Source organism: Zalophus californianus, chromosome 2, assembly GCF_009762305.2.
Source record: "Zalophus californianus isolate mZalCal1 chromosome 2, mZalCal1.pri.v2, whole genome shotgun sequence".
NCBI classification, from domain to species: Eukaryota; Metazoa; Chordata; class Mammalia; order Carnivora; family Otariidae; genus Zalophus; species Zalophus californianus.
The window spans coordinates 132928744-133000832 of NC_045596.1; the positions used below are offsets into that span (position 1 = coordinate 132928744).

A 72089-nucleotide genomic window follows, 5' to 3' on the forward strand; every position below is an offset into this window, starting at 1 on the left:
ACAGATATAAGGACATTTGCATCATTGCAGAAAGTTATTTTGAACACCACTGGTCTAGAGTATAAATAATATATAAATTATAGGTTACCTAGGCTTTTATGGAAGTCCTGGAAACAGAACACCATGAATAATATTATTTCAATGGGAAAATGTACTCCAGCTCCCACACATCTTTTCCATGACTTGAGGATTACCTGGATAATCCATATTTAATAATTTGTATTGGTAGGATTGCTGAATAGAACAGTAATATATATTCAGTCTAGAAAACCTGATTATAAAAATAACGGCATATCTTTTTGCACCATGTTTCATTTAACAGTACAATATCATTTTCTCCTGACATTAAACATTAGCAATAATTTTTGAAACACTATCTCATCAGTTAATTTGGATTTGGATTATCTAAAATAAACCATTAAAATAACTTAAGACTGGTTTTTCTTCAGATCGTATAAATCTTTCACCTTTTAAAATAACTTAATTTTACAATATTTTCACCCTGAGAAAACCTGGACAGATTTCGATCATTTCTTTCCTTCCAAACCAGCTGTTTCTTTTCTTTTTTTTAAGATTTATTTACTTATTTCAAAGAGAGAAAGAGACAAAGAGAGCATGAGTTGGAGGGGCAGAGAAAGAGGGAGAAAGAATCTCAAGCAGACTCTGAGCTAGGCACCGAGCCCAATGCGGGCTGCGATCTCAGGACCCTGAGATCATGACCTGAGCCCAGATCAAGAGTAGGATGCTCAACCAACTGTGCCACCTAGGTGCTCCCATACCAACTTTTTCTAAAAAACAAACAAAAATTAGTTTTTTATGTTTTACTCAAATTCACACAGATTCTTGGGAAGGTCTGGCTTCAATTTGGTTGTGTGTTGACATTTTTTTAAAATTTTTTTTAAAGATTTTATTTATTTATTAGAGAGAGAGAATGAGAGATAGAGAGCACGAGAGGGAAGAGGGTCAGAGGGAGAAGCAGACTCCCCGCCGAGCAGGGAGCCCGATGCGGGACTCGATCCCGGGACTCCAGGACCATGACCTGAGCCGAAGGCAGTGGCTTAACCAACTGAGCCACCCAGGCGCCCGTGTGTTGACATTTTATAAAACAGATCATCACATTAAGAAGGGTCAGACTTAACAGTTTAGAGTTCTCTCACAAGACAATTTCATTTATTTCCCCTAAATTAGCCTATGCCTTTCAGACCACCAGGCTCCTTGCAGTTGCTTAGCAAGATGCTAGACAAACCATGCATTATTTTTCACCACGATGTCTCTGCAGGCAAGAGGCAGCCTTTACCTACGTGGTTATCCTTTGTCATATCTGAGCAGTTTTGCAAAAGAAAGGGCTTACGGGAAGGGATTAGTTACCACCTCTTGACCTTGGAGAAGGCAGAATGGAGGGGGAATAGAGAGCAGGGTAGGGATGCAAACAGTGGTAACTTCAGCAGCAAAATGAAATGTAGTGATCTTAAGCTTCTGTTCTCAAGGTTCACCAAATGGTTGGTGTTTTTGCTAAGCAGAGGAGAACCCCAATTTAGGAGGCTTTCTTCAGAGCTGCTTCACCTGCTTACAGTACAAGGCATCATGCACCTTAATATTCTTATGTTCCCACTCTGGTCTTTACTCTTTCAAACATTTCCTCAATTACATCTTGAAATCAACATTTACATGCCCAGGTAAACAAACTACCTTCATCTGAATTTTGCCTTCTAGAGTGGCAGATCCAATCTTTTCATTTTTACAGATATTTGTTGTTAGAAGGATAAAACCTTCAGCGCTTTATTATCAATTAGAAAAAATTAATTTTTTCTGTTGTTGACAAAAAAGTCAAATTCCTTAACAGGTATGTAGTTATGTCCCTTAGCTTTGTCTAAGTGGAATGAGAAAAAGTTGTTTTCCAGGTCACCATACTTGTATTTTGACACTGAGCAGTATGTATTTGTCAAAATTAATGATGACCTGAACCTAGAACTATAAAGGAAAAAAGGTGGGAGGGCTAACATCATTTTTTAAAATGTAAGGTGTTCAAAAGTTCTAAAAAGCATTGTGGGCTTGTACATTCTCTTGGAATAAAAGGAAATTCATATCTATTTACATACTCTTGTTTTTCAAAATTATCATAGTTAGAAATAAGTACAGGGCTATTTTTTTAATGGAAAGAAAGTATATTTAAATTTTTGACATCTATTAAAACCATGAGACAGTGAAAGAAGTTTTGAACATATAATTGTTCAGTTGCCTTGTATATACCCTGTATCTAGGTGAGTAAAGGGTACTTGATAGAGGGACCCATTTTGAGTTAGTCAATCTTATTAGCCTAAACTACAGACAGACATGAAATGGGATTAAATAAGAACTCTCAGGGTTCTGCAATTCCTTTTGCTGAATCATGTTGAAATTTGTAATTAAAGCTGTTTCTTACCTATAAAATCTGAAAGACATGATGTATTAGTCTGCTCAGGCTGCCATAACAAGACCCCATAGATCAGGTGGCTTAAGCACAGAAATTTATTTTCTTCACAGTTCTAGAGGTTGGGAAGTCCAAGACCAGAGGACAAGTACAGTCTGTCTCTGGTGAAAGCCCTTTTCCTGGCTTGCAGATGACCACCTACTTGCTGCGTCCTCGCATGGCAGAGAGAGAGAGACAGCAATTTCTCTGGTGTCTCTCTTTATAAAGACATTAATCTTACCATAAGGGGTTTGCCCTCATGACAGCACCTAAAATCTAATTATCTCCTAAAGACCGTATCTCCAAATACCGTAACACTGAGAATTAAACTTTTACACATAAAGGTGAAAGACAAACAATTCAGTCCATAACAGATGACCAAGCTGAACCTGGTATGGTTTCATTCATTCGTTCCATGCACATAAACTCTAATGTGTGTGAGTATGTGTCTAAGTCTAAGGAGGTTTTAATAATAGAGGATAATCTGGATCAACAATTTGTTCACTAAATGAAAGAATACATTGCTACCCACCACTTTCAGCCCTCCACACAAATATTTTATCTGTTTCAGTCATTTGGCACTAGGAACTATGAGATTCTAATTTCTAGAATTATACTAAAATAATCTAAAGTAATGTGCAGCGTAAATTGTGTACAATTTATGACTTTGTGCAGGACTAAATGCCTGAATAGATTTTTCACCAGGTGAAAATCTATAGAAACTGCTGGAGGCCCCAGGTTTGTAATCTTTTCAAGATTACATTCCATCTGAATTATATTCATCTTGTTTTGAGGGCTCTCCTCCTGCACTGAGTTATGTGGCTGAAAAAAGAAGAAATACAGCAGCCCCCCTCATATATGGTTTCCCTTCCTGCAATTTCAGTTACCTGCCGTCCCCAGGGTCTGGAAGCACATGCTTCTCCTCCCGAGTCATCAGAAGATCAGTAGTACCTAAAACTACAGCACAATGCCTATGTCATTCCCCTCACTTCATCTCATCTTGTAGGCATTTTATCAACTCACATCATCACAAGAAGGGTGAGTGCAGTACAATAACATATTTTGAAAAGAGAGAGAGCAAGAGACAACATGCACATAACTTTTATTACAATATATTGTTATCATTATTCTCTTTTATTATTAGTTATTGTCATTAATCTCTTACTGTGCCTCATTTATAAATTAAGCTTTACCATAGGTATGTAGAGGAGAAAACATAGTGTATAGTATAAAGTTTAGTATTATTTATGGTTTCAGGAATCCACTGGGGGTCTTGGAACATATCTCCCATGAATAAGGAAAAATTACCGTAAACTAAGTAAATACTAGTATTTTACCCACAGAAACTTCTATTTGGGATATTAAATTTCCTAATAATATTGGTGAATTATTTTCTGCAGTAGCACTTGAAAATCTTAATTTTTATTTCCAATAGATGGGTTTACTTTTTCTTTTACTTTAGCCATATGTTGAGATACAGATTTCCTCATTAGAAACTCTTGGTCTCACTTCTTATTTAAACATTTGTAAAATGTGGAAAATTAATTTTCAAATAATTTAATTACAATTTATGTTGGTTTCTTTACCAGGGTAAATCAACTTTCTTATTTTCTTAATTTGCTGTGTAATGCTGAACTTTTAATGTCTGTTCCCTGATTTGCATGTCTTACTACTCTCTTCAAAAATAAAACTTCCCGACATGACAGTGGTGCCAAATCAACCAGTGCCTAACCTAATTTAAAAAAAAAAAAATAGTGCCATGAAAAAAGAACACCATTGGAAATATGAATAATCATTTTAAAGTGAGAAATCTGGTAAGATCCTTTGTGAAACTTTCATATTACATGACTTTTGTAGTGTATGATGGCCTATTTTTTAATATGATATGAAATCAATCATGTGGCTTTGAAAAAAATTAAAAGAATAACAAATTTCTATAGTTTATTACTGGGAGAAAGAAATGATAAAAATTAGCATACAGTTTATCAGGAGTCAACAAACTATGGCTCATGGGTCAAATCCACCTACTGTCTGTTTTTGTATGGCTCATGAGCTAAAAATGGACTTTGCATTTTTAAATAGTTGTAAAAAAATCAAAATAATGTTATTTTGTGATATGTGAAAATTATACAAAACTCAAGTTTCAGTATCCAAAAGCAGTTTTATTGGAACATAGCAACACTAATTCATTTAAGTATCGTCTATGGCTGCTTTTAAGCTACAAGGACAGAATTGAATAGTTGTGAGAGATGGCATGGTCCATGAAGTCAAAAATATTTTCTACCTGGTCCTTACCAAAAAGAGTTTGTTGATCCCTGAGTTAAATTAAGACTACAACACATCAGTGTTTCTTTTTTTTTTAAAGATTTTATTTATTTATTTGACAGAGACAGAGTTAGCAAGAGCAGGAACACAAGCAGCAGGAGTGGGAGAGGGAGAAGCAGGTTTCCTGCCGAATGGGGAGCCCGATGCGGGGCTCGATCCCAGGACCCTGGGATCATGACCTGAGCTGAAGGCAGCCGCTTAACAACTGAGCCATCCAGGCACCCCAGTGTTTTTTTAATAAAAATATGATTCAGTAATATATTTTATGACATGAAGTTTAATATACCTATGTTTAGAAACATATTTGCTCCTACATCTAGAAAAAAATAGTTGTTTAAATATGAATAAAAGAACCATAGTTTGCAATATTTCGTGTGCATTTTTCTTTTTAGTGTAGTTAACCAGGATGATTTTTCCTGGCTATCTGCCAAATTTTTAATTAACATTATTGTCAGTGGATCCAACCAAATTAACTATGGCAAAATGTATTTAGAAACTTTTGCCATGGATGATGTTATAGTATATTGAACAAACTATTTACTAACTCACATTGGCCAATTAAATAACCAGCAATCAACCATAACAAAACCAATGTTTCTTTGTTATTTATAAGTAGATTTGTGTCTGAGAAATGCAAAGTAAATGTAATCTTAAATATTGATTGTTAATTTGTTTGATTTTTCCAAAGCATAAAAATAAACACTGGAAAATCCTCCCTTTTACCTTTATATGAATCTAGCTTCTTAGTTTACCATAAATTATACTTTAAGACATCAGGGCATTCAGATTAATAATATTTGCTTGGAAAATGAGAAGATTCTATATTTAAATGGAATTAGACTATTAAAAGGGATTGTTGGTAATATTTTTAAGGAGTAGAAACATAATTTCAACTATATCCTACCATAAAGATGTATAATAAGCTGTGAAAACTATGGTCATATTTGCAAAGATTCAAACTAAATGAGGATGTCACAATTAACATGAAAATAGTGGAGAGATAGGAAAAGTAACCTAGGCTGTCTCAACGCACCCCATTTTTTCCTTCCAAACTCCTTTATCTGAAAAGAAAGTTCATCTAGGATATTTTATAAAAATGCTTCCTACTTTGCTAACATAGAAATAACCACAAAGGGCTTTGATGTAATTCCTTAGATAGATTTTTACGTGGATTTTGATGTGCATTGAGTCCAGATTGAACGTCAGTCATTTGTGTAGTTCAATAGAATCACGCAGTACTTAACACATGGGTCTAAAAAATGAAGTGACTCATTCACTGGACGTATAGATAAAAAGGAAAAAAATGAAAAATGAAAAAAACACTGAATAAGCCAGGGCACAAAATTTTCATGTGTCTAAGCATTCTTCCCATTAAGACAGAGCTATTAAAAAGACAGTGTTTAGGTTCTCCCTGGAAAATCACACTGCTACCCAAGTCATCTCTCCTGTTCTAAGGTGAACAGAGGAGCAGTGTTGGGTCTCCAGGCATCATCCTAACCAGGATGTGTATAACACGTTAAAACCAACCCCAATCTCACTTAAGGCTCAGATCTTTTAATAACATGGAGCGTCTGTCCAGAGTAGAGCCAACTTCTCCCTTCCTGGTCCCTCTTCCTCTAAGGTCATACTTTCTAGGCTGCAAGCTTACCTTTACTTTGATTACAGCCTCCTCAGATCCACATAGAGGAGGTATGTGTGGGGTGTAAGTGTGTGTGTGTGTGTGTGTGTGTGTGTGTGTCAGAGAGTTATATCTAATTATTTTTTGGTTCAACTTTGCTTCCACTTAGTGGAAGCTTAGTGACTTGGCTGTGTCAGGTTGACCAGTGCGAAGTTATCATCCGACTCATGATATGTCGTGACTAAAAGTAAAAACAGACTAATTATTTGAACCTTATATAAACTGTATATATATAAAACCAAATATAAACTTGGTTTTATTTTCAAGAGCAGAAAATCATATTCAAAAGAAAAGTCCCAATTTTTGTTTCCTTCTATTTATCTTTCATAACAAACTACAAGACTAGCTAATCACAAACAATGCAAAATGTCTTCCATAAAAGGAAAGCTGTATATTTGAAAACTATTAGAAAGTACATCCATGTGAAATCAAATAACCAGAACTTTTAGAAATAATATTAAATAACAGAAATAATACTAAATTTAGAAATAATACTAAATTCAGGCATTCATTTAAACACAATTAATTTAACACGAGAATATTTTAAAGATGATTAACTTGAATCTGCAAAGAATTTAAAGTTTCTTTTGTAAGATATTCAGAAAATGTTAATCTAGTTCCATTTGTTTTCAAGACTCATAAACACACATATCAGGCCATTCTCACGTTAAAAGATCTGGGTCCAAGAGCTGCTGAAAATTGTAAAAGTCCTACTTAGGAGCGCATGTGATAGTTTGTCAAAAAACATTTTATCAAAAAGAAAGTAGACAAGGAAACTGACATTTTAACTTGCCTGCTCTAAATATACTCTGAAATTCATGTAAAATGCAACACAGTCATTTTTGGTTGGTTTATTTAGCTGACTTAAGAGTCGTCAAAAATCACAGCAGGTTAACATGACTCCTGTATTATGCTATCTTTTAAAAATTGAATTCATGCCTAACACAATATAGTCAGTGAAGCATGTGCAAGTTTAAATAGTACATCTCATTAACAACATCTTGAATTTGTGGTCAAAAATAAAAATACTCGTGGGACACTGACTGAATTCTCTTTGTCATCATCCACTCAATCTAACATGACCCTCTGGTGGTTTGTTACCATTTGGAAAACAAGTCTGCAAAATGTCAATGTCACCAAATTGTAAAGATGGTCTCTAATTTTGAAAACTAAGATTGGCATAATCAGCTTATTTTTAAATATTAACTACATATTAAGGTATAAATATATCCCAGGTAAAATGGTCCAATGAATAAAACATCATAATTAACCAATATTAGGAACATGATCCCTTATGATATCTTCACCTTTCTTTCCTGTTGACATTTAATTGGAGTTTTTAGGTCACAGCCATAAAAGCTTATTAAAAACGCAAAGCATTCTCATGCATTTTTATAGAGTTTTTAAATGAAGACTATTTTCAAGGAGGTGGGAGCTACATTTGTTTTTTTATTGATTTCTAGAGGGTACTCCAAAGTTAAGGGAAGAGTTGGAGGGAGGAAGCAGGCCACAGCAGACATATCCCGGGAAGGCTGGAGAGGACTGGCTGAAGAATTACAGTCACCTTGGGTGCCTAAGACAGACATGCCTAAAGCTATGGGGGAAAGAACTTAGAAGAATTTTTAGAGAAATGCATTACAGTACACAGTAATTCAGATATCACAGAAAAGCCAATATCTGAGAAGGTCGTCTAAAACAAGGGTACTTGACAATAATGTTACTGCATATAACCCAATTATTGCCTGTAAAACACCTGACTGTGGAAAGAGAAAAATTTAGCAAGTGGTGTAGATAACAATGTGCCAACAAGTCATGGCAGACCAAAGACAAGCTTCCCACTGACATGACTCATCATTCTCATTATCATGTAATGGCCATGTGGGTTAATATTAAATAACCCACTGTCTCAGTCAACTCAGGCTGCCATAACAAAATACCATAAACTGGGTGCTTTAAGCAACAGACATTTATTTTCTCACAGTTTTAGAGGATGGAAGTCTGAGATCAGGGTGCCAACACGCCCCCTGGTTGGCTTCTGGTGAGATCTCTCCACTGGTTTGCAGATGTTCACCCTCTCACTGTGTCCTCACATGGCCTTTCCCCCGTGTGTGTGTGTGTGTGTGTGTGTGTGTGTGTGTGTGTGTGTGTGTGAAAAGAGGGAGCTCTCTCTTCCTCTTCTTATAAGGCCACCAATCTCATCATGAAGACCCTATACTCACACCTACTCTAACTCTAAATATCCCCCAAGGACCCATCTCAAAATACCATCATATTGGGGATTAGAGCTTCAACATATGAATTTTAGGGGGACACAAATATTCAGTTCATATAACCCGTGTTTGCTGAAAATGATGCTTATTGATTAAAATTAAATTAGTGAAACCAACATACTAAAATATATATTTTTCCCAGTTTGTATTTCATGCAAGATATTTACAACTTTTATTTGGCCACTACTGATATAAATGCTGCTATCCATATCAGAGATTTTTAGGATTCTAAATAAAAAACCCTACCTTCAGTAAAAAATGTTTAATCGAATTAAATAGTATTATTTAAATTCTTATTGCTAGAGATTTGGTAGAGTATTATATGATTGTCAGGCACTGTATGATTACATTAAACTACTACACATATAAACAAATCTGCTTTTAAAAATATATGCATTTCAAGAACATTCCTTAAAGTTCCATAATGTCTTTAGAGTAGGATTTAAAACTGTAATTAAAAATTAAATTAAAACTGTAATTTTAAAAAGTCTATGTGTATCTATGACATGCTTGATTTAATCACACCCGACCAGTTGGAGCACACAAATAAAAAACAAAACAGTTTTAAATTTTTAACGATTGTTTAAACAAAACAAAACAAACCATTTTAAAGTAGTAAGATTAGTTTCAGTTGAGAATAACAGGAAGTTCAAAATACAATTACTTTAACAAGTCAGAAACTTAATTTTCCCTCATGTGTAAGTCTGGATTTTCACAATTTCTGGACAGTCAAGGCCATCTACAAAGTCCTTCATAGTCACGCAAAGCCAACAAAGAAGTTCCATAAAGACCTCAGACAGGGGCACCTGGGTGGCTCAGTCAGCTAAGCATCTGCCTTCAGCTCAGGTCATGATCTCAAGGTCCTGGGATCAAGCTGCCCATCAGGATCTCTGCTCAATGGGAAGTCTGCTTCTCCCTCTCCCTTTGTATTTTCTCTCACTTTCTTTCAAATAAATAAATAAAATCTTACAAAAAAAAAAAGACCTCAGACATTCAGACCCCTTAAAACTTTCTCTTTGCTCTTTCCTAGGTGTGGCCTTCATAGTCATAGTCCAAGATAGAAATTCAGCCATCATATCCATGCTCCTGTTAGGCAGAAAAAAATTTCCCTTCTTCCCTTCTAGGTTCTTTGGCTGATCTAATAATTAAATTGACATAATACATATTTACAGGAGAAAAGACAAATTTAATTATATATGTACTAGAGCCCCACAAAGACATGAGACTCCTAGGCACTTACACAATTGAGGCTTATATGTATTCTGAACTAAGGAAAATTGGGGTAGGCGTCTGTGGCTTCAAAGAGGAAGAAGGCAATTCACAGGAAGATGAGTAAGAGCAAATGCCTGCTAAATAAATGTTTGCCATGCCATGCAGGTAAGTCTTTTTGATATAAAAAGTTATCTTTGGGGACGCCTGGGTGCTTCCATTGGTTAAGCATCTGACTTGGTTTCAGCTCAGGTCATGATCTCAGAGTGGTGAAAACAGGCCCCACCTTGGACTCCATGCTTAACGTGGTGTCTACTTGAGATTCTTTCCCCTCCTTCTCCTTTCCCCTCTGCCCCTCCTCCCCTCAAATAAATAAATAAATAAAATCTTTAAAAAAAGTTATTTTGGTAATAGATCTCTTCCTGGTATAGATCCTCCATCTAAATTATTTTAGGCAGTTAAGGGGGGAGATAAAAAGCTCTTCCTGAGTCTACTGGGCCCCAACAGTCTTCAGCTTAAAATAATCCACATGCCAAAGTGGCATATTTTGGGCCAGCCTACCCAAAAACCCACTTTCCAAATCACAGAATAGAAAAAGAGGAGACAAGAAGCAAAAAGTGTCCTCCAAGTATTTCTTTTTATTTTTTTAATATTTTATTTATTTACCTGAGAGAGAGCAAGAGTGAGGGAAAGAGAGAGAGAGAGAAGCAGGGAGCCTGACGCAGGGCTCGATCCCAGGACCCTGAGATCATGACCCGAGCCAACGGCAGATGCTTCACCAACTGAGCTACCCAGAAGCCCCCCTCCAGGTGTTTTGAGGGGATGTTCCTAGAAACTACCTGAGATCACTTCCATTATAACCCCAGTAACTAGAACCCAGTCATCAAGCCTCACCTAAGTAGCAAGACAGGTTAGAAAAATCTACGAAGTCCAGCTCAGCAATCTCACGTTCCCAATTCTGCATAAGACTGCAATTTAGAATGAGGAAATGATGGTCTTATCAAAAGGACAAAACATTCATTTGGAAATATGGAAAAAGTCATTCTAATCTAGCTGTTCTCCAATATCTCTTGTTTACTTCCAAAGAAAATAATATTTTAGCAGAACATTTGGCTTTCAAGAATAAAGACATTTGAATTTAAAAATATTAAATTCCACTTCCTAAGTATATCCAAAGAAAGCCTGATAGGAAAAAGAAGCGTCATAGATCTAGTAAAAACAGTCATCACGGGATCTGATTTAAAAGCTAAATGGGTTCTAACCATGAATAAGCAAATTAAGTATTTTCTTGAATGACTGAAAACTATATCTATGACAATCTCAAAAATTAATTGGCAACATGGAAGAGTTTTGCTTACTCAAAAACAGAACATAAACTGAGACAGAGGGGGAAAATCTCCCCTAAAACAGAAAAGACACAATAGAAAAATTATTCAGAATTCCTAAAAACAAGTATATAGTTTCACCTGTACTAATAAACAATTGGGATCAAGAAGGGTGAGATTTGTTAGAAAGATGGTACAACTTACTGCTTGTGGATATTTTACTTCACCCCACATGAAATATTTATTCTCCTTAAAGTCACACATGCTACCCATAATTTTGTGAATCTGTTGAATTATTTAGTGAGCATTCAAAATATTCCAGCATGAATCCGACATGTCTCAGTCTTCTGTTTCTTCACTTTCTTCCCACTTCCATCACACATATCTTTTTACAATAATTACAAATAATCATCATTTCTCTCTTCATCTACAAGGTAAAGAGACTCACACTGCCTATGAAGTTGAATAAAATATATATTTATATATATTTGCTTTTAATTGTTGCTTTAACCAGGTTTTACATTTTAAATGATTTTGCTATTTTCTCATAGATCAGTCATTTTCATCTCTTTCTGACATCAATAGCAGTGTTCAATTTATTAAAAATTAATGAAACAATCTTAAAATTTTATTTTAATAGTAGTGAATGCATGAAAATATAATACCAGGTTAATAATGCTCTGGGCTTTTTCCTGAGGCAATTTAAAATGAGAACATTTTTTATTATTATTATTCCTATTGGGTCCAGAATGGCAGTGGGTAAACAGCTGGAACATTTTATTCTCTCTTATTCTGACAGGGGGCTGACAGCGGCTGCTTACCTCCAAGCAAACTTTTCACTGGGAAACTAAATGAGGTGATGAAGACTTGCTCATCAACACCTTTCCGTCAAGTAGAAACAGCCTGACATGCCCTGATGAGCCAAAAGTTGAGTGGGAAAGAGAAGTGTACCTTGGGGAACAACTAAGCAAACAATAATTTCTAACCAGCACAACCACCCTGAAATAACAAAAGTAAGCAGATTTCCTTCCAGAAAAGAAGATAAAGCAAAACCTATAAATTTTCTAAAAGAAAAGCATTTGCAATTAACTCATTCAACTTTTGCTTTTATTACTTATTTATTTTATTTTTAAATTGATAAAGATGATCAAAGAAAGCACACCTACTTTGGAGGATTCTTGTGACAATCAAGTAAGATAAAATGTTAAAGTTACTTGTGGTAAAGTACTATGCAAATATTAAATTCATGTTATTAAGTTAAGAATATGAGAATAGAAACCTTTTTGCCAACACGATGAACCCAGTAAGCAGTTGAGATATACATATATATATATATATTAAGATTTTATTTATTTATTTGACAGAGAAAGACACACAGTGAGAGAGGGAACACAAGCAGGGGGGGTGGGGGAGGGAGAAGCAGGCTTCCCGCGGAGCAGGAACCCCGATGTGGGGCTCGATCCCAGGACCCTGGAATCATGACTTGAGCCACCCAGCAACTGCCCCAGCAGTTGATATATTTTTAAATGATTTCATAGCAAAGAGCCTAATTTGGATGCTTTCCTGAAAATTATGGAAACAGGAAAATTATGTTCCTGTTCCTTGCCTTTGAAAAATCAACCATGCCCTTGTGATATTCACTATAACCTGCTAGAAATATTCCCACTTGACTATCCCTGTAAGTGTGTTTATATCTCCTTCTGTTTTGTATTTGGGTTCCCAGGCCATACAAAAACTTCTCAAAATCGAGAAATATTGACCCCTGTATCATTTGACTGAAAAGTAGGCATGAAATCAATTCACATTCTGTCAGTAAAAGCTGTTGCTCCACAGACTTCTTTAAACATATATCTTTATTCCAAAATCCAAACAGTGTAGCAAAAATATAACTAAGCTATAAATGATGGTCCCCTTCTTTAAGCCTGATGCACTATCGGTTCCAATTAGTGCACTCTTGATTCATTGCCAAAGAGAATACCTGTTGTTTCTACAGCAGGATTATGTTTCTCCTTACCAAAAGACACTTTTAGTATTAGAAGTGGCTCTTAGTGATGAGAAGACCACTTTTAAAGCACATCATATTATGCCATTCAGGTAACTAAAGCTCTCACTCCAATGATATTCCATAATTTTTGGCTATAGATAACAGGTATAGGGAAATAGGATTTATGGACTCTGTTTTCTTCCTATCTTCCTATTTTCCGTGTGATTTTAATGGCCTATTTATGGTATGCATTGTGTCTAGATAGCTTTTCAGAGAACCAGTGAGACCCTGGCTGCTTCGGTCCACAGTGACTTTACTCCCATCCATTCTCATCATCATATTTGACAGCATTTATATCATAACTCATTTGACATTTATTACTTACTAATATAATTATGCTTATATATTACATATATAAGAAATATATAAAGTATATTAATAGCCTGTCTAACTAGAATTCTGTTTATTGAACTAATAATTGATTCAGGGACCTGTTGTAGTTATCTTCACATAGGAGACACTCAACAAACATTTGTTGGTAAAATCCATGATGCTGATATGTTCAAAAACAAAAAGAAATATATGAATTCCACCAATCAATTAATAAATAAACTAGTACAGTCCATCTGTACTACTTAAATTTAAAATAAATATAAAAATACTACATGCCCACTTAAGCCTCCTTGAAAATCCAGTTACTAATTTTATTTTCCCCTTAATTAATAATAAAAAAGACATATAATGTCATTCTATCTACAACTCTTTTAGGAGACCACATAATTTTGATCTTTCTGCCTTAAGTAAATATTAACCAAAAGAATATAAATCAAAGACAAAAGTACCTCTCTTTATATTGAAATTTATTTCAGTTTTGAAATGCAGGCTCAAATATTAACTGCTATATAATCTTTCACCTATGCTGTTACTATCAATATTTTTAGTGCCTAAGAAGCAAATATTGCTTTATTTCTTTTTCTATTCCCTCTGTTTCCCCTATAGCCACAAATATAATAAATTAGAAAGTAGGTGATTCTGTCAATTGTCCTCAAGCAAAAAAATTTTGTGAGCAGACAAGCCTTCATGAAAAGGTTTTATGGCTTGAAAAGCACCTGATTACTCATCTCTTCACAAAATAACAGATCCTCATCATGTGTTATCATACCTAAAACATTACCACTATGGATTAATTGATTTAGTGTATCCATTGCTTTTTCCAGGAATCTCCTATCAGGGAAAACAAATTAAGGTATACTTTTATTTCTTCTCTTTTCTCAAAGAAGGTCAACTTTGCCACCTTCATGTGATCCTTAAAACAAATGAATTCACCCTTAACTGTCACACTAGACCTGCACACCAAGCCTAAGTTAAAAGAGCGAAACATCCAACTGTTCACTGCTGAAATATTCTCCAAACCCAGCCAACAAAAATAATATGTGTTGGAGATTTTTAGAAGAATTAGAATCTACATAGACACAATTATTTTCAGGGCTCAAATTGAGCCACGAGAAACTGGCTTCACTGGACCCTATTATATTGGCCTCTCTGGAATTAATCCCCAGTAAGGTGAGTGTTTAAAGTAGGCTCTGGATTTCATCAGGAAAAAAAACAAAAAACAAAAAACAAATATAGCTATCAGAATTGGTGTCTTCATTTGTTGAAAAAATTTAGAGGACTTCTCTAGGTTTACTTCACACAATTCCATTAAAAACCCAACCAAACAAAAACACATTATTTTAGAATAAATACTAGGAAAAACTTTGTTTCCCCTGAAAAATGATACACATTTTATTCAAGGACATGGAGAACTATGTAAACAGTCATTTTTTTCTTACTGCTTTAAAGTTTCCTAGATAATCAAAGCCAAATTCTCAGGGCAACAATAACACCTGTATGAAACCTTATGTATTGAATAAAAATGCACTTCATTTTTCTTTTATGTCACTTTGACAATCTACTCCACTTTATATTTTCTGTAGTGTTGTTCACTGAATGTACCATCAGTAGCCTCATATTTTTCTGTAGAATGAAGCATTGTACATTTTTAAAAAGAGACAAAATAGAATTATTCATTTCTTAATAGAAATTATGTGGCCAGTTTTTTTTTTTTTTTTTTTTTTGGTCTTTTCTTATAAGGATTCGGCATGTAAAGAAATCAGGAACAGAGAAGTGGTGAATGTAGGAAAGTTACATGGTGAACATAGCTTCCAAGATGGCCTCCAATGACATCCTTCACCTCCTGGTTATTTATGTCCTTGTGTGAGATCCTCCGTTCGAGTGTCAGTGGGACCTGTTACTAACTGAATATGGCAAAGATAGCAGGATATCATGTCTGTGATTAAGTTATATAAGATAGTGACTTTTGCCTTACGAGCAGGCTTTCTCTCTCTTAATGATTACTTATACGTTGCTGTGTTGGAGAGGCCCACTTAGCCAAGGAACTGAAGGTGGTCTCCAGCTAACAGGCAGCAGGAATTCAAGCCCTCAGCTTCACTACCCTCCAGAAACTGAATCCTATCAACAACCATAAAAGTAAAGTCTGAAGGAGTTCCTTCCTCAGTCAGTTCTTCATGTGAGGCCTCTCTACTGGACGATTTTTTTTCCTTTCAATCAGATGGGTATTTTAAGCTATCATTTTGTCCATTTTTATGAAATTAATAGTAAGATTGTTCTTTCATTTTTTAATCATTTGTAAGACTGTAATTTAGTGGATTGCCATTTTATTATTTTTTTATTTTATTATGTTATGTTAATCACCATACATTACATCATTACTTTTGTTTGTTTGTTTTTCCTTTTTTTATTTTATTATGTTATGTTAACCACCATACATCATTAGTTTTTGATGTAGTGTTCCATGATTCATTGTTTGTGTATAACACCCAGTGCTCCATGCAGAACGTGCCCTCTTTAATACCCATCACCAGGCTAGCCCAACCCCCCAACCCCCTCCTCTCTAGAACCCTCAGTTTGTTTCTCAATGTCCATAGTCTCTCATGTTTGTCTCCCTCTCCAATTTCCCCCCCTTCATTTTTCCCTTCCTGCTATCCTTTTTTTTTTTAAACATATAGTGTATTATTTGTTTCAGAGGTACAGGTCTGTGATTCAACAGTCTTACACAATTCACAGCACTCACCATAGTACATACCCTCCCCAATATCTATCACCCAGCCACCCCATCCCTCCCACCCCCCACCACTACAGCAACGCTCAGGTTGTTTCCTGAGATTAAGAATTCCTCATATCAGTGAGGTCATATGATACATGTCTTTCTCTGATTGACTTATTTCGCTCAGCATAATACCCTCCAGTTCTATCCACGTCGTTGCAAGTGACAAGATTTCATTCCTTTTGATGGCTGCATAATATTCCATTGTGTATATATTCCACATCTTCTTTATCCATTCATCTGTTGATGGACATCTTGGCTCTTTCCAGTTTGGCTATTGTGGACATTGCTGCTATAAACATCAGGGTGCATGTACCCCTTCGGATCCCTACATTTGTATCTTTGTGGTAAATACCCAGTAGTGAAATTGCTGGCTCGTAGGGTAGTTCTATTTTCAACTGTTTGAGGAGCCTCCATACTGTTTTCCAGAGTGACTGCACCAGCTTGCATTCCCACCAACAGTGTAGGAGGGTTCCCCTTTCTCCACATCCTCACCAATACCTGTAATTTTCTGACTTGTTAATTTTAGCCATTCTGACTGGTGAGGTGGTATCTCATTGAGGTTTTGATTTGGATTTCCCTGATGCTGAGCAATGTTGAGCACTTTTTCATGTGTCTGTTGGCCGTTTGGATGTCTTCTTTGGAAAAATGTCTGTTCATGTCTTCTGCCCATTTCTTGATTGGATCATTTGTTCTTTGGGTGTTGAGTTGGATTGCCATTTTAAAAATCGTGTTTGTAAATAGGTTATTTTTTGATATCTTCAGCAGGACCTTTGAACACACAGGTAAAAAGGAGGTAAAAGCCATTATCTAGTGGTCAGAGAACTGAAGGACAAATGTAAATGAATATGAAATGGATTGATGGCATGATTTCTTTCCCTCTATTTTTATAGAATTTCCATAAAGCAAATCAAAAAGTTTTTTCTTTTGAATGAAGATTCTATCCTATATAAATAATTATATTTTCTTGATGATTAATAAAGTCTTCCATCATTGGAAATTATTTCTTTTTTACATTGCAACATAATTGAGGTATGCATCTTGTTAAATCCCTAGGAGGTTAGTTATTTTATTATCCAGTATCGTTCATCATATATAACACTGCCAAAAAATGTTTGTCTTTTGTTCCCAGAAGCAGCCAAGATTTATTAAACTATATTCATCCCAGTTAGCCACTGTGTATCACAGAAATCCTACTTTCTAACTAGTTCATACTTTTTTACTGCTTCTCTCTGACTTCTTCAGTCTTTTTATAACAGACCTCAGATTGCAATGCAGTTAAAATTAATGACTTAGCCAAACATGGTAGTTTGACTCTGTGTTCTTTGCTCTCCTTTTCAGCATCTGTGGGAGATCTGATAACTTCTGTGCTCTAGAAACTTCTAATTGAGCATAAAGAAGGCTAGTAAGTCACTCTAGTATAGCAACAGTGATCCATTTTTTTTTCTGCCTAATGATCCTAAAGCACATTCAATATATGTTATTCATCTGAAATCTTAGCATTGTTCCAGGCATATTTATTGGTATTTGGAATGAACTTGCACAAATCCCCTTTGCTCCATTTCATAGTTTACTTCAATTCCTTTCTCTTTATATAGATCAGTGAAACCCTAGAAGATTTACTATGAGTAAATACTCTAGATGTAGGATTTGTTGGATTTTAATAGCAGGCACCTGCTGGTCATATAATTGGGATTATCTACACTGAAGTAGAAAAAAGTTTACAAATTATGTTTCTTTATATAGTCTCAAACCCCATACTCATTTATATCTACATTACTAGTTTGATAGCTAGCAGTTTCTGCTATTTTTATTTATATCCTGCTACTTTCCTAAAAGTGTTTAATTTACTGAATGCTCTTATGCAACCAAATAATAATAAAATAGAAATATATACATTAGACGGATCTTGAGGTTGGGTATACTTACTAAACCCTCGTAGAGACCTTCCCAGGTTACTTATCCAGCCCCAGTCCTCCAGTTCTTCTCTATCACAGCACCTGTAAGTTTCTTTCCTATCATTTTTAAATACTGATAATTAAATTATGGGGAAGTGGGAGAAGAGAAGACTATTACTTAGGTAAATGTCGGTGCCATGAAGATGGTCCCATGGCAGCTGATTCCATTGGAGGGGATTCCATCGAATCAAGCTATTTCCAAGCACCTGGAAAAGTCAATTAAGCAGGACACAATGGTGGTGTACGTGGTTTGAGAGATGTCACTGCAAAGCTTACAAACAGCAAACACCACACACCACCACTGAGGCATCAGTGACACACATTGCCTGGTACTCAGATTCAATGGAAGAGCTTGAGTGACAATAAAAAAACCTTCCTAACATCACACCCAGAGTCTCCAAGCTTAATAGTGGAAGGTGAGTCACAACATGGGAGTTAAAATTTTACTTTTTCAGATAGACACTTTGAGACTCATTTGTTCCTACTCTTTCCATTGCAAATATTAAAATATCTTAGGAAATAATTAGATTTCATAACTGTGACTTCATGATCAAATTATTTAAGAAGTAATCAGATTTTGTAACTGTGACTCCATCATGGCCTAAGAAATCAAGAGGCTCTAAGGGATAAAGAAAATATACAAATTATGTTTTTGCATCACTTCAAGGCTTATGTCTTCCCTAATCTTTAAGCCCCAAGAAGAGAGCTTAAAATTAGAGCTTTAAGTTAGAGCATTAAAAAAAATCAGTGAGTGGGATAAATATTATACTTATCATTGTTTGTACACTGACTCTATGTCCAAAGCCTGGAAAATACACCTTTTGGGAAAAAAAGGAAAAAAAAGAAAGATCAACACATGTTAAGTAAGATCCAGAAGGTCAGGACAGAAAGCAGGGTGGAAAGCAACTTGCAGTGCTATATCATGTCTATGGTTGCAATGCACATATGTCTCTAGACTTCCTATCAGGAAAAAGAAAAAAAAGACCTAGATTTTTGAGAAATAAAAATAATTGGTAAGAAACGAAAATGCCGGGCGCCTGGGTGGCTCAGTTGGTTAAGCGACTGCCTTCGGCTCAGGTCATGATCCTGGAGTCCCTGGATCGAGTCCCGCATCGGGCTCCCCGCTCCGCGGGGAGTCTGCTTCTCCCTCTGACCCTCCCCCCTCTCATGTGCTCTCTCTCTATCATTCTCTCTGTCTCAAATAAATAAATAAAATCTTTAAAAAAAAAAAAAAAAAAAAAAAAGAAACGAAAATGCCTTCCAAATAGCTAATTTTATGTAAAATATTCATGGCACAGAATGAGAAAAAATAAATCTTACCCACAGCTTTATTTATTGACCCACAACTGCTTTGATTATTCCTATTTTTCATCCAATTAATCAACATAAAACCAAAGTAAACTGACAATTACTGCACAAATTTGACTTACATAAAAACAATGTAGGCTAACAAGTAACTATACCAAATTTTTCTTTCATGTAACTATACTAAATAACTATACCAAACAATGATACCAAACCATACTTTGTATTGTTCAAAGAAGTTTTTGAATGAGTGATTTCATCATGTTGACCTCTGAGATCCACAAAATTCAATTAAGCAATGAAAAAGTCCACTATCATGTTATCATAAGACAGTCAGTGACTAAAATAATCCAAAGAGGTCTGGCTTTACCTTTCTTTTCGATTAATGGTTGCACAGAAATAAAGACATTTTTCTTCAAGATTTTTTAGTCAATAAAAGCTAAAAAGCTTCCCTTCATTTTTATAACTATAATAAAAAGTATGTTTGTAATCGATCTAGTTAAAATGCCAGGCAGTATCGGGTTCTTCTCAAAATGGATAGATCTGAGAAACCTTAGAAATTTTTAATTAGAGTCAATGAAAAAGAAACACAAATACTAAACTATTAATTCAATTTAATACCAATTAAAATATAGGCAGGAGGTTGGTATGAAAGGAAGGCAATATGGATCATTCACCCAAATACCAAAGCAATTGTTAACCATTCTGATAATGAATATTACCACTACCACTCTGAGGCAAGACCATGGACTTGCATGTCAATAGTACCCCTTCTGGTCTTGAATAAGTTAAGAAGAGTCAGTGTGGTATTGTGATGAAGAGCATAAGCTCTGGGGCCACAGGGTCTAGTTTTGACCTCTAGCTCAATCAGCTGTGTTACCTTGGATAATTTAATTGATCTCTCTGTCCCTCAGTTTTCTTATTTGTATAATGAGGGTAATGGCAGTATATATATATATAAAGCTGTTAAAGAAGTCAACACTTAAAAAGAACAAATCCTACTTCAATAGAAGTAACAATTATTTCTACTGACTTGCCCTTTCTCTTAGCTTGTATATATTGCATGTTCCCAATGAACATGTACCCCCTCTGCACAAAGAAGAAGCATAATTAAAACTTGAATTGTATAAATACAATACTGTAGCTCATGGTTGATACGATTTTTTCTTGTAGAAATAATATTAACATGGTAGTAAAATACCTAACTGATGACTTATCACATGAATAAATACAGTATTTGTTACTTTTCTTTGAGTTAATTTTGTAGAGAACCACACCTCCAACACACACACACACACACACACACACACACACACACACACACACACACCCATTCCATCTTTGAGGACTGCTATGTAAAGGGAGCGAGAAGGCTTCTGAATCATAATCAGGTCAGCTTTAATACTACAATGACTTTATTCAATACTTGATAGCTTTGCTCTGAATATTGTATACATGAGCTACGATGCTAGAATTTTAAAGTCATAAAATTTTAGTTTCATTTTTCAAAAAAAATATTAGAGTGACGTTTGAAAATTATAGAAACTATTAATTTGGGGGGATTTTATCTAAATATATATGTGACTGAACTATTAAATTTCTTTTGTCTATTCCAATTAATTTGTCATATCAAATGTTTACATATTCCAGGGGCGCCTGGGTGGCTCAGTCGTTAAGCGTCTGCCTTCGGCTCCGGTCATGATCCCAGGGTCCTGGGATCGAGCCCTGCATTAGGCTCCCTGCTTGGCAGGAAGCCTGCTTCTCCCTCTCCCACTCCCCTGCTGGTGTTCCCTCTCTTGCTGTGTCTCTCTCTGCCAAGTAAATAAATAAAATCTTTTAAAAAAAAGTGTTTACATATTCCAAATTCTTTGGAAAGACAACCTCAGCAAATAACTGGATGTCAAACACTCTTGTCCAATAGACTTGAAATTCTTCCTTCTTTCTTTTCAGGAAAAGTTGCCATTTTAGAAGTTTAAGACAAATCACTGACAAATAATAGAGATAAGGCATCTCTGAAATTTGTATGAGTCAATAAAAAATATGATTCCATTTAAAAAAATCAATTGACAGACATCTTTTGAAGAATATAGCTACTGCTTCAAACAGGGAATACATACAGTTAAATTCCCTTCTATTCTTATTTCTTCCTGAATTTGAAACAGACTGAAAAATCTATTAACACTTTTTTTTAAGAGTGCCCAGCAGCAACTTAATTTTTAAGTAATGGTTGAATAAAAAGTGCAAACATATAAACAATTTAAATCCTAAAGATGGGAACTGCAATCTCTCCCTAACAGTGCAAGTCTTTTCACCAGATTCCTTTCTAAACCTTAACAAAATGCCATCTTTATAATTCTTTCAAACATATGCCATACTAAAAAACAGATGTCTTGATACTAAAAATACATTTAGAAACTGAGAAATTTCTGAATCTTAAGGATGATACAGTAGAACATATCAGTTACAAAAATGACTTGTACCTTGAAAACAAAAAAAGGGAAATTAACCATTTTTGTTAAGATATATAATCCCATTTTATTTTATGCAGTGAATTTAAATCACTTAAAACACTAGAAACTCAGTTGCTATTGGTGACCTGCTTAATCTAGAGTAAAATTGGGTTTTTGAACTATTCATTGGGGGGGAAGGCAAAAAATATATTAAAAAAAATATTTCAACTATGTAAGATCCATATCTAGACTTTTATTATTAACAAAAAGCACCAGAGGAAAAGAGTTCAAAATACAGGAGCTATGTGGTGGCTCATCTGCGATTGCAACCCATTTCATTATACTTTTCCAACATTTTTCTTAGACTTTCAAAAATACATTTTGTATAATTAGGCTTTGCTCAAAAAATGAAAAAAAGACCCTTATCATTCTCAACTTAAATAAATCCTTCCAGTCCCTATAATTCATTCTCTAAAAATGTGAGAACGTTTGTTTCAATTCTTTTCAGGATATGCTGAAATCATCTTTCCTTTTTTCCCTCCCTTCAATACTAAAATGAAATGTCTTTGCATTATAACATATTTTCTTCTATCAGATTCTCCCTATGCTTTCTATCTTTCCTTCCTTGATTCCCTGATTATTTTAATCGTGTGTGACTTATTTGGGTGGGGGGAGTGGATGAGAGAATGTTCTTTGTTAAGGACTGTTTTCTACCCAGTACTCCACTGCCCTCTAATGGTTCAGAACTAAACATTTGGAGGCTCCCTCCATCTGGAAAGCAAGACACCATTTTATGCTTCAGTAAGAGACAAGGAATATTCCTGCTGAGTTATCACAGTGATTTTATCTCACCATAAGAAAACATGGTCTTTGTATTTAGCCAAATTTTGTATGCTTTTTGTCTGAATTATTTAAAAGTACTTGGATTCTTTTATTACATGCCTTATTCTTTTTTTTTTTTTTTTGCCTTTTCTTCCACTTTATTTAATATTCCCACCACAATAAGGACTCCTTTAATTTAAACTAAAAACCATAGAGGGTTCCTGAAAGGGTGGCAGCAAAGGATCAGAGATGTCAAAGACTGAGGGACAAGTGGAATGGGGAATCAGCGAATCGTCTTGACTGGGCTCTTGAAGTTGCTGGCGGCTTGGAGCTGCAGCTGGTAGGCCATTGGATGGATCTTGAAACCGTAGAGCCTGGGCACAAACTGGTTGGCGGGCCGCTTGGGCCGGTACTCGGGGTGCACCATGAAGAGCATGTGAGGGAAACCGGTGCCAAAGTAGGCGCCGTCCGTGTGATGGTGCCTCGATGACTTGGGTGTGTACACGTCCATGCACTTGGGGCAGTAGAGCTTCACCATGGCCTCACCTGCGATGTCCGAAAGGCCGATGGGAAGAATTGGCTGGTTCTCACAGTACACACGGGGACAGTAGCCAAAGTCTCCCTGCCTTATTCTTCACTACTTTCCGTTTTTCTTCCTTCTTTCCTCCCTCTCCTCATCCTTCTCTGTCAACATAATTTTACTTAGTGAAGGAGGACTTGTGAACTGTGGATAATTAAAATCATAATTAGTTACAAAGTTGCTTGTAGTAATTTCAAATTCTTCCTCACAAAAATTTCAGTTGGAGGGGCATGTTAAATCAAGACATTATATTGGACAAAGTCTGAGAATGCAGTGCCCTGAGTAAAATTTTAAAGACCATGAGTCACCCCTCTATAAGAAACTCATATTTGTGTTCTGATTATTTCCATGAAAGTAACCAGAGGACCAAAGGGTAAAAATACACCCTATTTTACCAAAGAGAAATTCATATTAAGCCTCTTGTATGATGTGATTTTTAATAACACTCCCTTTTGTTCTCAAAATGAATTGATTTATGTAAAAATTATATGATCACCCTGATTAGCAACTCTCAAATCTTACTACTTAAATCCCCTAAGAGCAAACATAGTGCTTTCCCTTTTTTACCCTCTGAGCGTTAATGACAAGTAGTAAAAATACTAAGACAAAGAGAAAAGCAAATTAACGCACTGTCACCAACCATGGTCATTTAATTTATGTTTCATTGTTCTATATTTAAATGTTTGTTTCCAAAACATTTCTCTAGACTAAGATAAAGGACCCTGGAATTCACACTTTAACAATATGTAACATAAATCATTACCCTATTATAAGCATTATAAATTTTCATTTATAAAAATCAGTGCTCTATAATAAGCAATATAGATTTTCATCTCCATGCCCTTATTTGTAGTAGGCATGTTTGAGAAGATGCATGTGAGAAGGATAGGCAGGAGCTAGCACAATGACTTTATAGGTTGTTATATTTCTGTAATTGCACTGATCTTTCTAAATTCAGGTGACTCGCTGTTTACATGAGAGAGCAGGACTATCTCTCACTCAGTACCATGTCATTTGCTCCCAGAAATTGAGTGTCCCCAAATGACTAAGAGTTTAGAACCTCATTTGAAAAATAGAACCTAAGTATTTTGTTTCTTAGGGACACATACCAGTTGTGACGTTCTCAATACCATCGCCATTTCAGAGTTTATGATGTGTTTACAGAGAAGCCACCCTTACAGGAACAAGAGACCCACAATTTTCAAGCCTATCTGGTCTCTGCTGCAGAGTAGCATATATGATTTAAAACTGTGACTTCTGAAGGTTTGGGTCCTTTCTTGCTTGAGAGTGACCTGGTGGCACCTATTGTTACAGCCCATAGATCTAGCTACTTCCTTCTGATCAAAGAAGTCCCATACATCACCTTGTCCTCATTCCCACTGAGGCCTCTGCCTTTTCATGGACTCTCTCGTACATCAAATCCTCCTATTATTTACTGGAAACTTCTGGAGTCCCTTCACTGTTCACTTTAGCCATAAAGAGCTGAGGTTGGGTAGCCTCAAGTTCATCAATTTAAGCCACCAAATCAAATATTATCCCTTCTCTTCAGAGAATATATATATATATAATATATATATATTATATATATATATTATAAATATACATATACATTTGTGTATATATATTATATATATATTATAAATATACATATATATATATGTATTTTTAACTACAGAGAGGAAGCAAACCACCAATTAGTAAATCTGGCATTTGCCTTGCAGATTTTTGTTAGCATGTATGTGGAATAATGATATTTGTTATTATAAGCAGATTTAATAGAAAACAAAAAGAAGAAAATAAAAATCAGAGGCCTAAATACAGTTCACAATCCAAATCCACATGGAGACCTTGCCATTTGGAACAGTTAATCGGTTAGAATGTAGAGATGTTGGAATATGAGTTCAGAATCCCTTGGAAGTACATTGTCTCTTCATTATGTTTCAGTTACTGATGTTTGTATGAGAAGGAAAAACAGGAATTTACGTTCTTACCAAATCAAACCTGACTAAGTTTGATGTCTTTAGATGGACAAACATAAACTATGACAGCCCACAAAGCTGAATGTGATTACATTGAGTTTGTAGAGGAGAAAGTTCTTCATAAATCCAATAAATAAATTAATGGAAAGGATGGTTAGTGTGCCAATATTGAGTATGTGTCAGGACAGGTTTTTGTTTTGTTTTGTTTTTGTTTTTTAACCAAAAGGAACATAAATTTAAGATGTCTTTCAAGTTTTATGTCTTATCTGGTGTCACTTTGTCATTAGAACAAATTGTTCTTAGGCTAATTATACTCTTACCCCTTGCAAGGAATTTTTAAGATCAATTTTCTGCTGGTTTGAAAAATCCAGATTCAGAGACTACATGAAAACAACAGCTATCTAACCTGTAAATGAGAGCACATTTTATAGTCTTATATTAAAGAAATAATACATTTATATGCAAGCAGCTATCTAATAAAACTTTGATTTAATGTACAACTATCCCCTTGTATTTAAACATTTTATAATTAGCTTTTTAAACTATAAAGTAATATAGGCAACAGGGGGCAACCAAGTAAAGCAATAATTATTTGCAAACACCAAAGTCTTTCTTTCTGCCTTTGATGATTTTAGAGCTAAGGCAGCCATTTTGCAACTCTGATGGAAAGGCCCAGAAATACTGGCTCTGACACATTGAGTCCTGAAGCAGAATTAGGCCCTGCACATCTTCAGGATTCTTGTTATTTGGGGGAAAAAAATAAAATGATTTCTATTTAATCTGCTGTAGGAGATTTTTCAGTGACTTGCAGCCAAGCCCATTCTTAAATGATACCCAGCTTCAGGGTAACTTAGCAAGATGAAACAGAATTTTCCAACTAGTTGATATTAACATAAGAACTGGAAATCCATCCAGGTATAGGCTGTAATCCAAAGCCCAGTGGAGAGAGAGCAGTTTGACATCAGGGAAGTATGTCCAGCAGAACCGGGGCTTTGGGCTGAGCAGCCTTCACATCATCCACAAGGAAAGAAGAAAATAGAAGCAAAAGAAGCCAGAGGTGGGCAGGGTCTCCTCTGGCTCTAGAAGAAAATGCAAAAGTAATTTAGTTATCAGATCTAAAATAAAGGTCAGAGTCAGAGGAAGGAAAGAGTGCTTCATGTGTTTGACCAAAGAAGCTCCTCAAAGCCTTCAAGGAGAAGGAGGGCAGAGCAAGATGGCAGAGGAGTAGGAGACCTGGATTTCGTCTGGTCTCAGGAATTCAGCTGAATAGGGATCAAACCATTCTGAACACCCACGAACTCAACAGGAAATCGAAGATAAGAAGAGTAACAACTCTCTGAACAGAAAAGCGACCACTTTCTGGAAGGTAGGACGTGCAGAGAAGTGAATCCGAGGTGATATTCGGAAGGATAGACATTGGGGGAGGGGGCCTCCTCCAGCCGCTTCTGGAAAGTGCTAGAGCCGCGGAGCACAAAATCGGAACTTTTAGAAGCCAGCTCCGCTGAGGGACGTCGCTCCAGTGGCTAGGTGGGTGGTGGAACCCTCACGGGACAGTGTGGTCTCAGGACCCTCGGGGTCACAGAAAGACCGGGGGTGCCTGAGTGTGGCAGAGCTCCCAGGTATCAGAGCAGGGAAGCCTGCTGCAGAGATGGAGCCGAGGCGCGGGCTCGCAGCTCGGGGTTGCCATAAACTGTGATCCGCGGCCCAGTCGGGCTACTGCTCCTCCAGCAGGGACCCAACAAGTGGCAGAGCCGGGGAGACTCCCCTTCCTCCCCCGGGAGGAGCAGCAAGGAAGCAGACCGCAGGGATCTGCTGGGTTTGGAGACTCCACACGGGGTCGGGTGCCAGAGATAGAAACGCTCGATCACAGGCCGGGTGAGCACAGAGTGTGGCCGGAGACCAGGGAGACGGGAGTGACTGCTTTTCTCTGGGGGTGCACTGAGGAGCGGGGCCCCGAGTTCTCAGCTCCTCCGGGGCGGAGATTGGGAGGCCACCATTTTCACTCTGATCCTCCAAAGCTGTACCGAGAGCTTGCAGGGAACAAAAGCTCCTGAGAGCAAACCGGAGCAGCTTGCTTAGCCTGGACAACAAGGGCGGGGCAATTCAGCCTCCGGCAAAGACATTTGGGAACCACGGCAACAGGCCCCTCCCCAGAAGATCAGCAGGAACAGCCAGCAAGCCAAGACCAAGTTTACCGATCAAGGAGAATGGGAGAACTCCAGCACTAGGGGAATACTGCACATAGAATTCATGGCTTTTTTACCATAATTCATTAGTTTTTCAAAGTTAATTTTTTTAACTGTTTTTTTTTTAATTTTTCTTTTCCCCTTTTTCAAACAACATCTTATCAATCCCTTTTTTAAAAAAAACATTTTTTTATTTTTCATTTTTAAAGTCATATTTTTATCCCTTCATAGTAGTTACCCTTATTTTTGGCATATATATATAAGTTGTTCTCTCTTTAAAATTTTGAGATACAATTTCTTCTAAAAGATCAAAATATACCCTGAATCACTAGTGTATGGCTTTGTTCTAGTCTCCTGCCTGATCACATTCTCTCCCCTTTTTTTTTCTTTTTTTTTCTTTTTTCTTTTTCTTTTTAAATCTTCTTTCTTTTTAAAAACAACTTCTTATCAATTCCTTTTATAAAATCTTTTATAATTTTCATCTTTACAGTCATCTGCCATCCCTTCATTGTATCAACCCTTATTTTGTACATATATAAGTCTTTCTTCCTTTAAAATTTTAGCAGGCACTTTCTTCTAACAGACCAAAATATGCCCAAAAGCTAGTGTGTGGCACTGATCTATGAACTAGCCTGATCATATTTGATCATATTCTGTTTTTTTTTTTGTTTTGTTCTGTTTTTGTTTGTTTCTTTTTCTTTTTCCGTTTTTTTTTTCTCTTCTTTCTTTCCTTTTCTTGTCCCCTGGTTTCAGGTCTTTTCTGATTTGTATAGAGTATATTTGCTGGAGACGTTGTTAACCTGTTAGCATTCTGTTCTGTCATTCATCTGTTCTCCTCTGGACAAAATGACAAGATGAAAAAAATGACCTCAGCAAAAAGAACAAGAGGTAGTACCATATGCCAGGGACCTACTCAATACTGACATTAGTACGATGTCAGACCTAGAGTTCAGAATCATGACTTTAAAGATACTAGCTGGGCTTGAAAAAAGTGTGGAAGTTATCAGAGAAACCCTTTCTGGAGAAATAAAAGAACTAAAATCTAACCAAGTCGAAATCAAAAAGGCTATTAATGAGGTGCAATCAAAAATGGGGGCACTAACTGCTAGGATAAATGAAGCAGAAGACAGAATCAGCGATATAGAAGACCAAATGATGGAAAATAAAGAGGTTGAGAAAAAGAGAGATAAAGAACTACAGGATCACGAGGGCAGAATTCGAGAGATAAGCGATACAATAAGATGAAACAACATTAGAATAATCGGGATCCCAGAAGAAGAAGAAAGAGAGGGGCAGAAGGTATATTGAAGCAAATAATAGCAGAGAACTTCCCTAATGTGAGGAAGGAAACAGGCATCAAAATCCAGGAGGCACAGAGAACTCCTCTCAAATCAATAAAAATAGGTCAACACCCCGACATCTAATAGTAAAACTTATGAGTCTCAGAGACAAAGAGAAAATCCTGAAAGCAGCTCGGGAGAAGGGATATGTAACCTACAATGGTAGAAACATTAGATTGGCAACAGACCTATCCACAGAGACCTGGCAGGCCAGAAAGGACTGGCGTGATATCTTCAGAGCACTAAATGAGAAAAATATGCAGCCAAATATACTATATCCAGCTAGGCTGTCATTGAAAATAGAAGGAGAGATAAAAAGCTTCCAGGACAAACAAAAACTAAAGGAATTTGCAAACACAAAACCAGCCCTCCAAGAAATATTGAAAGAGGTCCTCTAAGCAAAAAGAAAGCCTAAAAGCAGCATAGATCAGAAAGGAACACAGACAATATACAGTCACAGTCACCTTACAGGCAATACAATGGCACTAAATTCATACCTATCAATAGTTACTCTGAATGTGAATGGGCTCGATGCCCCAATCAAAAGACACAGGCTATCAGATTGGATTAAAAAAGAAGACCCATCAATATGCTGTCTGCAAGAGACTCATTTTAGACCCAAAGACACCCCCACATTGAAAGTGAGGGGGTGGAAAACCATTTACCATGCTAATGGACACCAAAAGAAAGCTGGGGTGGCAATCCTTATATCAGACAAATTAGATTTTAAAACAAAGACTTTAATAAGAGATGAAGAAGGACACTATATCCTACTTAAAGGGTCTATCCAACAAGATGATCTAACAATTATAAATATCTATGCCCCTAACATGGGAGCAGACACTTATATAATGCAATTAGTAACAAAAGCAAAGAAACACATTGACAACAATACAATAATAGTGGGGGACTTTAACACCCCCCTGACTGAAATGGACAGATCATCTAAGCAAAAGATCCACAAGGAAATAGACTTTAAATGACACACTGGACCAAATGGACTTTACAGACATATTCAGAACATTCCCTCCCAAAGCAATGGAATACACATTCTTCTCTAGTGCCCATGGAACATTCTCCAAAATTGATCACATCCTAGGTCACAAATCAGGTCTCAACCAGTACCAAAAGATTGGGATTATTCCCTGCATCTTTTCAGACCACAATGCTTTGAAACTAGAACTCAATCACAAGAAGAAAGTCGGAAAGAACTCAAATACATGGAGGCTAAAGAGCATCCTACTAAAGAATGAATGGGTCAACCAGGAAATTCAAGAAGAATTTTAAAAATTCATGGAAACCAATGAAAATGAAAACACAACTGTTCAAAATCTTTGGGATACAGCAAAGGCAGTCCTGAGAGGAAAGTATATAGCAATACAAGCCTTTCTCAAGAAACAAGAAAGGTCTCAAATACACAACCTAACCCTACACCTACAGGAGTTGGAGAAAGAACAGCAAATAAAGCCTAAACCCAGCAGGAGAAGAGAAATAATAAAGATCAGAGCAGAAATCAATGAACTAGAAACCAAAAGAACAGTAGAACAGATCAACGAAACTAGGACTGGTTCTTTGAAAGAATTAACAAGATTGATAAACCCCTGGCCAGACTTAACAAAAAGAAAAGAGAAATGACCCAAATCAACAAAATCATGAATGAAAGAGGAGTGATCACAACCAACACCAAAGACATACAAACAATTATAAGAACATATTATGAGCAACTCTATGCCAGCAAATTAGATAACCTGGAAGAAATGGGTGCATTCCTAGAGATGTATCGACCACCAAAATTGAACAAGGAAGAAATAAAAAACCTGAACAGACCTATAGCCACTAAGGGAATTGAAGCAGTCATCAAAAATCTCCCAAGAAACAAAAGCCCAGGGCCAGATGGCTTCCCAGGGGAATTCTATCAGACATTTCAAGAAGAATTAATACCTATTCTCCTGAAACTGTTCCAAAAAATAGAAATGGAAGGAAAACTTCCAAACTCATTTTATGAGGCCACCATTACCTTGATCCCAAAACCAGACAAAGACCCCATCAAAAAGGAGAATTACAGACCAATATCGTTGATGAACATAGATGCAAAAATTCTCACCAAAATACTAGCCAATAGGATCCAACAGTACATTAAAAGGATTATTCACCATGACCAAGTGGGATTTATCCCTGGGCTGCAAGGCTGGTTCAACATCCGCAAATCAATCAACGTGATACAATACATTAACAAAAGAAAGAACAAGAGTCATATGATCCTCTCAATAGATGCAGAAAAAGCATTTGATAAAGTACAGCATCCTTTCTTGATCAAAACTCTTCAGAGTATAGGGATAGAGGGGTTTTGATATTGATATTGATATTGATACCTCAATATCATAAAAGCCATCTATGAAAAACCTACAGCGAATATCATTCTCAATGGGAAAAGCTGAGAGCTTTCCCCCTAAGGTCAGGAATGCGGCAGGGATGTCTACTCTCACCACTGCTATTCAACATAGTATTAGAAGTCCTAGCCACAGCAATCAAACACCAAAAAGAAATCAAAGACATCCAAATCGGCAAAGAGGAAGTCAAACTCTCACTCTTTGCAGATGATATAATACTGTATGTGGAAAACCCAAAAGACTCCACCCCAAAACTCCTAGAACTCATACAGGAATTCAGTAAAGTAGCAGGATATAAAATCAATGCACAGAAATCAGTGGCATTCCTATACACCAACAACAAGACAGAAGAGAGACAAATCAAGGAGTTGATCCCATTTACAATTGCACCCAAAACCATAAGATACCTAGGAATAAATTTAACCAAGGAGGCAAAGGATCTGTACTCAGAAAAGTATAAAATACTCATGAAAGAAATTGAAGAAGACACAAAGAAATGGAAAAACGTTCCATGCTCATGGATTGGAAGAACAAACATTGTGAAGATGTCAGTGCTACCTAGAGAAATCTACACATTCAATGCAATCCCCATCAAAATACCATCCACCTTTTTCAAAGAAATGGAACAAATAATCCTACAATTTGTATGAAACCAGAAGAGACCCCAAAAAGCCAGAGGAATCTTGAAAAAGAAAAGCAAAGCTGACAGCATCACAATTCTGGACTTCCAGCTCTATTACAAGGCTGTCATCATCAAGACAATATGGTACTGGCACAAAAACAGACACATAGATCAATGGAACAGAATAGAGAGCCTAGAAATGGACCCTCAACTCTAGAGTCAACTCATCTTTGACAAAGCAGGAAAGAATGTCCAATGGAAAAAAGACAGTCTCTCCAACAAATGGTGTTGGGAAAATTGGACAGCCACATGCAGAAGAATGAAACTGGACCATTTCCTTACACCACACACAAAAATAGACTCCAAATGGTTGAAAGACCTAAACGTGAGACAGGAGCCCATCAAAATCCTAAAGGAGAACACAAGCAGCAACCTCTTTGACCTCAGCCACAGCAACTTCTTCCTAGAAACATCGCCAAAGGCAAGGGAAGCAAGGGCAAAAATGAACTATTGGGATTTCATCAAAATAAGAAGCTTTTGCACAGCAAAAGAAACAGTCCACAAAACCAAAAGACAACCAACAGAATGGGAGAAAATATTTGCAATGACATATCCGATAAAGGGCTAGTATCCAAAATCTATAAAGAACTTATCAAACTCAACACCCAAAGAACAAATAATCCAATCAAGAAATGGGCAGAAGACATGAACAGACATTTTTCCAAAGACATCCAAATGGCCAACAGACACATGAAAAAGTGCTCAACATCGCTCAGCATCAGGGAAATCCAAATCAAAACCTCGATGAGATACCACCTCACACCAGTCAGAATGGCTAAAATTAACAAGTCAGGAAACGACGGATGTTGGCGGGGATGTGGAGAAAGGGGAACCCTCTTACACTGTTGGTGGGAATGCAAGCTGGTGCAACCACTCTGGAAAACAGTATGGAGGGTCCTCAAAAAGTTGAAAATAGAGCTACCCTATGACCCAGCAATTGCACTACTGGGTATTTACCCCAAAGATACAAATGTAGGGATCCGAAGGGGTACATGCACCCCAATGTTTATAGCAGCAATGTCCACAATAGTCAAACTGTGGAAAGAGCCAAGATGTCCATCGACAGATGAATGGATAAAGAAGAAGTGGTATATATACACGATGGAATATTATGCAGCCATCAAAAGGAATGAGATCTTGCCATTTGCAACAACGTGGATGGAACTGGAGGGTGTTATGCTGAGTGAAATAAGTCAATCAGAGAAAGACATGTATCATATGACCTCACTGATATGAGGAATTCTTAATCTCAGGAAACAAACTGAGGGTTGCTGGAGTGGTGGCGGGTGGAAGGGATTGGGTGGCTGGGTGATAGACATTGGGGAGGGTATGTGCTATGGTGAGCAGTGTGAATTGTACAAGATTGATGAATCACGGATCTGTACTTCTGAAACAAATAATGCAATATATGTTAAGAAAAAAAAAGAAGAAGAAGATAGCAGGAGGGAAGAATGAAGGGGAGTAAGTCGGAGGGGGAGATGAACCATGAGAGACGATGGACTCTGAAAACCAAACTAAGGTTTCAGAGGGGAGGGGGGTGGGGGGATGGGTGAGCCTGGTGATGGGTATTAAAGAGGGCACGTTCTGCGTGGAGCACTGGGTGTTATGCACAAACAATGAATCATGGAACACTACATCAAAAACTAATGATGTAATGTATGGTGATTAACATAACAATAAAAAATTATTAAAAAAAAAAGCCTTCAAGGACCAGGAGAATGAGGCGATGAGATATAAACCATGGAAACTAGAAATTCTGAACCAGTTTATATACTATGGAAATAATCAGTAATATAAAGCATAAGTCCTACTAATTTGAGGTGCAAATAACTAAAAATTGTAGTATTAGCATTAACTTGGTTTAGATTATCAATAGTTTTATTGGTGATCAAAGACCAATAATTCATTTTGTCTGTTAGATAAGAGTCATAATTTGAATTTTTTAAAAGATTTTATTTATTCATTTGAGAGAGAGAGAGACAGAGAGATACAGAGAGGAGGAGCAGGGGGAGGGGCAGAGGGAGAGGTTGAGGGGAAGCAGACTCCCCGGTGAGCAGGGAGCCTGACACAGGGCTCAATCTTAGGACCCTGAGATCATGACCTGAGCTGAAGTCAGCTGCTTAACCCGACTGAGCCACCCAGGCACGCCATCATTTTGAATTTTTGTTTTGTTTGTATTATCTGTGGGGTGGATGGAAGACTTAGACTAACATATAATGCTATAACACATTCCTTCAGTAATTTTAAATCTTCATATCTTTCCTCACACTGTTACTTTCTTAGAGATTGGTTTCCCGCTCTACCTTCCATAATATACTTCGATGCTATCTATCTGACATAAATCAATTTCATTCTACTCATTCTTTGAATAATTGTAAATGGACCCCCTAGTTTGTGGTAGAAAATGTGGATGGAATTGTGATGTTTTGTTTTGTTTTGTTTTGTTTCCAGTGGTATGTTGTGCCACAAACTGAAATTGCAATGCAAAGTATATAAAACAGCTTACATTCTAGTCTGCCTGGCAGAAGACAAAAAAAAAACAAGACAGGGAATTATGTGACGGAGAGGCAAGTGCTACAATGTGGGAGCACACAATGGCTCTCTGGGAGTTCATAACTACAGGACCTAACCCAGGTCTGAGGGTTCAGTAAAGATTTATGGAAAACATAACATCTAGGCTGATAAAGTACACGTTCAGAGATGTCAATCACATCAAAGGGGCTTAAGGGCAGTGAGCTGGGTGGAGGAATCTGTTCATGCAAAGACTCCTTGGTCGAGAGAGTGTTGGGGAAAGTTAAAGATGCAAGAAACAGGAGCATACTCAAGGTTTCCGCAATCACCGGAAATTTATTATAAATGTAAATCGAAAGTGAAAAAGTCAACAAATATTCGTAAGTGTCACAGAGCTAGGTCTCGTGAAAAATATATAATGTGGTTTAGAGAGAAGCATTTGAACATAACAGATTTATTGAGAGATTAACTTGTGTCCATCTCGATTCTGAATACCAAAGCTACAGTGATGACAAAGGCAGACAAAACCTCCACCTCCATACTCATTTTCTATTAGCTAGCAACCAAAAATAAACAAATCACACACACAAAAATTAAGTGAACAAACAAACACCCACAAAGAATATCCGGGGTGTGCTGGAGATTTAAAATGGGCGATGTGCCAGGCAGTGAACCGATAGTTACTTAAGTTTGAGTGTGACTGAAGGAATCTTTGAGGGGTGACATTTAAGTTGAAAACTAAATGTCAGGATGGATCCAGCCATGCTAAAACTAGAAGGAAGAACAACCCAGATACAGGGAATGGGCATGCAAAGACGTGGTGGCAGAGGTAGTCTTGGCAGGTTAGAGAAACAAGATGTGGACAGTGTGGTGGCCATAAACGTCATGGAGTAAGAAGGACCAAGGCTTTGTGCTGTAGGCAAAGAGTGTGGATTTTACTTAAGTATGATTAAAAGCCTTAAGAGGGTCTTATAAAAGAAACAAAATTATCTAATTTACATTTGCATAAAGATCCTTTGGCTGCTGAACGGAGATTGAATTGAGAGGTAAGGGGTGGGGGGAGTAGAAGCAGAAGTTCTATTCTAATGTTATAGGTGGAGAATTATTGTGGTTTAAAAGAGTGGTAGTAGTGGAAAAGAAGAGAAGGGCTTGATTTGAGACTTGTGCAGAGTGAACTCTGGTGGGTTGGAGAGGATGAGAGAAAAGGAACAAAGAGTAAGTCCATAAGTTTAGATTTAAGGAACTGGTGGCTGGTGGTGCCTTTACCTGGAATGGGCAGAATGATGGAGGAGGCCAGTGTGAGATGGAGAATGAGAGACTGTGTACACAGCTTTGGCTATGTGGTTTTCTTGAGCTGCAGTGTGTTTAACTGGAGCCTCTATCAGCCATCTATGAGGTGTCTGTGCAGCTATAAACCCATGGTCACTTTGGAAATATGGCTGTAGAGTCTCATGTTTCATGATTCTGATGATCCAGCAACTCTGCATCTTCTGTTGTTACTTCCTTTAAATGAGCAGATTTCAACATCTCTCTGCTCTGTTTTGTGATATCTGGTTGTTCATGGTTTATTTCGACCCACGGCTTCTCCTCAATCAATACCTTTTGGTCTCATTTCTTCTTCACTCCATACTGTCTATTGACTCATTCTGAAAGTCCTTATTTTAATCTTTGAATGTAGTTTGATTGGTGATAGAATCCCATATAAAATAGCCTGCATTGGACAGAACTCACAAACGTCAGCCTTATCGGTAGCTGCCTTTATTTCAAGACTTGATCTCTGGTTCGGTCACATATACCCATGGTAGTGCAGTTAGATGGTGGAGTACATGGTAACCCATGGGAAACCATTAGCTGCTATTTATTCAGAGCTGTAAGACATGTGAGTGCCAATTGCTATGCATATCAGTACAGTTAAATCCTATCACCCATCTCAAAAAGTCTTCCTTTTGCCCTCATGTTCCTAAGGAAAAATCACCTTCCTTGCTTTCTCCTCTAAACACAATAACATTTGATTTGACATTTATGCAATAGAATACTGCAATGGAACTAATTTAGTCTCAGCTTCATCTGAAGCCACAAGACAATTGATTTCCACTTTTCTTATGAGATTCCAGTAGTTAATCAGAGAGAATGCGTCACACACATCAGAGAGCTACAAGTTCCCTAAGAGAAGTAAAGTAAGCCTCAAATACCTCACAGGCCCACACTACAAATGCTAGCTTATGGTAATGTTAACTAAATAAGAACTTTCCTGCTCTTTCTTCTGTCTTTCATCCTATCCCTACCCAGTGTCAAACACTGAAAGGGTTAGAAATGGCACTGTGGGGATGTGGGGTCATGGGGGAAGGATTAAAAATAGAAAAGCCCAATGTGGCATCTTTCTCACCAAAGGAAGCCAACCTATAATAAGCCTGAACTGGTAAGGTGGAGTCATTTTATCTCTAAATAAAGTTTAAAGTTTTGATTATTAATTAATAATAATGGGCATAATAATTACTCACTGAGGGATTCTTATTAATGAAAATGAGTTGGAAACTATGTCTTAATTTTCACCCAATTGAAAGACAGGCCCCCTTGAATAAATATAAAGGAAGACAAAAATAAAGTTTCGTGATAACATCCCATGAGTCCTGTTTGTTCAACACAACAGATACATCTGTTTTAGCCCTGATCATATTCAGCCTTGATTTAGTATGCTCTTGTCTCTTTATATATATATTTCTTTTTCTCCCTGTATTGTATTGTATTTATTTTTTTTTTGAGAGAGAGAGAGCAAGTGAGCAAGTGGGGTGGGGGTGGGGAGGAAGGGGGAGCAGTGCAGAGGGAGAGAAAATCTCAAGCAGATTCCACGCTGAACGTGGAGCCCAATGCAGGGCTCGATCCCGCAACCCTGAGATCATGACCTGAGCCAAAACCAAGAGTTGGATGCTCAACTAATTGAGCCACCCAGGCATCCCCTCCTTCCTATATTTTAAACTCCTTGAGAGCACAAGGCTGCTACCATGCTTCCTATTTTACTAAGAAAACAGAAGCAGTTAAAAGAACATCCATGTATTCCCATCTCCCCATCTTTTCATTGAATTTCAGCTAGGTATGTCTAACCCTCCATGTCACCTATTTTGAGAGAAGAATTGCATATGCTCCTTGTGAATGTTAAATCCTGACGTTGTGATCAAGATGTTGTCACATCTCTCTGACTGAAGGATGTGACTTCAGCAATTCTCCTCTCCCCTGCTTCATCATTCTCTCTTCTGCTGGATCACTTTCATCAGCATAAAAACACCGTTGCTTCCTCCTTAATCCTTCCCCTCTTATTCTTTCATGAACCCATGCCAATAAGACTCTTACCTCTCTGTTAAAATTATTCTTGAAAATATTACCAAAGAGCTTCCCATCGCTAAATGCAGAGGTCAATACTCAGTCTGCATCTTATACAGGATGTCAAAAACATCTGGCAGGACTGATGACTGCCCCTCATGGAACTCCTCCAGGATGACACACTGGTTTTCCTCCTTCCACACTCACTTTTCCATCTCAATCTCTTTGGCTACTTTCTCCAGCTCCCCCAAACCTTAAGCTTTTTCTCTCCAAAATACACTCCTTCCGGTGGTGATATCATGCAGTCTTAACTATTATATAAATATGCAATTCCCAAATACTGTGTTTCCAGAATAACTCTAGCTCAAACTCTCTCCTCAATTCCAGGTTCATATACCCAATCGCCTACTCTACATTGCCCTTGGAAATCTAACCATCCTCTCAACATGTTCAAAATCAACTTCCTAATCTTTCCTAAAGCTTGATACACTCATTCCTTCTTCATTACTGTTAGTGGCAACATCATCCTTACAGTTGCTCAGGCTCTAAAGCTTGGACTTATTTTTAATTTCCCTCTTTCACATGCCACACTCTCTCAGGAGACAATTTTATAAGAGGTACCCTCATCTATTACAAAGTCTGACTATATCTTACCACTTTCACCCCTATCAAGCGTCAATATCAACTCTTGACTAAGTTATGAATAGCTGCACAAGCAATCACCTCCTGCTTCTACGTTTTCTTCTTCTTGGTCTTTTTAAAAATTTTAGATGAGTCAATTAGAAGAAAGCATTCACAAACTCTTACTTCATTTTTCTTGTTAAAAATTAGCCATATCATGTCACTCCTCTGCTTAAAATTTTTAATGATTTTCCATATCATCCAGAATGAAAGTTTAAGTTCTTTTAAGTGGTCTGCATGATCTACCTTCCCCTCTTTGATATCATACTGTTACTCTCCTCTTCTCCAACTCTGCTTTAGTTGCCTTAACCATTTTGCTGGACCCTGAATCTGGGGCACCCTCTGGCCTCAGGGCCTTTGCACTTGCTATCTACTCTGCCTCAAATGATCTTCCTTCAGATATCCTCATAGCTGGCTCCTTTACCTCCTAGGTTTTTAATCCTATGCACTTTCTCAGAGAAGACTTCCTTGTTTACTCCATTTGGAATTGACTGGACTGCCTATCCCCTTGCTTGCTTTATTTTTCTCCAGAGCACTCTTCCATCTAGCATGCTATACTTACTATTCTTCCTTATTGTTTGTCTCTCCACTATAACATGAGCTGCATCAGAGCAGAGATTTTATTAAATGGTCACCTGGTACTCGGTAGAATGTCAAACACATGGGTGCACTCAAAAAAAAAAAAAAATCTGAAAGAGAAATCTATCCATGCCCTTACTCCTACCCCCTTCCCATGCACATACATATAGTTACACAAATGATTCCTAGAAGAGTGTTTTGCATTTAACAGGTGCCCAATGAAAGATAGTTGACTTGTATATTAAAAGTAACAACATACTGGGAGATATATATTATGTACATCCTTAATTGAATTCATACTGACATTGTCAGCAGGGTAGCAGGTCAGAATCCAAGAATGACTATGATTTGATTCCCTAGGTTTCTAACTCTCAGAAAGTATTGAAAATTGTGGGAGTTTTATATATCTTTCAAAGATAATAAATCACATAGCATAAATAATAAACTACATAAAATAATGCATTGCATTCATGTCTATCTACATTTTGTCTATTTTGGTAAGCTTTTATGTTTGATTCACTAAGAGGCAGTTTAATCATTATTGCACATCGCTATGTGGCAAAACCAGGAAAATATCTACCACAAATGTTTTCTTCTGAAGGCTTGCTTGCCAAGGATTTGTAGGCAGTAGATAACTATTCTTACCACATTTTCAAAGAACCCTTAACTCCTTTGTATAGATCTACAGCAGTCAGTTCAATAAAAATATGGAGAGAGAGAGAGAGAGAAAAAAAAATGCCTTAGTTACTTCTTAAAATTGAACTTGGGAAGGAAACGAGGTAAAAAAAAATGAGTAAGAGCAATCCATGTGTTCACAATCCCATTTTCTGCTTATCCCCAGAATGACAGTGCATTTTTACTCCAGAGAATCATAGGTCTTTTTACTTTCATATCTTTCTTAGGACTTTTTTTCTTTAAGTTCTACTCTCTACTGATGTATTCATCTGTACAAATATGTAAATGGATGTTCATGTATTTTTAAGTCACCTCTTCTATGCTGCTTTTTTTTTTTTATGGTAACAGGTGCTTTTGAAAGACTCAAATATCTAGTACAAAATAATTGAAAATAAGAGTGTTTTGGGCATATTGTCAGGGAGATGATTGGAAATTTTCTGGGAAGGATCATCTTTCAACCCTCCTTTAATCATTACCTCATATGATATTATCATTAATAAAGCAGGAAAGTGTCTTCTGTATAGCTGCAGGAGAAGAAATAACTCGTAAGAGTCAACCAGAGGGCATTCATTCATTTGTTCATTTCAGTTAATACCTGAAAGCTCTGTGGTTAAAGTGCTTAAGTGATCACAAAGCATTTTTATATGCTTCTCATTTAATCCTCACAATCATCTAGTTTTTGAGGAAAACCATCTTGCATTAACAAATAAGAAAATTGAGACCCCAGGAGTTTACGGAGTTGACTGAAGTCACACAGTTAGAGGCAGAATTGTTGATACACAAATTTGTATATTCTGATGCTGAAAGTATTATCCTTCCCACTATATATACTTCAGCTTAACATTTTCAATACACTAATGTGGTGAAATATCAAAGATGAGTAACCATGGTCCTTACATTCCAACAATTTATTGAGTTTTTTATTCATAAAAGAGTGTGATTTTTTCAAAATCATAGTCAAAATAAATGAAGCAAGACTATTGTGATTAGACATAGAAAGAACTTCTTTACCATATAAATTTAACTGAAAAGCTAACAAATAGCAAAGTAACCTTCTTAAGCACATGGAATCTGTCCTTGAAAAATCATAAAGAGAAGAATATAGAATTCTTCCTGGAATGAGAGTGACATTCACATCCTGGAGTCAAAAAGCTTTCTGTGATGTTTAGAGAGACCTAGTTTTCAACAGTTCTAAGTGTTTTATTAACGTACAATAGCCCCTTTCTGCAAATGCCAGACCACTTGGCATGCAGGCTCAATAACTCTTTAAGCTGCGGACCAACCCTGTCTAAGATAAAGAGATGTGAAGACTCCATCAAGTGACTCAAGTGAATTCTATAATAAGTCATCTTGCTTTTAGTTCTGTACTGACCTCTTGTCCCTTGACTAACAAGGAGACAATGTCCTTATTCTTCATCCACTTATGGATACCAACCATAGAAATGGGTCCTTGTCTTATTTTCATTTCCTATAAGGCTGGAGATGAGGCTTGTTTTCATCCATCCTCTCAGAAACTGGAGTCTCCTTTCTCACCTCCAGCTGACCACTGGGATCCTATCGTCAGTTTTCACTCTTTCTGGAAGCTACTGCCTCCCTGCCTTTGTCTTTACCTGAGGAAAGCCTGAAGGACTTTTAGCACAGGACTTGGCACACAGTAGGTATTATAGGTTTTGAAAAGGGATATACAACAATAAATATGTCAAGATCAATATGTCTTCAGTGGTAGTTAGAGTGTAGTGGAGATAAATAAACATTAAAAAAAAAACTAAGTGTTGCAGATGTTATAATGAAAGGAATGGGTGTAAACTGGCTTAAAGTTTTTTTGTTTTTTTTTTTGGCAGAATCAGAGAATACTTCTCGGAGAAAATGAGAAGAGTAAGTAAGATTAAATGAACAGTATTTTCCTAAAACATGGGAAGACATGCACATTTTCTGAAGATAATGAGTAAAGTTATTTTTTTGAGAAAAGTATTTATATTGAAACATGGTAGAAGATAAGAAATTTGGTATATGATGGATGGGGTTGGAAATTTACTTTTTTAGACATTTGAAAATATCTAGAGTTTTTTGAGCAGGAGAGTGATAAAATCAGAGTGATATCTTAGGGATGTTTCTTTGGTGGCAGTTATCAGGATTTATTAGCTGAAAAAAAAAAACCTTAAGAGAGGGAAATCAGTTAGTTGGGAACCAATCTAATTATCCCCATAATAAGTATAAGGGGTGATCTGAGGCAAAGGAAATGAGATTTTTAAAAGAAGGGAGTTATTGAATTCTAGTGAATCATGTAGAATCATCTTACAATGCTACAAAAAATCAGTACAGAGATTTTTTTTAATGCATAAAATTACAAAAGAAAAACCAGAAATGGGACAACAAAATTGAGGTGCAAAGAAAAAATTGAAAGATATAAAGCAGAAAATGAAGACAAGAGGAAGAAGAAAGATTATGTCTGCCAGATGCAAGAGTGGGAGTCAAGATACTAGTGAATTCATGCTCTGGAATCCAGGAAAGACCCAGGAGTTAGAAGCATCAAGTTCCTGTAAAGGATGCCATGTACAACAGACAGACAACATGAAGAGTTGTTAAAATTCTCTTTAAGAAGCCTTTAAACCTTAGTAGCTCCTCTAATTCTATATGAGAATAAATCAGATCCTGAAATTATCCCCACGCAACAGAAAACTGAGGATAATTCTCTAAAGAGACTTCGAACCCAGAGACACCAGACAAAGTTAAGGGTGGGAGGCCATACTGAAATCAAGGGAATTCCATGAAGGTACATGCACTGAACAATGAAACCCATGTAATACTTTCCTCACTTTTCCACAGTTTTACCTACCAGGCTTCCTTTACTGGTGGAGGGCTAGGGGGCACATCTCTTTGGAATCTCAGAGGCTCAAGGAAAGACACTTGACAGTTGGGGAGAGAGTGTCCTTGATAAAATAACTGGATTCCTGTCTAATTACCCTACAGGAAAGCTCACTGGTCAATAAGTCTTGAAATTGTACACAAAGCTTCTAATCTATTTTTAGGGCTCTACTCTTAACCATCAAATATCAGCCAAGGATTAGGAAAGCCATGCCACTTACTAGAAATAAAGAGGACAAAGAGAATAAGCAAGATAGAAGAGAAAAAGCAATGCAAGAAATAGGAGAAAGCATTCAAGAAACCCTATAATCAATAGCCTTAAAAAATATATATATATCTTTTTAACCCCATAACAATATTGAGAAGATTATGTTAAAATAAGAGGGAAGATTTCAAACAGTAAAAATTCTTAGATATTTAAAATATAGTAGCAGAAACAAAACTAAATAAAAAAGTTGAACTATAAAGATGAGGGAATCTCCAGAAGGTATAGCCAAAAGTCAAAACGGAAGATAAGTAAGACAGACAAAATTTTAGAGGTTTAATCTTAAAGTTCAAACAGTCTAATAATAGGATCCCAGAAAAAGACAAAAGAAAATTTGAAAGAAAAGAAATCATATAGAAAGAAATAAGGAAACACCCAGGACTGAAATGTCTGGATTTACAGATCAAAGTGTTGATTAGTATCCACCTCAATGACTGAAAAGATTTTCACAGCAAAGCACAGTATTGCAGAATTTCAGGGAAGTGAGATGCAGATTAAAAACAGGTAGTCAGAATGGTCTCAGACCTCTCAACAGCAAATTTGAAGCTGAAAAGAAAATGGAATCATTCCTTCAATGTTCTGTGAAAAGTAATTTTCTATCTAGATTTTGAACGCACACAAACGATCGTCAAATGAGAAAGTAGAATAAGAGCTTTTACATATAGGCAAGCTCTAAAACCAACTATCTCCCATACACTTCTTTTCAAGAAACTATAGCAAGATTGACTTCATGAAAATGAAAGAATAACCAAGAAGCAGGGAACTTGGAATTCCAGGAGCAGCTTTACAAGAGGAGAGAAGTACGAGAAACTCCCACAACCATGGAGAAGGGAGAGCTCAGAAGAACAGCTTGCAGCAGTTCTAGAGAACCATGTGTCTAGATCAGTTGTTACAGAAGGGTTCCAGGAAAGAAGGTTCTAAGAATAAAACAAAATTAATTAATCACCTGATGGGTGTCATGCGTTGAGGAAGGAGTTACTTTTCTCTCCAAGTGTTTATAGATGAAACAGAGTAATAGGTACAGAAAAAAATTTAATAAATGAAAATAAAACAAGTACTAATTCCTGGGAAAACCAAAAATTACACAGGGAAGAACTCATGATCATAGCATACTTACGTGACTCTGATTTGAGTAACTTTTATTTAAATGCAGTAATGAAAATGCTGAATGTTTATTTAACCGAAAACTGAAATAATTACATTAAGATGTTCAGAAAGGGATGAAAAAGGAAGATTGTTAATATTTTAAAGAAATAAATTCTTATTTTGCAAGGAAGGAAGTAAAAAGTTATTACCTAACAAAAATAGAAAATTGCATATACCTATTTTTTAAGATACATGGTGGTGAATCTCAGCAAAAAAAAAAAAAAAGGTAAAAAATTCAAGACCATCTGCCTCTGAGAACAGAAATCAAGGATGGGAAAGAAATGTAGATATAGCCCATTACTTTTTGTTACAGGCTTTATAGAACTCTTGTTATTGATTTGACTGAAAAGTTTTTTTTTTTTTTTCCTAGGCAAAGAACTTTATTAACCTTGTTTCAAACTTTATTCCCAGGCTTCTTCAGCTTAAATAGCTGCAAAGAATGAATTGTGTATAAGCAAAAACTGAAAAGAGCTGCAGTGTCCAAGGGGCTTGGGCTTAAAAATATTAGAGATCTAGATTTTATCAGATCCATGAACAAAATTTTAAAAAGCAGTCATAATATAAAATAGCAGCTCCCAGTAACTTCTTCAAGTTTTATGTTCTTCAGAAGTTGACTCAATTCAGTTTGCTTCATTCTTGGAAGCTTCATCAAAATTCTCCACAAGATCTGGAACTTCATCATCCTCCTCCTCTCCGGTAGCAAGTGGTGCTTTTCCATCCACAGATTGTTTGGGCAGAGCTTCAGCCAGTCTTCTTAAACTAGTCAGACTGTCTGCACCAAGTTGGTTTAAGATACTGGGCAGCATTTCTGTCAGCGGCTTTGTCTCAGCATGGCCTGTAATGGTGAAAGTGTTCGCTCCCAGTGATGCCTGAACTTTGGGGTTGTTAAAATGGATCACTGTTCCTTGGTTTGTGAACATATTCACTTCTTCAATACCAGAGATATTGTTTACCCCTAACTTCTTTAAGGAGAACTGAAGTTTTTTATCATCTGCTGTAGCCGTTCTATGAACCACCTTCTTCTTTCGGCGAGCAGTTCCTTTCCCACCAATGCGCACTTGTGCTTGCAGCGTGGCGAGTTTCTCCTGGTTCATGATAGTTTCTTTCATCTTGTTGGAGCGGAAATGGGATCGCGCGGGGGGAATAGGGTTGGCGCTCAGGGGGTCTCGGGCGGACCAGCTGAGATTAGGTGCACACACGCGGGGACGCAAGATGGCAGCTTGACTGAAAAGTTTTTAAGAGAAGTATAGATGTTATTGTGAAAAATAATCAATGGATCAATAGAATGGAAGAGAATGACCAGATTTTGGAACCAAGAAGGATAATTTTTTAAAACCATGATTTCATACCTGGATGACTGGAGATAATTTTGGAAAGAATCCTGTAGGAGAGGAAATCTGAAAATAGCCAGGGAATAAGTTTGGTGTGGTAGGAAGAATCCTGCACTGATAAGCTGTTACTCCCAATTAATGTGTGAGCCTGGTCAAGTAAATTTGCTTCTGTAGCCTCAGCTTTTTAACCTAAAAGGGGGTCGAACTCGGTGATCACTACCATCCTCCCAGTTTGTTTGAGGGGAACTTAATTTTATACTTGTGGTGGAGGTGACAGTGACCTGTATGCAGGAGACTGCTAGAAATGCAGAATGGAAATGAGAAAAGCAGTCAGAGCGATAATTCTTTTTTTTTTTTTTTTAAAGATTTTATTTATTTATTCATGAGAGACAGAGGGAGAGAGAAAGAGAAGCAGAGGGAGAAGCAGGCTCCCAAGGAGCAGGGAGCCCGATGTGGGACTCGATCCCAGGACTCTGGGATCATGACCTGAGCCGAAGGCAGACGCTTAACCATCTGAGCCACCCAGGCGCCCCAGAGCGATAATTCTTAAGGCTTGAGAGAGTAAGAACATAGAGACAGAAATGGAAAGCAGAACAAAATCTTAAGAGATGGCCACTTTCAGGGAGAAAGAGAAGGAGGTAACAAGTTAATCATAGATGAATATTTCAAAGAGGAAAAACTAGAATCAGTGGAGGTTTAAGCTTCAAAAAACAGAACAGAAGGGTAATTTCAGCTCTTCACCCATTTGGCTTTGAAATAGTATGAAGAGTTTGGTGGTGTTACAAATTCACAATGACCTCTGAAATTAAACTAGTAGGAAAATTTTAATAGTAGACCAAATTAAAATAAAAGTTCTAGAAGTCACCAAAGATAAGCTTTGTTTCCCTTTTTCATTAGGTCCTTTTAGGCATCACATTATAGATGTTACCATTTGGGGCATCTGTGTGAATAAAGGTGGGCTTTTTATTTATCACCTTTAGAGATGTGGCAGTGATTGAAATCTTGCCTGAGACCATGAATTTTTCATAATAGCCATGTGGCTATTCTGCCTAGCACTCTAAATCTATAAACCTCAGCTGTGATCCAAGCAAGGTTAAATGGAAATAATACTGGACAATATTTCACCAAGCCTTATCACGCATGCACATGCCACTTCCTTTCATTTCTTTTTCATGCATAATTATTCATCCATACAGTAAAAGCAAATCAGTTACATAAAAATACAAATTCACTTTTCACATACAAGTGGTGAACCCCTTTCTGAATTTTACTGTCTTCATTTGTACATACTATTTTATTTTATACTTTAAATTCTATATTTTATATAGCTGAGACTATCATATGATTATCATATGAAATCTGTATATTTTTTGTTTTTAATGGCAACATGACACAAAATTTTATATGTATACAGATATATACACACGCTTTTATAAAGACTTCTCAATTTCAGCCATATCATACATCCTTAATTTATAATTTTGTTTGGTTATTTATATCAAAGTTACTAACATCCTTGTAAAAATACCTGGACTTCATTTCTATTTTTTGGTTACTTTCTTAGGTAATTATCGTATCTAACATGGCATTATTTGGTATAAAATGTGAAAATTTTGTACTTCATTAAGTATTTTTATAATGCCTCCATCCCTTGAGATAGTATATCAAATTATACTTTTGTTATTTTAATAAATTGGAATATTATTTCTCTTTTCAACAATTTTGTCAGTTATAGTGAGTAATCCATCCAATTTATTCCTTAGACCAGTGGGGTTAACCTTAAGGCAAGATAGATGCTTTGCCTATACGTTGGAAATCTTTAAAGATTGGCTTTCCACAAATACTTAATTCAACACAACAATTACATTAATTGGATATAGATTAAGTAGATTCAAGCAGAAAAAGAAGTGCAGTATGAGTCAGCAGAGGGCAGCAAAGATCAGAGAAAAGACATGAATTCAAATGCTGATTCTTAATCCAGAGTAATAAAAGAGTGAAAGTTCTAGAGATAGCAAAGGACCAGTGCTTTCCCCAAATGTTTCTGCGAACCTTAAAGTCTTGGTCTTGCATCATCTTGGAATAAAACGCTGCACTACCCTGTCATCTTTTGGAAAGTTGACTGCCATTTTAACTTGGTTATCAGTGGACAATGAACATCCTCAGGCATTCTCAAGAAATGAAACACTATACTTTTATGGTTATTCTCCCAACAAATATGGTTGTTCCAATTTTTTAATGAAATAGTTATGAAATAGGCCAACTGAGAATTTCTGTGGGATTTCTGCTTCTTCAGAGATACTAGGTATTTCCTAACGATTTTTGTTTCCCCATCTAGAGCAGTAAAAATGAGACAGATTTACATCTATTTAAATATGGAGTTATTTTCTGGGTCTTTAAGAAACACAAATGTTTATAAAGGCAAAAAATAGGGGTGCCTGGGTGGCACAGTGAGTTGAGCATCCAACTCTTAAGTTTCAGCTCAGCTAGTGATCTTAGGGTCCTGAGATCTAGCCTCACCCCAGGCTGTGCACTCAGCTTGGATTCTGCTTGAGATTCTCTCTCCCTCTGCCCTTCTACTGCCCCCTCTCTAAAATAAATAAATAAATCTTTAAAAAATAATAACAATGCAAAAAATAACTTGTAATTTTAGTGTCTAATAGAAAATATTTTAAAATATTTTTTAATCTTTTAAATATATTAATAGGAAAATTCAATAATAATCTATGTTTTCCTTTTTTAATTCTCAATTTGCTGTATATACATAGTCACAGATTTATTGAGTGAACATCTACTCTTTTCAACATCAGAAGGGGATTCTGAAATTTTAACAAATTTTGCTTGTGAGTAATAAACCCTACTCTCATTCTACATTTTGAAATCCAGAATTAAAATGCACTGGAAGTCCTAATTCTTTAGTATTATATCAGTATTTATTCTAGTGGGTTTTAAGATCCCAGGAAACATCAAATTTCACAGGAGTTTCTTTAGAAAATAAAACACAAAGAGTAATTGAACACTAGAGTCATCAATTAACAAAATAAAATCGTGTTTGTGTTACAATGTCACCCTTCTAATATTGACTTTGGCTGTGTGATATTGACTTTGTTATTGCCTACTGAACATCCTGGCAATGTCATAGCTTCTTTCCTTGGAATTTAGACATTAAAGGAGAAACAAAAAGTACTTCTCATACAAGTAGATGTGTTTAAGGCCTAAAACTGGCTGGTCCATTTGGAAACTGAGAAACACATAAAAATTTAAAAACAAAAGCCTCTGGATATCATGACAGGCTTTCCATTTATTCACGAGGGGATAGAAATAATATTAGTTTGAAGACTTCTTTTTTTTAAGATTTATTTATTTGAAAGTGAGAAAGAAAGAGAGCACACATGAGTGGTGGGGTGGAAGGGGAGGCAGAAGAAAAGAAAGAGATTCCTCAAGCAGACTCCCCACTGAGCATGGAGCCCCATGCTGGGCTCAATCCCAAGAACCTAAGATCTGAGCTGAAACCAAGAGTTGGAAGCTTAACCAACTGAGCCACTCAGGTGCCCCATGAAGACTTCTTAACTAAGACATAACCTAGAACACCGAGACTGTTTCTTCCCCCCTTGTTCCCAAATGACCAATCACTAAGCCCTGCTACTTTTATTTTATAAACACTTCTTGAATCTTTCCTCACTTTAAAGAGCTCTGATTATGTCACCTATAGTAACTATGGTCACCTGTAGTGACTTCCTAGCAGTCCCCTTGAAAATGCTATCTATATTGTTATCAGAATGCTAACACAGATACCATGATTTTACCTCACTACTTAAATACCTGTAATATATCTCCATTCATCTACAGAATACAGTCCTAATGGCTTAATGCAGCATATAAGATCACCATTATTTTTGCATTTGAAGTGTATTCCCATTTATTGACCAAAAAGAACTCAATGCCCAGTATTTCTGTGTTTAGACAGTGTCAATACAAAGCCAGAATTATTATTGGGAGTTATATCAAAGAATTTAAATTCAGAAAATTTTAAAAATAAATACGTCAGTTTAATATATGGCTTAGCATCAGAGGAAAACCTAGTAAAAAAACAAGACAGAGTAGACAGTGGTCATGACAAAAACTGATGAGGAAAATATTGTCCAAATTTTTACCAGCAGCAATATAAAGAAGGGAACTGTATTGGAGATTTGTAGATTTAAATACAACGATACAGGTCCAAAATGGTATTTCTGTCTCTTAGCTACATTCCTTTTTTCTCACATTTCCTTTTCAAAAAACAATCATCAGCTCTGAAAGAAACTAATTCCTTGAGACTTTTATAAACAATGAACAGTCATGGTTGGGCATTTCCTCTGAAGAAAAGATGGGAACCAAAACAAAGACGCTTTCATCTTCTGTTTGCGCTTGGTAAACTAACAGTATTAGTTAGAAAAGATCTATCATTTGTTTATTCATCTCCTCATGTGTCCAAGCACCCACAGAAAGTGTTTACAGAACAAAACAGCTCGTTTCGTTCTCCAGAAAATCAAGCTATTGCAACTGGTAGGATTAATTAAAACAGCATGAGTGTGGAAGAAAAAGCAGCTTGTTAGCCAAAAAAGAGACAAGGCCAAATAAGCCAATCTTTCATTAAATCTTAAAAATGATAAAGGTACTTTCCTCTCAGTGGATCCTGGACTTCTGAATACATTTTTTTTTCAACCTTGCTTGATTTTCCCTTTGCATGAAAGAATATTCTTAATGATAGAATGACCTTTAGTTGGTACAACCGCAAAAAACATTTCCTTTCTGCTATTTTATGCGTTTTAAATATTTAACTGAACAAGGTTAGTTCTCTCTTTCAGTTTAATCATTTGGTATCATATGTGTTTATTTGACCCATGACACATGCACTAATTTTGAATAAATTTAACATAATTCTAAAAGATATTAATATGAATCAGTAAATAACATTAAAATGAATCAATGTCAAAAAAATCCCTGTACTAAAGTATAAAACATGATAAAGAAGATATATGATGAGGTACTGAACTTCAATAATTTAAATATAGTTAGTACGAAAATAAATGAGCATGTGAAAAATCAAGTAACACTACAAAACCCCAATACAAAAATACCATAAAGGTGATAGAAATCCTATTCCTATTGAAAATGACTACCGAAATCTTGAGTTGAGACCCATGCCATGCACTGATTCTGTCTTTCCTTGATATTTAATTTATTCATTCAATAGAATGATCTCAGCACTTGGTTATGCTTATTTCCATTGAAAACGATATCATTTTCCCTCTCTTCTGTTGAACATGAGATGACTGCCCCCACTTTCCTTAATAAGTAGGTACATAGTTATAAACTCCTTATGCTTTCATCATTTTTATTAAGAATTCTTAACTCCTTATGGTTCCTTAGTTTATTAATTTTAAATTTTTATCACTAAAATTCACAATTAATGAATTTGAGTCCATGTGAGATGATTTTCGGGAGGATTTGAGGAAATGGATCTTTGCTGTGGATTAGATGCTAACAGGAAGTGGGAATAATTCTAAGATTATTTATTTATTTATTTATTTATTTGTTGAGATATGATTGTTTATCCTCATACATTTATCTGGAAAGAAAACTAGACTGAAACTGAATCTATAAGTGGAGAAGCAGGAGCAGGTACTCCTCTTAAGGACCAGGGAATGGTTTGCTCTTTTGTGGCTTAGGTAGAATTTATGTTTTTTCAATGCTCAGATATAATGACTAATGATCTTGCTTTTGTCTTGATTTATCCTGGTCACAGAGAGGTTTTGTCTGATGCACCAGCCTAGCTGATAGTACCAGGCTAGTCCCAGATGTCGGGGGCTGCTTTCTCTTCCTCCATTTAGGCTAAGTGAGGTTTTTCTGATCAGGGTTTTTTTTCTGGAAAATTTAGTAGTCATAGTTGGACTAAGATTAGTCACTTGCTCTTTCTGTTGCAAGATGAGTTGTTGAACACTCTTAGGTGACAGTTGCTACATAGTATCATTTGAAACAGGTCAGAATACACCTGCTGACTGCAGTATAGGCAATTATTAAGTACAAAATGATCATCACTCCTTGACAGAAATCTTGAAGCCAGGGTTCTAGCTTATAAAACCCAGGGAAGAGAGCCATCTGTGTCTGTTTTAGAAAGTGAGGTAACTTTTTTTTCTTAGCTTAGTCATGGGTTCATGTGTTTTTCTTGTAGTATAAACATGCAGCAAAAGCTTTCCCTGCAGTATAAATCTTGGTTAATTAAGAGAAAAGTGAGGATGATACAAATTGTCCATGACCCTTGCTAGTGATTTTAGACTAGTTTGGAGGGCTTTCAGAGTAAAAGTTGTAGTATTTATGGTTTTTGCTACAAAGTCAAGTTTCGCACCATTTTGCCAGTTGTATTACCTCAAATGTGAACATTGCAGCTCATATATGTCTAAAGAGTCAGTTACCCTTCTGAGAGTTTTTTAAAGAAGCATGTATATACCTTCTTTTGGAGGTTTATGGGCATTTTTTTTCCAGAGCAACATAATCTGATAGATGATAGTTTTCAATATTTGAAGTCTCTAACAATGATTCTGAAATACAATACATAAGAGAGCATGTGGAAGGCCCAATGAAGTCACTTAGGGGAGAATGTAGCTAGAGAGGAGAAAAGGACCCAAGGACAATACAACATTTGAAAGTCAGGTAAAGAGGAAGGAACAGCAAAGTACATAGAGAGAAAGTTCCTGGTGAGTTAAATTTTTAAAAATCTGGAAAATATGTCAAAGAGGCCATAAGAGGGAAGATTTTCAAGGAAGATAGATAAGGTATATGGTCAAATGCTGTTGGAAATCAAAATAAAGAAAGAGAGAATGGCCACCGGGTTGTACAAAAGAGAGGCCAGGGTTATCTTGACAAGAAATATTTTAGTGACTCAGAAGGACCAAAACCATTTGAGTGAAACAGTGATTGGAACAATAATTAGCTGCAAAGTATAATTCTTAAAAATTCCAGGTAGCATCAAATTATGAAATTTATCTATTAATCTAACAAAAACACCACAAAATCTACATTAATAAAATATTAAGTAAAACTACCTAAATTATAAAAGAGAAATTAAACAAGCTAAAATTTCTATTGTGTTTGTTCTTTGATGAAATGACTCATCATAAATATACCAATTTTCCCCCTAAGATAATTTATACATTTAATTTGGTCCTAATAAATTTATTCCAGAATTGTTCATGAAATTTTTGCAAGTTGATTCTAATGTCTATATAGAAAAAATTTAGCTCAGTTGGTTAAGCATCTGCCTTCGGCTCAGGTCATGATCCCAGGGTCCTGGATTGAGCCCCAGGTCGGGCTCCCTGCTCAGCAGGGAGTCTGCTTCTCCCTCTCCCTCTCCCTCTGCCCCTCCACTCACTTGTGCTCTCTTTCTCTCTCAAATAAAAAAAACAAAAAACAAAACTTAACTCGCAACAATATCCAGGAAAATCTGAGGCAGAAGGATAATGAGCATAGATTAGTCATGCAAGATAATAAAACACATTATAAAACAATACAAAATATTAGTACTGGCCACATATAGTCGATATAACAGAGCAACCATACATAGTCTTAAATATATATGAATTGTTGGTTACCGATGAAAGTAGCATTCTAAATCAGTGAGGTAGGGGAGCAGAGTAGGTGTTGATTAAATGGTACTAGGATTGGGGTGCCGAGGTGGCACAATCAGTTAAGCAACTGACTCTTGGTTTTGACCCAGGTCATGATCTCGGGGTCATGAAATCAAGCCTCATGTCAGGTTCTCTGCTTAGCTTGGGGTCTGCTTGGGACTCACGCTCTCTCTCTCTGCTCCTCTCTCATGCTTGTCCGTGCCCATGCTCTCTCTCTCTCTCTCTCTCTCGTTCACTCAAATAAATAAATAAATCTTTAAAAAACTGGTGCTAGGATAATTGGATAGAATCTGGAAAAAATAAATGAGCTAGGTTCCTTCTTTCAATCTTTATACTAATAAATTTCAGAAAAAACAATTTTTTATAAGTAAAAATTTTAAACCACAAAACATGGAAGAAAAACACTGAAAATTTCTCTTTTATTCTTGATTTTAAAATGTCTTTCTAAGCATGGTGCAAAACCTTTCTAGACATGGTGCAGAATCTATCAAAGAAAATACTGATAAATTTGAGTTCATCAAAATTAAAAAGTTCTCCATAGCAAGAAAAAATTTAAAACAATACATTATAAACTCAGTAACTTAGATTTTTAAGTAACACATATGCTAATAAGCTAGTTCTCTTCATGTATGTCCTGTCCACACAAATCTTTTGAAAAATTATCAGCAACCCATTTTTAAAAATGTGTACACATGAATTCACAGAAAAAAATAATATTTTGAAGATCTCAATCTCAATTATAACAATATGAATGTACATTAGAATTTACACTCTGACTGCATAACTGAAAATTTATACCCACTGAACAACTCCTATCTGCTGTACAAACATGGTACCTATAGTTAACAGTACAGTATTGGGGCGCCTGGGTGGCTCAGTCTGTTAAGCAGCTGCCTTTGGCTCTAGTCACGATCCCAGGGTCCTGGGATCAAGCCCCGTATCCGACTCCTTGCTCAGCGGAGAGCCTGCTTCTCCCTCTCCCTCTGCCTGCTGCTCCCCCTGCTTGTGCTCTCTCTCTCTCTGTGTCAAATAAATAAAATCTTTAAAAAAACAAAAAAAGTACAGTATTGTGAGCTTCAAAATTTGTTAAGGGGATACATCTGATGTTATGTGTTATTACCACAGAAAAGAGGGGGATAAATACAAGGAAACTTTGGGAGATGTTGGATATGTCTATTACCTTGATTGTGGTGATGGACTCCAGGTGTTTGCATATATCTAAACTCACCAAATTATACACATTAAATGTGAGCAGTTCTTTGTATATCAGTTATACCTCAATAAAACTGTTCTTAAAAATCACATTTGGCTATCAAGTTTTCGATTAATGCTCTTGGCAAAAAGCAAAATTTCCTAATACACTAAGTTAGGGAAGGCCTGGGAAAAGTCTCTCTCATACAGCATTTGTACGAACATGCATTGGTACAACCCCCAGGAAGGCAATTTCACAACATCTATCAAAACTGTAAATAAACATAGCCTTTATTTGATAATTCCACTTTTAAGAGTTTATCCTATAAACATATGCCATAAAATATAATTACAGTGTTTTTCAGAGTGGCATTTATGGGATAGCAAGCCATGAATTTGTTAAAAGGAATGAGGCATACCTACATACATTGACATGAAAGACTTCCTTGATAAATCGTTAAGTGAAAAAGCAAAGTGTACTATACATTGTGCAAAATAACAAAAATAAAATCACTTCAAGAAAGAGAAACCTGAGCATTGGAGATCAATGATAAAACAATTGCTTACTTTGTACTGCTTAACGTTTAGTACAACTTGAATCTTTACCATAGTCATGTGATGCTTTCTCAAAAAATTACATTAAAAACATTTTTGAGGAGGACAAAAAATCAGTGGGAGGTAGTAATTTGATGGCAAAGAATAGGAAAAATTAACTGTAGTTTGTTGAGGCGGATATAGAGAAACTAGATTAATATGGGTCAAAGTTTTGTTTTTGTTGTGATTGTCATTGCTCTTTAAAAACAAATAGTTTTTTAAAGGGTCTATTATATGCCCATCAGAATAAACCTGAAGGTCTGATTGTATACCCATGAGAATGAACCAGTTGGGTGGGAAGAAAGGGTGCTCACACAGAGGCAGGAGACAAACCATTGAGAAGGCTCAAGGGATTCAATTCAGGTGAACAGAAGAGTCCACCTGCTGTCAGAGCAGGGGTCCTTCCATTTTAACAAGTAGAATGAAGAAAGTTTTTAGATTTGTATGTGTCAAAGTGACAAAACTCTGGTGGAGATGTTGGCCTGGTTGGAGCAGAGACCTCTCCCATTTTAACAGGTAGAAGGCAGAATTGGGGATACAAATCCCAGCTAAGCTTTTATATTTTTAGGTGAGCAGAAGAGTCTGTGTCTAATCAATCCGTGAGTTGAAAACTAAGTCATCTTCTGACAGTAAGTCTTGCTGGAGGTGGTGGGAGAATTTTGTGGAAACAAGATCGAGGGTCACATACTCGTCTCCGATTATGGGAGATTGGGTAGTACTATTGGACAGGTTGAGAGCGTTTTGAGGATTGTGGTTAACTTAGAGCGAAAAGGCAGTTATTACAAGGGATGAAGAGGATAACAATGGAGATTAATCTGTTGACAAGGGAGTCTGCTGATTCACCTTGCAATCTAAACTAGGCTAAATGTAAGTGAAGATGGGGGTGAAGGAGGACAAAATGATGTAGTGGTAGGATAAGTGGATTTAAGATCTGAATTAATTCAAGTAGCTGTCCTGGGAATTAGTAGAGAAATGGAATCAGAGGGCTAAAGAGTCGGGCTAGAGTAGGAAGTTTGAAATAGAGATCTCAGTGACTGCAGAGTACAGAGTAGGACCACAAAAGTGGGTGGCTACTGTGGATCAGGGGAGAAGACTGGAAACAAAGAAGGGTTGTTCTATTCCTCATTTTCTAAGAGATTTGACAAGTAGTAGGTATTGAATCTTATCAAATTCATTTTTAGCCTCTTTTGAAATAAGCTATTTTTTATTGATTTTATATATGTTGCTACTTTTTAACTATCTTCTTGTGGAAAAAAAGTATTTGAAAATAGTGATTACTGGGGCGCCTGGGTGGCTCAGTCGTTAAGCATCTGCCTTCGGCTCAGGTCATGGCCCCAGGGTCCTGGGATCGAGCCCCGGGTCAGGCTCCCTGCTGAGTGGGGAGCCTGCTTCTCCCTCTGCCTCTGCCTCTCCCCCAGCTCATACTTGCACTCTCTCTCTCTCAAATAAATAAATAAATCTGTAAAAAAAAAAAATAGTGATTGCTTTCTTAACAGTCTGTTTTGTACAATTTGCTGGGATTTTATTTTGAATTTTCACATTTACAGTCATAAAAATGATTCAACCTTCAGAACAATATTACCTTCAAAGACTGGATTGGATAATTTTCTATCCTTTTCTATACTCCTGACCACATGATTTGTCATGGAAATGTTAAATCTGTTCCTTGTAAATTTGTGATAAATCATCTGTTTTTATTTAGTTTTATGTGGAAATATTTCAATATGCTTTTTTTTTCATTTTACTTCCTATTTCTTGACATACTTTAGAAGTTTGTTATTGCCCACAAGATCATTTATTCCATAGAAATTTTTAAATATATTAGCTTTGGGGACTATACAGTATTATCTTATAATTTTAATATCCTACTTACATGTTTTGTATTCCTTCTCCCTCGTAAAAAATTTGTATTTCATGATTACAGTTTCCAGAAATTTAACATCTCATTTTCCCCAAAGAATTAATTCATGCTTCCTTTGCAGTTCCACTGTTTTTTCTTTTTTTAATACGCTTATTTTTACTCCTTTCTTCCTTTTTTTTTCCTTTTCTTCCTCCATTCTTCTTTTTTTTCTCTTTCTTTTCTTTTTAAGTGTGATTTATAACCTTTTTCTGGGTTACCCTATGTTAAAGACTTAGTTCATTTTAGTGTTATTGTTTAATCATGGAATCACATCTGACTTTGAACCAATTATATCAGTTTTATAATGTAAGGTTCTCCTTTTTATTATTTTTCCAATGGCTTATCATCATCTATAATGATAATTTTATTTTACTTTTAAAGATTTATTTATTTATTTGGGGGATTGTGAGGGGCAGAGGAAGAGGGAGATAGAAACTTAAGCAGACTCTCTACTGAGTGCCAGGTCTTGATCCTATAACCCCGAGATCACAACCTGAGCTGAACCCAAGTCAGATGCTGAGCCAACTGCACCACCCAGGTGTCCCTATAATGATAATTTTAAAGGTTTTATTTTTTTTAATCTCAAATGTCAGATTGATAAGAATTTGAGTTTTTCTTTGCTTCTTTTGCTTTGCAAATGGTTCACTTTTTGAATTTTGTATTACATAGTATCAGATTTTTATTTTTATGTGTGTGTTCAAAGAACTGACCTGAAAATTTTATGTGAAGAAAGGCCTGCAAGTCACCTTAATTCTTTTGATGTACTTGGCACTGAAATATCTCACTAACATGATCCTAGTTCATGGATAGTCTCTAACAAGCAGTTTACCTTTTCTTTGAATTGTGCTTTATTATGTGGAGGGTTTGGGGGTTTTTTTTTGTGGGGGTTTTTTTCTTATTGTTGTTGTTGTTTTGGGTATGTTGTTGGACTTTTTCTTTTTTCTTTTTAACAAAAACTTCCAGGAAAAAAAACAAAAAAACAGAAAACACTCTGGGAGCTGGTAATTTTTAATACCTTGGGCAGAAAGAACAAAGGATAGATAAAATATTATTACCAGTGAAGCAGGCATTATCCTACTAAAGGGATTTTTAAAATATGCAGCATGGCAATAATTGTGCATAATTGCTGATGTTCTGAGAACAAAACAATACTGTTAATATCTATATAATGCTTTGAATTTTATAATTGATACTTGACAATTTTATGGTTGAAATTCCTGGACCAGTCATGACATGAATTGCTTTTAAAGTCTGTAATTATAGAGTTAAGCCATGAGAAAAATAGATCACTATATCCATAAGTGATAAATTCATAAGACAATACAAAGATACTACCCATCTTCATGCTATCTTCCTAAGAAGCTATAATACAAACCACAAACCCTAAATTTCCCTAAGGTTCTCTGTTTAGGTGGTGGCTCTAGTTAAATGAATACTCAGGAACCGATTTAAAAAGATGAATTCTAAAGGTCAGAAACAACTGTGAAAGAATAGCGGATTTATGTATGATATGTGTGTTTCTTGTTAGGAGACATTTTAATGTGTTATTCATAAATAATAAAACTGGAGTGTCCCAAAATGTTACAGTACTTAGTGAAAATTGTACTCATATGGGCATCCTATGATAAACTTGGATAAACTCTCAAATCTTCGTATAACTTTTTTTCCCCTAAGAAAAGACATGTTTTATTCTGTGCCTGCCTTTAAAGTTGTTTTTGTTTGGTTATTAATTCAAACTTCCTCCCTTCCTATAAAAAATCCATTTCTCATTTATTTGTTCAGAGCTGTGCACTACCATGAATGCATTCAAAAATCACTTAAGCATATACACATTCAATTTCCCTGAGTGTTAGTCCATGTACTAGTCTAAGGAAGTCACAAAAAAACTTACCCAAGTTTTCTTTATACATTTTTACTGTTTCTCATTCTCCTTTATCATCACTTTTTCCTTTACCCTTAAACATTGGCATATCTCAGAATTCCAGCCTAGTGTCCTTCTTTTTCCATCTGGATCTATTATCCAGGCAAGTCCATAATTCTGGCTCAATTGCTTCCCACTTATCTATACTCCACATAGTATCTGACCATCTTTCGAAAACATAGCTCATATTCAACAATCTGATGATTTTTTGAGCAACCACTATATTGTAGGCACAATGCTAGAGTGGAGAAAACAAAACCAAATGAAATATTGATCTCAACATTGAGGAGTTAGAAGTCTAGTGGATTATGTAAGTCCCCTACTTTTAGAAACTCTCAATGACTCTCTATTACTATAAAATATATCCAGACCTTTAAGGCCACCATAGATTATAGTCCACCCTGTAATGAACATCTTGCATTTCCTCTCTTTCTGGTAGCAACATCTTGAAGTCTTTTGGAAATCAACCCCTCTTCATTCAGTGCACCCACTTTTTTAGAAAAGGAGCATGTGACTCAGAATTAGCCAATCAATACACTGAATTCCCTAGACCATAGTGATTAATTTAAGGCTTAGCCAATAAGCACAGTTTTCTCTTCCTAGTCACAGACATTGATAGAAAATTAATGATGACCCAAGGTGATCCAATAAGAATCCTTGGACTTAAAAAAGACACAAGACTTTTCCACTGGATTTGAACTTGGGAAGATATCAGCTGAAGTTACTTTTGTCATATTTTGAATACAAAAAGAGAACCTATTTGTATTGTTAGGGTTTGACCAGGGAATGGTCAATATGGAATAAGGGATGTATTACTAAAATAAGACATGACACAATTGAGAGGGGCTGCTGAAGAAATCCATGGTAAGGATATTGCCTCTATGTCTGGTAATAGGTCTGAAATTGACATTCAAGAAGTAAAACTTGGCATGAAATGAGGGGAGAGAATGAGAGAAAATTGGAACCCATGAATTCTTGTTGGAAACCACAAAGATAAACTGGAATGCACAAGGGCAAACTGGAACCTGAGCTTATCTCTCATTTCCTCCAACCTTGCCATCGTAGGCTCCTGAGGAAGAAGCTGATGCATTTCTTAATGACATTGCACATATGCTCTACCTGGACCCAGAGAAGCTGACAGATGAGGTGCAGCAGGTGATAAAAGAGTTACAGGCCACATGGCTGTCCCATGTGGTAAAACAACAAATCCACATGTGCAGTCAACATCGCTTCACATCCTACTCTGACCTTCAGAGCTTAATGCTTACAGCTTCACTTCTACTTTCTAAATCTTGCTGCATTTCATTTGTAGTAAACCCTAACCCAGAATCATAGAGAAAAAAAAAGAACTGTGCTTCCAGTTTAGCAAAAATGGCACAAAACCAGCACACTATCTAAAAAAGGAATCACAGGGCACCTGGGTGGCTCAGTTGGTTAAGTGTCTGCCTTTGGCTCAGGTCATGGTCCCAGGGTCCTTGGATCAAGCCCCGTGTTGGGCTCCCTGCTCTGTGGGGAGTCTGCTTCTCCCTCTCCTGCTGCTGCTTCCCCTGATCTCTCTCTCTCTCAAGTAAATAAAATCTTTAAGTAAATAAATAAATAAATAAATAATCAACACAGAAAACATGAATCTAAAACATGAACAAAATAAAACTTGATCCTGTTAACATCCCCAAGATCAAGCAAGCCCTGGACTTTTCAGTTATGAGTTAATACACTTTCTTTGTGATAGAGTACTCTGGATTGTATTTTCTCTCACTTATCAAAAGATATGAGAGCTGGCACTAAGAATTGAACATTGCCAATGGCTGACAGCAAATTCAAAATTGAAAGAATCAAGGAGAGGGGAGAACTCTCACACTTCTGTTGGGGAGCAGATAATAGTATTTGTAATTTGGTTGTAGAGGGTAGAAATAGTAAAATATACACCCGTTTTAGCTTGGTGCTCAGAACTTATCCTTGCTGGGGCAACAGCATTCCTGGTCTTGATATGAAAAATGTGAGATTTTGGAATGTGGTTCTTGTTCCTATGGTTCTCTAAAAGTCCTATAAGAAAAAGACAAGCTTATGTTGAAATTGGTTCACTTAAATGCAGCCAGGAAAAAAATGTGGCTTTACTGAGAAATACCTTTCTCGCTGGAGACCTATTCAAGGTCATTGAGAAATTTAAAAGATTAGAAAGTTGAATTCTGTCTTCCAAACTAAAGTTACTGCCAGCAAAAGTGGGGAAGTAGGAACAATAGGAGGAAATAACATTAAAACCTGTGAGAAGCCATTTTCATCAGGTTCCTCCAAAGAAGTTCCTATTTTAAACTACTTAGTAAAGAGGACGGTTACCCCACCTGAAAGATGCCACATAACATGTACTTGGGAGCAAGAGTCAGAGTGGTTCTATCTCCCTCCCCAGTCAATGTGGTAAATTGTCCCAAATCAGAAGCAAGGTTTAGACAATTAGATGAAAGGGGATGGGCAGAGCAATGTGTGTAGAGGGTATTAAGAGAAAAATATGGGACCTGGTTCTAATACAAAGACTTGCTTGAAGGGGCACCTGGGTGGCTCAGTGGGTTAAGCATCTGACTCTTCGTTCAGCTCAGGTCATGATCTCAGGGTTGTGGGATCGAGCTCCGCATCCTGTCGGGCTCCACACTCAATGCAGACTCTGCTGGAGATTCTCTCTCTCCCTCTCTCTCTGTCCCTCTCCCCACCACTCTAAATAAATAAATAAAACCTTTAAAAAAAAAGAGTCACTTGAAGAGATTTCTGGTCTTTGGTAGTAGCCCAGGGAATTGTTTGGAACACATAGATTGAAAGCACACTTAAAATTTTTTTTGGGGGGGGGGTTATTTTATTTATTTTTATTTTTTATTTTTTTAATTTTATTTTATTATGTTATGTTAATCACCATACATTACATCATTAGTTTTTGATGTAGTGTTCCATGATTCATTGTTTGCATTTAACACCCAGTGCTCCATTCAATACATGCCCTCTTTAATACCCATCACCAGGCTAACCCATCCTCCCACCTGCCCCCTAGAACCCTCAGTTTGTTTCTCAGAGTCCATAGTCTCCTATGGTTCATCTCCCCCTCCGATTTTCACCCCTTCATTTTTCCCCTCTGTGAATTGTGTAAGACTGATGAATCACAGACCTGTACCTCTGAAACAAATAAAACATTATATGTTAAAAAAAAAAAAAGTAGGTAGTAGGAAGGGAAAGCACATTTAAATTTTAAGAGGGTTGTCCCATCAGCACTGGAAAACAATAGGCTATAATTAAAATCTCTAAGGCAAATCCCAAATCTTTAATCCTATCACAGTGGAAAGGGGTGGGGCATACCCCACATGTACATTTCCCATTTGACCACTGGAACAACAACAAAAAAACAAGGAAAACAAACAAACAAATAAATAAATAAATAAATAAATAAATAAAAAGGAAAACACCCAGAAAAGAAGAATCAGGCTGACTGATTCAGAGTTACTGATAAAAAAATTCCTTCTAGGGCGCCTGGGTGGCTCAGTCGTTAAGCGTCTGCCTTCGGCTCAGGTCATGATCCCAGGGTCCTGGGATCGAGTCCCACATTGGGCTCCCTGCTCAGCGGGAAGCCTGTTTCTCCCTCTCCCACTCCCCTTGCTTGTGTTCCTGCTCTCGCTGTCTCTCTCTGTCAAATAAATAAATAAAATCTTTAAAAAAAAAAAAAAAAAAACAATTCCTTCTAGCACCAAAGCAAACGGCAAAGAACCCTTGCTATTTTTTATATTACATATGATATGGACTCTTGGCCACTTTTTTATTTCTCATTTGCCCCACCCAACAGAAGTTTTATTGCAAATATTTCTTTTCTCTCTCATTTTGTTTTGCAAATGATAGGTTATTGTATAGAGGTAAATTTCCTGTTAGTTTGCTAGACCATGAGGAACTATATTCAGACCTAATAAATAAGAATTGAAATTAACCAGAGGCATAGACCTGGATCTGGATGCAGTAACTGGGAACAAGGAATCTAATAATAAGGCTGTTTTGTATCACAAAATGGCCAAAGGGACAGACTATTATGGACCTTTGTTGTTTTTCAACTGCCATAACCCATGACCTCTGTTATTCAAGGGGGTCTCTATCGTCAGATCCAAGAGTAGAGTATCACCACACACTTGGTCAATAGTACACTGCAATGTTGGATCAGAAGTGGGAACCCAATGAAATGGATCCAATCAGAATGAATTATAGGTCAAGCATGGGAGTGATCAAAAAAAGGTTTGCTCTCTTTCCCTCCAGATTTGAACTGGGAAGGAACGTAGGGCAGAAAATGCGCACTGTGGTAAGGAGTGTGTCTAGTAAAATATGAACCCAACATACAAGAAGCAGAACTGAGCAATGGAGAGGAAGAAACCAAATCCTGCTAATTGAGAAAGGCCCTGAATTGAGACGAGACTGAAAGCTTATACTTTTCTAACCCTAGATTTGTCAAGAACATAAGCTAATTATCTTTTCAGTTAAAGATACTTGAGATTGAATTTGCTTTCACTTTTAACAGAAAAATAAATCCCAACAAACCTTTTCAATTTACTTGTCCCTCCCCAATCCACAATTTAGTGCCATCGTCACCCAAAGCGTTAACTAAATCTCACATTTTGAAGACTTAGCTCTTGGAAGGCTTTTTCCAGGCATTTTCCTTTCCTGCCTGGAAAACTTCTGTTTACCCATTAAGGCTAATGTACATGTTGCCTCCTTTGTGAAAGCCCTACCAAACATCCTGAATGGATGAATGCCCTTCCAAAGCCATTACCATTTCTAAGTTGACACCAAAAATGATGGGTGTATCTGTTGTGTGTGTCACTCAGATACAATAACAAGATTCTGTTAATTAGCTGGTAGGTTTCTGTTTTGTATAACCTATTAGTAGCTTTGGTTTTTTACAGAAAATTACTACAGATACCCACCCTGCCACAACACACACACCGTTTTCAAAAGTTAGCATTATGTTACTTCACTTTTACAAAAGACCTATATTTAGTACGTGTTTTTGCTAACTGAAAGAAATCCAAAGAGGATTTTGGCTTTTAGGAAAAAAGGTGAAAGGCAAAAATAGCTTTCAGCATTTGTGTTGCTGCCAGCCTTTATGGAGGCAGTGTGCATCCCAAGCAGCAAGAGTGGCCCCGCCAAGCTCCTTCCTTGGAAACTGCACTCAGCATCTCAGCACCAAGCTCCACAGCTTTGAACTGTATCTATGAGCATCTGTGCTTCATCTTGATTTATTTTGTGTATCCATTAGCAAGATGTGTCCTACGCTATCAGGAAAGCCTAAGAGAGTTTATTTTTTAGGTCTGGTAATGCTCAAAATTTTTCCATATAAATTAGTGATAACTTCTTCTTTGCCTTATGCTTGAAAGATTTCCTAGGAACACTCTATTTGGGGATAGCACAAGGGAAACCCACATGTAGGATTTAAAATAATTTGTAACAAGATACTGGCAGTTGCAGTTACATTGTCATTCCAAAAAGTGTATTCCTTTTGTAAAATCATTTTTTAATTAAGTGTATCTCTTCTTTTCTGAGTAAGAAAGTTATAATTCTTAAATAACCCTATGCTTATTTGTAATATTTTTGCATGGAGACTCGATGAGTGTTGACTCCTAACGATATTTAAACATTACATGCTTTTCTATGCTAAGCCTCTTCAGAATTTTTTCTTTTATTTTTCTTTACTCCCATGTCAATAATTACTTAAGTTGGCTGAAAATAATAATTTCCAAAAGGCCCATATACAAGAGTATTTTAAAGCTGACAACACTGTATGGTTAAGATTATGTTTTAAATGCTTTGCATTATATGTTGGTTAAACCTCCGCAAATCAATTAATGTGATACAATACATTAATAAAAGAAAGAAGAGGAACCATATGATCCTCTCAATAGATGCAGAAAAAGCATTTGACAAAGTACAGCATCCTTTCTTGATCAAAACTCTTCAGAGTGTAGGGATAGAGGGTACATACCTCAATATCATAAAACCCATCTATGAAAAACCCACAGCGAATATCATTCTCAATTGGGAAAAACTGAGAGCTTTCCCCCTAAGGTCAGGAACCCAGCAATGATGTCCACTGTCACCACTGCTATTCAACATAGTATTAGAAGTCCTAGCCACAGCAATCAGAAAACAAAAAGAAATAAAAAGCATCCGAATTGGGAAAGAGGAAGTCAACTCTCACTCTTCGCAGATGATATGATACTGTATGTGGAAAACCCAAAAGACTCCACCCCAAAACTGCTAGAACTCATACAGGAATTCAGTAAAGTGGCAGGATATAAAATCAATGCACAGAAATCAGTGACATTCCTATACACCAGCAACAAGACAGAAGAAAGAGAAATTAAAGGAGTCCATCCCATTTACAATTGCACACAAAACCAAAAGATACCTAGGAATAAATCTAACCAAAGAGGTAAAGAATCTGTACTCAGAAAACTATAAAATACTCATGAAAGAAATTGAGGAAGACACAAAGAAATGGAGAAATGTTCCATGCTCATGGATTGGAAGAACAAATATTGTGAAGATGTCAATGCTACCTAGAACAATCTACACATTCAATGCAATCCCTATCAAAATACCAACCACTTTTTTCAAAGAAATGGAACAAATAATCCTAAAATATGTATGGAACCAGAAAAGACCCTGAATAGCCAGAGGAATATTGAAAAAGAAAAGCAAAGCTGGAGGCATCACAATTCTGGACTTCAAGCTCTATTACAAAGCTGTCATCATCAAGACAGTATGGTACTGGCACAAAAACAGACACATAGATCAATGGAACAGAATAGAGCCCAGAAATGGACCCTCAACTCTATGGTCAACTCATCTTTGACAAAGCAGGAAAGAATGTCCAATGGAAAAAAGACAGTCTCTTCAACAAATGGTGTTAGGAAAACTGGACAGCCACATGCAGAAGAATGAAACGGGACCATTTCCTAACATCACACACAAAATAGACTCAAAATGGATGAAAGACCTCAATGTGAGACAGGAGTCCATCAAAATCCTAGAGGAGAACACAGGCAGCAACCTCTTTGACCTCAGCCTCAGCAGCTTCTTCCTAGATACATCGCCAAAGGCAAGGGAAGCAAGGGCAAAAATGAACTATTGGGACTTCATCAAGATAAAAAGCCTTTGCACAGCAAAGGAAACAGTCAACAAAACCAAAAGACAACCAACAGAATGGGAGAAGATATTTGCCAATGACATATCAGATAAAGGGCTAGATTCCAAAATCTATAAAGAACTTATGAAACTCAACACCCAAAGAACAAATAATCCAATCAAGAAATGGGCAGAAAACATGAACAGACATTCTTCCAAAGAAGACATCCAAATGGCCAACAGACACATGAAAAAGTGCTCAACATCGCTCAGCATCAGGGAAATCCAAATCAAAACCTCGATGAGATACCACCTCACACCAGTCAGAATGGCTAAAATTAACAAGTCAGGAAACGATGGATGTTGGCGGGGATGTGGAGAAAGGGGAACCCTCCTACACTGCTGGTGGGAATGCAAGCTGGTGCATCCACTCTGGAAAACAGTATGGAGGGTCCTTAAAAAGTTGGAAATAGAGCTACCTTATGACCCAGCAATTGCATTACTGTGTATTTACCCCAAAGATACAAGTGTAGGGATCCGAAGGGGTATGTGCACCCCGATGTTTATAGCAGCAATGTCCACAATAGCCAAACTGTGGAAAGAGCCAAGATGTCCATCGACAGATGAATGGATAAAGAAGATGTAGTGTGTATATATATATATATATATATATATATATATATATACACACCATGGAATATTATGCAACCATCAAAAAATGAAATTTTGCTATTTGCAATGACATGGATGGAACTAGAGGGTATTATGCTGAGCAAAATAACTCAGTCAGAGAAAGACATGTATTATATGACCTCACTGATATGAAAAATTCTTAATCTCAGGAAACAAACTGAGTGTTGCTGGAATGGTGGGGGTGGGAGGGATGGGGTGGCTGGGTGATAGACACTGGGGAGGGTATGTGCTATGGTGAGTGCTGTGAATTGTGTAAGACTGTTGAATCACAGATCTGTACCTCTGAAACAAATAATACACTAAATTTAAAAAAAAGAAGAAGAAAAAGATAGTAGGAAGGGAAAAATGAAGGCGGGAAATCGGAGGGGGAGACGAACCATGAGAGACTATGGACTCTGAGAAAAAAACTGAGGGTTCTAGAGGGGAAGGGGGTGGGGGGATGGGTTAGCCTGGTGATGGGTATTAAAGAGGGCACGTACTGAATGGAGCACTGGGTGTTATATGCAAACAATGAATCATGGAACACTACATCAAAAACTAATGTTGTAATGTACAGTGATTAACATAACATAATAAAATAAAATTTAAAAAAATAATAAAATAAATGCCTTGCATTATGTAGCTATCCTATCTGATGCTCAAGGGGAAAAGTGACATAAACACAGGCGGTGATTATCAAAACTATTTTAGGTATTATCTTGGTGACCAAAACAAAGAACGTTTATTTTTAAATGGGGATGTTACAAAAAATACCATATCCTCTGTTTGTCATTTTCAGTGAGGTCTAGCGTGGTGTTTTATAAGCTATTTTTCATATGTTTATGGCACAATGCTGACTGTTTTTATTAGGAAATGGCCTGCTGGCTAAGTGCCCATTCATTGTACCCCAGCATTTTCCCTCAGCTGTATCAGAGCAATAAACTAAGAAGTTCACTACTTCCTCATTAATTCTGGGAAACTCATACCAAGTATAACATATCATGAACCCAGGAAACTTTATGTCTTGACAATTGCTGGAAGTGTTTTATTTTATAACAGAATTCAAGAATATCCAATTTAAATAGCAAACGTTGGATATTGTGGAAACTGAGTTTGTAAGTCTCATAATTTTCTTAGAGGATAATAATTGTGACTCAAACCCTGTGAGTTAGGTACTAATAACTTGTAAGCCTATTTCCCTTTTCAATGGTTTCTCATTTATTGGTTATATTACCATAATTTTTTATTGTGAAAGATAACATAAGGGATCATTTTTGAAGTTTGATGTTTCCTATAATTTATAAGGACACTTCAAATCGCTCAAGTCCTAAAGGTAAAACTGGAAGGCTTGTGAATATTAGGATAGAAATAATGCCAAGAGAAGGAAAAGTGTGGATTAACAGAAAAATGAAGTTTTAGCCTATTTATGCTTTAGTTCCCATCCATTCACTCCTCCATTTTCTGCCTTTGTATCAGTTAGAATTCCACTCTTCTAGCAAATATTTACAATGCAAAGTAAGAGAATGACCTGGGGCCTTGGACACAGACAATCTAAGTCTGATTTCTGACCTCCTGCCTATGCAACTTAGTTCGATTAATTTAATTTTTCTAAACCTTAATTCCATTTGCTAAAAGATGAGAAATTCACTTTGCTTACAAGTCTGTTATGACTATAGTAGAGAAAATAAATAGAAAGTACTTTATAAAAAACGCCTGGTGAGACTCAATAAATAGGAGGTGTTCATAATAGGTCCTCAACTAACAACATCAACAACAGCAGTATTTACCAACCATGAGTTCTATTTAAGTTCAGACAGCTTTAAAAATTCAGCTATTTCAACTATCATGTAAAGTCCAGTAGTTCCTATTGCCTTGTTGTTATTACTGCTCTCTTGTTATTTTGCTATTATTGCCCCAAGTTTAGAAATAATGTACTTCACTAAATTAAATTCTTAGATTGGGAGAAAAACCTCACTGTTATTCTGGAAAGGGAAAAAACAAAACAAAACTTAAGAGGACCACACATGTTCATCTCTTCCCCTCAAAAAAAAAAACTCTCCAGCTCCTAAGTAGCTGTCCTAGTACAGGCTCCCCCCAACTGTCCAGAAGAAAAGCATTCCATTGAAACCTTCCATAAACCAAAATAGCATAAGGCTAAGAAGCAATTACCATTAATTTACATAGAAAAATTTTGAGCATTCCCAGATCCCCCAAAATAACCTCTCTTAGGCTTTTCTGATACTGTAGGACACATCTTGCTAATGGATACACAAAACAAATCAAGCTAAAGCATAGATGCTTAGACACACAATTCAGAACTATGGCACTTGCTGCTGACTCAGGACACTGAGTGTGTTTCCCAGGGAAGGAGCTTGGTAGGGCCACAACCGCTGCCTCTGTACAGGTGGGCATGGAACACAACTTTGGCTTTTTGCCATTCTTTGATGAAAGTGATTTCTTTGGTTTAGCAAAAACAAGGACTAAGTAGGTCAATCCTAAAAGTGAAGTGGCATAGTGCAAACTCTCAAAATGTAGGGGATACTGCATTTACCTCTGGCTCTGTTACCACTGGCTCCCTGCAAGGTACACATCATCTCTTGGTCTTCACTATTCCCCTACGTTGTCCCTTTCAAATCTCATGCAGCAGCTCCTGCCTAATATGTCTCCCAGATAAAAATCAAGATGAGTTTTTCTAGACATATATTTATTTGTTTTGGTAGAAAAAGCTTCAGATTGGCCATTAACCAAAGATTACAGAGCGATTCATTGGCTTTCCCAGGGCATGACACTGTGGGCTTTGGGGGAGGCCTGTCCAGTTGGTTTGCTATTTTCATCCATCAACTCCATCTATTTGCTGCTGACCTACAAGGGTTATAACCATGCCAGAGGTGCCGCAAGAAAGATTTATCCTGGGAGACCAAAAAAAAAAAAAAAAAAAAAAAAGCAGAGAATCCTTTTCTTTGGAAATTGATGGGCCCCATTCTTGGTTCATCAGTTTTGAACTTGACACAGCAAAGAAACAGAATGGTGGCTCAGTTTGTCAGCTGCAGCCCCACCACTTGACAGCCCAAAGGGCAAGTTCATCCACCTCCACTACAAGGGCTTGTGCTCAGATCCCTCCATCCTGATGAAGGATTCGGAAAGGTCTCAGAGAATCCTTGGTACCACAGCCACCAATCCTCATGTGTTTCACAATGAGACCTTAAATATACGCCGATGACTTTGTCTGAGGGAAATTACAAAATACACATGTCCATACATGTAAGTAGACATCATACCAAATTAAATAAATAACCATTCTAGTGTATAAAGTCGGAAGAGTAAATTTTGTCCAAATTTGCCAGGGGAATAGGTTTCTACTGTTGTTAAGAATAGACTGGTAATGGGGCACCTAGGTGGCTCAGTCAATGGGCATATGCCTTCGGCTTAGGTCATGGTCCCAGGGTCCTGGGATCGAGCCCCGCATCGGGCTCTCCACTTAGCAGGAAGCCTGCTTCTACCTCTCCTACTCCCCTGCTGTGTTCATTCTCTTGCTGTGTCTCTCTCTGTCAAATAAATGAATGAATAAATAAATCTTTAAAAAAAAAAAAAAGAACAGATTTGTAAGGTTTAGCCCATGCTCTACAACTCACTCTCTTTGAGACCTTGGGCAAGTTACTTAACTTCTTTGTGCCTCATGACATAAGACAGTTACACTCAGAAGTTGGTTTTGAGAATTTACTGGTATGAGTTTAGAACATTTTTGTAAAAGCTTCAATAATTGTTAGACAATATTACTTTAAAAAAATCCGGGAAATTACTATTATTCTTTACCAATTTACATTGTTCAGATTCAGAAATTTTAAAAATAGTATTTTTTTTAATTTTTAATACACAACAGCATTTGGTCATAGAAAATATAAGCTAAATGTTGGGATAAATGCAGAAATCTCTTTTGGGTTTGCATGTGAATATGTTCAAATAGGATAATGCATTCGATCTTCCAATAATTCATTCAAATAAACATTTATCTAGCTGCACACATACTGAACCTCTTTCTATTTTTTGTATATGCAAAGTTTGTTTCCAGTTCAGATTTTCTTTTTTTTTTTAAACAACTGTTTATTTATTTATTATCTTTAAAGATTTTACTTATTTATTTGAGAAAGAGAGAATGAGAGATAGAGAGCACGAGAGGGAAGAGGGTCAGAGGGAGAAGCAGACTCTCCACTGAGCAGGGAGCCCGATGTGGGACTCGATCCCGGGACTCCGGGATCACGACCTGAGCTGAAGGCAGCCGTTTAACCAACTGAGCCACCCAGGCGCCCTCCAGTTCAGATTTTCTATAGCTGGTTCTTTTCATAATTCTGGTATGAGCTCAAATTTCACCTCCTCAGAATGGCCTTGCTTGATTACCCAATCTATTTTTCCTACCCCAAAATTCTCTATAACATTGCCTTGTTTCACTGTCCTTGCAATCTCAATTGCAATTAAAATATAGCTAAATTATCTGCTACTTATTTAATCTGTCTCCCTCCACTCCTGCTATTTTTTTTTTGTTTGTTTACTGCTTTATCACCAGGGCCCAGAATAGTTCTAAACTAGCAGTAGTAATAACAATAGCTTACATTTATGCCTTTTGTGCACAACTTACTTCATGCACATTCATTGACAATTTAATCCTGATAACAACCTTGCAAGATATATGCTATGCTACACTCATTTTACAAATGAGGAAAAGGAGGCAAAGATTGGTAAAGCAAGCACCCATAATCACACGACTAATGAGTTCTTAACCTCTAGTCTACCTCTGAATAGGCATTTAACACATAGTTGTTAAATAAATGACTAGATGTGCTAGGTGTGGGACAAAGAGCTGAATATGCAAAAGTCAGGTCATGGGGCACATGAGTCTACTTGAGGGAAATAGATATAGGAAGTTAATTCATAAGATAACACTTTAAACTTATACAGTGATATATGTCAATTATATCTCAATAAAGTGAAAAAATAAGCAAGATGAATAGATTGATTCAAAGAATCACTAGATGCTCCAAAAGAAGCTTTTACAGAGTGCATGGAGAGTATAAATGAGGGCATGGCATTTCCTTTGGTGATAAGTCCAGTTTTCTTAAGGCAGCTGATGGCTAATGTCTATTTTGAGGGAGAACAGTGAATATGGGGGTCTTAAGTTGTGCAGCATTGGGAATCTCTAAATGAAACAGTATATAATATATTATAAAATGCCTGAAACCACAGAAGCTATCTTGACAACCCTCCAGAAACACCGCATGAGATTTGTTCATATTGCAGTACCTCTATGGCTCTGGCTGAATATGGTTCAGGTGAAAGCCAAGCTGTTGCCATGGATATGTGAACAAATGACGGTGCAGAGATGGTCTGGAACCATCGCTAAACACTTAGAGAATAAATGCCAATGAGCATTTCTCCATTATAAGTGTTGCAGTCTTTGTAAAAATTAAGCATAGAAAATTGGATGGTTAAATTCTAAAGTAACAAATTTAGAATTTAAAAAAAATTAGTCTAGTGATGGAAAAA

At 36.6% G+C, this 72089-nt stretch overlaps 2 protein-coding genes across 2 annotated transcripts; both read right to left on the bottom strand.

Moving 5' to 3' along the window:
• Nucleotides 1-23084: 23084 nt before the first annotated feature.
• Nucleotides 23085-24660, bottom strand: LOC113925460 (casein kinase II subunit beta-like). Its single transcript, XM_035726346.1, has 2 exons — nt 24631-24660; nt 23085-23563 (listed from the first exon to the last, which is right to left on the bottom strand). The coding sequence occupies exons 1-2, from the start codon at nt 24658-24660 to the stop codon at nt 23225-23227; spliced, it is 369 nt and encodes a 122-aa protein (XP_035582239.1). The 3' UTR covers nt 23085-23224.
• A 20098-nt stretch (nt 24661-44758) lies between these two features.
• Nucleotides 44759-45247, bottom strand: LOC113924785 (transcription factor BTF3-like). Its single transcript, XM_035726190.1, has one exon. It carries the CDS (start codon nt 45245-45247, stop codon nt 44759-44761), a length of 489 nt encoding a protein of 162 aa, XP_035582083.1.
• Nucleotides 45248-72089: the final 26842 nt, after the last annotated feature.

Excerpts from the sequence above, each read along its gene's own strand:
- LOC113925460 (XM_035726346.1), bottom strand. The coding sequence starts at position 24,660 with ATGGCGATGGTATTGAGAACGTCACAACTG. Across the intron at positions 23,564-24,630 it reads TATTGAGAACGTCACAACTG|GGAGACTTTGGCTACTGTCC; the intron begins GTATGTGTCCCT and ends AGAATAAGGCAG.
- LOC113924785 (XM_035726190.1), bottom strand. The coding sequence starts at position 45,247 with ATGAAAGAAACTATCATGAACCAGGAGAAACTCGCCACGCTGCAAGCA.